This window comes from Lissotriton vulgaris, chromosome 5, assembly GCF_964263255.1.
Source record: "Lissotriton vulgaris chromosome 5, aLisVul1.2, whole genome shotgun sequence".
Lineage (NCBI taxonomy): Eukaryota > Metazoa > Chordata > Amphibia > Caudata > Salamandridae > Lissotriton > Lissotriton vulgaris.
The window spans coordinates 1871246694-1871318782 of NC_141693.1; positions in this window are offsets into that span (position 1 = coordinate 1871246694).

Sequence of the window (72089 nt, forward strand, 5' to 3'; positions counted from 1 at the left end):
ATGGCTAATCTTAGTTCTCAGTGGGTCACTCCTCCTCTTTCTCCTTTTCCTTGGCGGAGAACCCTGCACTTTGGGAGTCTCTTTTTTTTGGCCCTTTTTTGAATTGCCTCAACTACTAGTGGGGACGGCTCAGATAGTGTTTCTACCACTACAATGGATTTTTTAAGGAAGGGTGAGGTGTTAGTTAGGGATGGTTTTGAACTTATCGGATAAAGGAGTAGTCTCGCGAAATAGCATAGGAATGCTATCCGGAAGTGATATATCAGGGTCCTCATTTAAAGTAAGGGAAGTCATATGTACTGATATAACTGACTGCTGGGGATCCGAGGAAGAGCGATTGCCTTTAATAAATTCAACCGAGCGGCGACGCTCAGCCCGGCGCTCGACTAATACCCGCTCTCTTTCAGTATCTAAAGAAGCCCTTGAAAAATAATTATCTACGATTCCTCTATTAGGCCCCCCTGCTAGCATAGATGTACCTTTAATGGGACTTAAAGCCATGATACACTTCAGAAGATAGACTCAATCAATCCCAACCAAAGTCTCAGAGAATGGGCCCGACCCGACCTCCGAGGGCCACAGAGGGCCCGCCCTTTGCCCAGGCTTAGCCCGGCACTCCCGCTCGCTCCCGCGGAGCGGGTTTCAATGTTGATTCAATACCCTTGTGGTAGCTGGTGGGCGGGGCCGAGCAAGCAACGCAGACCAGGTGTTGTGGTCTCGCAGGGACTCCTGGACAACTGAGTCCCTGCGCCGGTCGCTAGCCCGCTCGCTCACCCTCTGCGGTCCCAGGCGCTTGCACAGCCCAATCAGCAGCCGGAGAACACCTCCTGTTATCTTGACAGTCGAAGTGGCACCCGCGTAGTGGGTGCTGCGAGGTGTGGGCACAAATGTAGCAGGGAGTACCTCCTTATGAGCAGCCCCAATACAGCGTCCTCTCAAGTCAGGCAGATTAAACAGTTCCCGTTTTGGGTAGGAGAGTTGGTAGGTTTTAAGCCATGGTAGCTGGTGGGCGGGGCCGAGCAAGCAACGCAGACCAGGTGTTGTGGTCTCGCAGGGACTCCTGGACAACTGAGTCCCTGTGCCGGTCGCTAGCCCGCTCGCTCACCCTCCGCGGTCCCAGGCGCTTGCACAGCCCAATCAGCAGCCGGAGAACACCTCTCGTTATCTTGACAGTCGAAGCGGCACCCGCGGAGCCTGTGCTGCGAGGTGTGGGCACAAATGTAGGAGGGAGTGACCTCCGTATGAGCAGCCCCAAAAGAGCCCCAACATTACTTCCCACCCTATTCCCCTATAACCCACAACCCACTCCAAATAATAAATTAAAACAATTAACATAATTATCAATTAAACAATGAATTAAAAATAATTTTCAATTAATAAAATGTAATTACCGATTAATAATTAATTAACAATTAATTAATTATCAATAAATATAAATACATATTTATTTATTTATTATTATTTATTAATAAAAAATATAAAGCACGAACAATGGCCCTTGGGCTTCTCGGCGCTAGGATATCTGCAGAATTTAACCGGTGAAGGGAGGAGAGGGTCTACTGATTAAAAAGCCAGGTCTTAAGTTGTTTGCGAAAAGACCAGAGTGAATGGCTTGATTTAATCGAGGGAGGCAGTGTATTCCAGAGTTTAGGGGCTGAAACAAGAAATCTTCTGTCTCCCTATGAAACAGATTTGCTGCGTGGCACCACGAGATCATTTAGGCTGGAGGAACGTAGAGTTCTGGAAGGACAGTAGGGAATCAAATTATGGGTAAAGAAAGCGGGTCCCATGTTGTGCATGGCCTTGAACACTATGCAGAGAACTTTAAATTTTATCCTATTCCTTATAGGTAACCAGTGTAGTTCTCTGATAGTGGCAGCAGCGGAATGGTATTTGGGGATTCTGCCCAGGAGCCTAGCTGCTGAGTTTTGGATTAGTTGCATTTTATTCAAAACTCCTTCTTGTGCATTCAAGAACAGAGCATTGCAGTAATCCAAGGTCGACAATACTAGTGAGGTGACCAACGTTTTGCCAGCTGAATCGGGAAGGAAAGGAAGGATTTTCTTAATTAATCTCAGTTTATGAAAAGCGGCGGACGTGATCTGGTTAGCATGGGGGAGAAAGGTGAGACGGTCGTCAAAAATGACTCCGAGATTCCTCACCTTGTTAACAGGCTCCGGGGGAGGGCCCAGTGACGCAGGCCACCAACAAGAGGACCATTCCGGGGTCAGATGACCAAAAGTGACTACTTCCGTCTTGTCGGAATTTAATTTTAGGCAATTGGAAGCCATCCAATTCCCAATTGCCAACATGCCCTGATTGAGATCATCGGCTTTTTTGTGGCCATCATTCTTGATGCCAAGGACCAACTGTGTGTCATCCGCATAGGAGGTGAGGGTCATCCCGTGTGCACGAATGGTATTGGCAAGGTCCGACACATAGATATTAAAAAGTGTCGGACTAAGGGATGAGCCTTGAGGAACTCCACATGGCAGAGACAAGGTGGAAGAATGGAACAAGCCCATTGTAACTACCTGAGTCCTATTGGCCAAAAAGGAGGCCAGCAGTTTCCTGGCGTTGTGTTGGACACCTATGCTTTCGACACGGTCGATCAAAGTAGCATGATCGACCGTGTCGAAAGCCGCCGACAGGTCAAGCAGTATTAGAACTGCGGTCCCCCCGGCGTCCCGGATGGATCTAATATCATCCGCGGCTTTGATCAAAGCTGTCTCCGTCCCATGATATTGGCGAAAGCCAAACTGGGAGTCGTCGAGAAGATGGTGTTCCTCTAAAAAGGCCGAAAGTTGTGAGTTCAAAGCCTTTTCGGCTATTTTTGCTAAGATTGGAAGGTTGGCGATCGGTCGATAGCTCTTTAATTCTTCCATATCAAGATGAGGTTTCTTTAACAGTGGTTTGATGAGAGTCTGTTTTAAGGTGACTGGGTAAATACCTGAGGTGAACATGGAGTTGCAAATAGAAGTGATGACAGGAAGCACCACTTCGATGACAGGAAGTAGTACTTTGAGAGGACATGGATCAAGAGCAGAACCCGATTTTATGGTGGATATAATGTCCGCGACCTGGGAACTGGAGATGTCATTGAACTGAGAGAGAGTAGGTCCCGTCCGAGAGATTATCGGCGAATTAAAGGGGGAATTAGTGTTGTTTGTGAAGGCGGAATAGATGTCATTAACTTTGCCGTAAAAGAAATTGGCCAAGGCGTCACATAGCGACTGAGAGGGTGGGGGGGTTACGTTAGAAGAGTAACCGGCTAGCTGTTTAGTAGTTTCGTACAGTGTCTTGTTGGAGTTTTTGGCTAGTTCGATTCTGTCGCTAAAGAACTTTTTCTTAGCCTCGCTAATCATAGATTTATATATAGCCAGCATTTCTTTATACTTGATTTTGGCCTCAGCAGAGTAGTCTTTCCGCCAGTGCCTCTCTTTGTTCCTACATTGTTGTTTCTGATTTCTTAGAGCCTCTGAATACCAGGGGGCCGAAGGAGCAGATCTATTACAAGATCGTTATTTAAGAGGGGCCAGATGGGTGGCTGCGGAGCCCACCCACGAATTAAATTGTGTAATGGCGATATTGGGATCGGCTGTAAGGGTGGGGATAGAATTAGTCAAAAGAGTTTTCAGGCTGGCAGGGTCAATATCGTTCCATGCCGGAAAAGGCTGACGTGGGATGGAATGTTACTTAATTACAATTACATTACTTTCCACCGGATTCCCCTATAACCCACAACCCACTCCAAATAATAAATTAAAACAATTAACATAATTAATCAGTTAATTAAAACGTAATTACCAATTAATAAAAAATAATTACCAATTAATAATTAATTAACAATAATTCATTATCAATACATACAAATAAAAATACATATTTACTTAATTACAATTAAATTACTTCCCACCCTATTCCCCTATAAACCCACAACCCGCTACAGAACTAAAACACAAAATTAAATTTAAAATAATTATTAATTCATAAAAACTAATATTTAATTTACTATAATTAAAATACTTACCACCCTATTCCCCTATAAACCCACAACCCGCTACGGATTAAAATTATGCAAAAATTAAATAACATAACATTCATGATATTTTAAATTCGATATTATGGAAATCGATATTTCTTACCTTAATTTCGATATTCTAACCACCTATATTTTGGTAATTCGATATTGTGTCTTCTCTATATTTTTAATTCGATATTCTGGGCAGTCGATATTTCTGAATCGATATTTATGGTGTTCACCGATTGACACACCTCTTGCAAGAACCTTGCTAAGAAATTACTAGTCTTTTTTAGAAGCTTCACATCATTGTATAAGGTCCTGAGGAGGCCCAAATAATGCAGGCCGAAACATGTCAACAGTTTTTTCAAATAGAGCTTCCAAAGCTACGTTGATTGGAACATTCTCAGGGTGGATCATGGACATTAAAGTAATGCGGCCAGCCCTGTTGAAATTGTAAGCAAGGACTGGGCAATAATGTTACCGGATTGTTATGATGTGCACACTGTGGTGTGTTTACATGAATAAATTAGTCTAACGAGCTACTTATGGCAATTTGTAATTTGATTGATTATAAGTATTAAAAGGCAAAGCATTTTAATATCCATATTGAGTATTCAATGTACATGAACTGATAAGCCGTTGTAACTTATTTCACTATTGTATCTAAATAATAGAGTGAATCTATCCCTATAGGGAACCGTTTCCCAAACAGACATTATGTACCCAGGTTCACATAGGGTTATTCGAATACTCTCATATAACCTTGATGATAAATCTACTGTAATGCACAGTGGCGTTCTTCATTTTCTCTGTAATTCCAGTTCAGCTATATGCGGGTGGTGGTAGACTGGATTTTTCTAGTGGTTTTTAATAAGCTTTGGTGATTCCACTTTTATTAGAGTTATGGCAGGGTAGCCCTTCAGCGGGCCTCCATGCACCAGTGCATGGTGGGTGCTACAGTGCTGCTAGGTTATTCTTTAGCTGTGTGTGTGTTTGCCTCGAGCATGTCTTGTGACATCGCGCCTATAAAGTCAACGTTTGCAGGTGTCAAATGTGGCTTCAGACTCCCTCTGTGTGAGGTGCCACTGCGCTTTTATCAAGAAGTGCAGGATGGATGTATCCTCTTATGTAATCTGGTTTTGATCTGTGTAAGTCTTAGATAGTATGTTAAGCTTCATGCGTTGTGTGTTCAGTGCTGCAGTGTTTTATTGTAGTGTTTGTGTTGGTGCATGGGAAGTCGTGAAGGGATGAATGGACTTTTCTGTTCTTTGTGTTTGTTAAGAAGGGAGGCGAGTTGACCCCTGTCTCTTGTGATCTGGGTCTGTCATGGAGTCTTGTGAACACTATCTGGAGTCTGTGATGTAAGTTGGTATGTGAGTGTGTGAGGATTTTAGTGGAGGCTGTTGGAGCATCAGAGGAGAAAGGAGAAAGGGCTTGCTGCAATCAATATACTTCCGTTTACTTCAATGCTTTAACTTCTTATGTTCATACCAAACACCTAGGCCCTCACTAAAAGTTTCCCAATAAAGCTTATTAGGCCTGAAGTTTCAGCCCGAATCAGGATTACCAATTGTGTGGTAAACTCCGTGCCCTTAGTGTCCTCTCAGACACATTCTACCTGTTAAAAGCAGGTGGAGTCCATGAAATGATAGGAAACCTACAGAAATCAATCTGCACACACACATATCTTGGGTTATTCCTCATTTCGATTAAAACGCTTCTGAAGGTGTGGTAATCCTGCACCTAATACTTACCATTGCGTCCGCTACTGGTAATATCAGATGCGGCATTACTGCTTTGTCTTTGCCGCATACCTCCTGATGCAGGCCACATGTGCTCAGAGAGACCCAACTCTGAGACAGCAACAAAGTAAATACCACAGAGAATTAGTGAACAGCAGTGTTAGTCTTACTGTGATGTGCTGAGTAGATGGAAATTCTGCTGGCTAATACTTTGAAAGGTCCAAATATAAAGAATTACATGTCTGGAGGCCTTTAATGCGGTAATAGCAGAAATACGTCCACAAGGTGTTAGGCCCTCTGGTATGCTCTTTAAATCCTTCCCAGGAAAGAAAGCACAGAGAGGAAGTGGCAGAGCTGGGTGGGCTGAGGGAGAACCTTAAATCTATTTTGAAACCGAGAGTCTTCACTGTGTTCACTTAAGCTGGGCAGGCTCCTGATCTGAAGTTGAAAGTGATTGGGATCAGAGGTCTTCCCCGCTTCCAACAATCTTAACCTCTTCTTTCCTTTAGTTTGAGCCAGTGCCCCACCTTCCAGTTTTGCTCCTCCAGCATTCAAGGTTGAAAACTAGTTAACAGCACCCAGGCACTGCAAATCTAGAATATCACCTACATCTATCCAGTGCCTAAACCTCGTGAGGAGGCCAATGCACCTTGCCCAGGGCCGGCTCTAGGCATGTGCAAGCTGTGCACCTGCACAGGGCCACCAAACCCTAGGGGCCACCAAGCCAATATATATCCTTAATATATTAATCCTCTGAGGATGGATACATATTTGCGTGGTGGCCCCTGGCAGGGATTTGGCGGCCTCCGGCTCTGTTCCACTTCTAAACACCCTGACCCCCTCCCCTCTTTACTGGCCTGCGGGCTCCGCCCCACCCGGACCCCCTCTTCCGGGCCCCCTTCCTATGCTCCTTGCCCAGGGCCACCATGAGCCTAGAGACGGCCCTGCCTTGCCCCACTCATTTTCCCTGCTATGCTGCAAATGATAGAAACAACATAACTACTAACCATCACACTCCTACAAGTGTGACAAATCGGACTATTTCAGGCCCCCAAAGCTATAAGAGTGACCTGGGAGGCAGGTAATAGAAATTTGTTAATGTATATTGAATTCTTAATTAACTGTTGATGTGGTCAACTCTAAATTAGCCAGAGAGTGCCACCTTGTAGCAGACTGTCACAAGCGCCAGTGTTGACAACAAAGGGCCGGCGGAGACCACCAGCTCAAACTAAGCACTGCATGTATCTAAAGATGGCGTCATGAGAGCCAAATAAGGTGTGGCAGTGGCTAACTATGCACACTAGATATTTTTGGATATGTCAAAGTGTCTCAGGGTAATACCAGGGCACTCTACACATCAAGGGTCTGGACTCAGAGGTTTTAGGTGAAGCAAGATAAAAAAAAACTAGAATCAATGAAGATCTGTCCACACAACCTCAATAACGTGGAGGCTATTCAAGGGAAATACATACATGATGGTATCATATGTCACTGGTAGATCTGGCAGACCTAAGAGTGGTGGCACTTGGGGTGATGCCAAGAAACGCTTATGGGACTTGGCTGTGACATAATGTGGGTTGATAGTGGGAACAAGGCAGTTCGAGAGAGGGTTTCAGGGTGTGCTTTAAAAGAAACTTTAGATGGGGCATAACTTGATTGGTTAATAACACTACTGAGAATTGTGTAGTATTTAAAAGCAACATTACTGATCAGTATGAGATATTCTCTAAAATAGTTGAGGAGAGAACATGCATTTTGAAACACACTTTAAAATAAACAACAATAAAACTGGATACGATTAAAAAAATACTTTTAGAGTATTGTTGTTGTTGGAAATGGCCCTTTTTGCAGGGTTATGCCCAAACGTTTTGATTCTTCCTCCCTTATTTTTCCTGACCCGTGGGTGTTGGCAATAGGACTCTGGGCACTTTACCACTGCTGATCACTGCTAAAGTGCATATACTCTCTGTGTAAATTGTTACTGTAATTGGTTATCCATGATTGGCATATTTGTATCACCAAGAAGTACCTAGTAAATTGCACAGAGTGTGCCAGGGCTGGTGATACAAATACTACTAGTGGGCCTGCAGCACTGATTGTGCCACCCACATGAGTAGCCCTAAAATGGTGTCTCAGGCCTGCCACCGCAGTGCCTGTGTGCAGTCTGTGAACTGCCATGTTAACCTGGCCAGTGTCTCCACTGACCAGGCCTAACCCTTCCCTTTCTGTACACATAGGACACCCTTATGGAAGGTCCAAGGTACCCCACTGGGCAGGGTGCAGTGTATGTGAAAGGTAGAGCATGTACTAGTGCAGGTGACATGCTCTGGTAGTGAATTACAGCCATTTTCGTTTTTCACTATTGTAAGGCTATCTTGCCAATAGGCTATCATGGGGAATGCTGGCTACAGTGGTTACTTGCATATCTTCCCATAGGAGCAAGATAGGACATAAAAGTCTGGTATCCCTGAACTCCGAATTTAATAACATCTTTTAGGAAAGGTGGTTTTTAAATCCTGTGTTTGAAAGCGGCACTTTTAGAAAGTTGCTGCTTTCTTATCTACTTTACTGTTTTGCCATTTTTATACTTTAATACTGCCTGGGAAAAGGATACACCTCTTTGGCATCAGTTTAACACCTAAATACAGCAATCAGCAACTGAAATGTGACCAGCTGACCTGTGGAAAGGGGTTGCCAATTCTTGGCTTTGCGCGTGGCAGCGTTTTTAGTAATTTTGATGCGTTTGAGCTAGAAGCAATTTTTTCTTGTTCACACCGGGCATTATGCAGCTGAATATGGATTATGTGGTAATTGGGACAAATACATAAAAATGCGGATAAAAGCCACCAATTCACATATTTCCAGTGACCTGCCTATCTATAGGCGAGAGGTTAAATTCTAGGGAGACAGTGCGAAGAGGGAGGAGAGAAGAAGAGATAATGGCAGAAGGGCAGGGGAGATTTCAAAATGAAACTGAACTAGCTGCCACTGTCCACTTGCGTAAGTACCGCACTGCTGATGGTTTCAGGTGAGTGTATTGTTTTATCTTATATCGATACTTAGCGCAATGACACCCAGCGGACGCCGCAGTACAATTGTGCTTACCGGGTTTGGAAATGTGGAGATATACAAGTTACACATTTGTTTTTCACAGATCAAAAAATAAAGATGGATAAATAAATGTTAGTAAGAGGAGAAACGTGAAAATGTACAGATCAAAATGTCAAAATAATAAATACCATAAAATTGGAAGGCCTGAGTAGCAAAACAAGCATTTGAAGCAGACATCTCGTAATTCGAGTGACTGCATGGTTTCTTGTCAAATGTTTTTATCCATTATATGTTAATGCTATTTGTTTGTGTGTACAATAGCCTCGCTCTGGGAGCATTGCTTCGAATGAGACCTCGTCTGGAACATAGCACGTGCGAAATAAACACATCTAATGAAACATAATCTGAATTTTAGAAAGCTTGAGTGGACGCCAGGCCCTGTCCGGCCGATAATGGAGTCCGCTGTGGGCAGCTGGGCAGGGGGTGGGGTTGCAGGCATCGCGGGATAATGGCTGGCATTGCCAGTAATTTCTCGCATTGATTGTAAACGTCTGCAAAAGCCCTCGCCTGAGTAGTTCCGGCTCCGCTGCTGGTGAAAATAATCACAGGGGCGTGGCACGTGGTCAGAAGCGCACACGAGGGAATGGAAACATCTAGAACTCTCCAGTGCTGCAGCAGGAGATGGTACAATCAGACCTGGCAGAAATGTTCACCCGAGCCTAGAGCAGCCGCGGTCGGTAGTGGGAGTACCTGCCAGGCGGTGATGTGGGGAGAGGGAGGGGGAGGGTGGGGGGTAGTAAACTATGGATTAGGGTGGTTTACAGGTAAGTAAAAATATAAATAAATAAAACGAATTTTGTTGCATGCACTGCATCCCCAAATGCGATGCAGTGCACATAACTAAATTTGTTTTATGTATTTATAAGTTTACTTACCTGTAAACCTCCATAATCCATAGTTTACTACCCCCCACCCTGCCCCTGCCCCTCCCGACATCACCTCCCGGCAGGTACACCCACTTCCTACTGCGGCTGGCCTAGCGTGGCGTAGCGTCCCGGATTTGCTAGGACAGTTCCTGGTTTTCCACTAGCTGTCCGGCAGATTTTGGCTCATGTTCACGTTTTTAAAGGGGGGTGTCGACTGAAAACAGTGAGAGGCACTTTTTAGCTGTTTCAAAGCTGTGCTAGTTAGCAGCTGTATTAAGTAAGCAATTTAACCCCTTCGATGCTGCGGACGCCCACCGGCTGGCCCACGTGACGCTGGGCGTGTGCGGAGGACGGCCGGGGCATCCAAACCCCGCACACTGATTAGAATGCCAGCCCCGTGCCAGAATTTGCGTCGCGGTCAACGTGTTAATGAACAGGTATGATGCTGGTTTTAAAAAATACATTTAATTTATTTTCTTAATGCTTCTATTGTATTCCTATGTTGATCGGAGCTGTCACTCTGTGCCGCTCTGTGGATGTAAAATTGTAGTCCTTCTTCTATTTTTGCAAAATGTCTCACTTTTCAGTTCTTAACATCTGGTCACTCTACCCCAGCCCCACACTACAGAAGGCGCCAACTAGAATGGGGTCGCCGGGGCTTTGCAGTGGGTTCATGACATAGCATTGCTGCCCTAGCCCTAGCCCTAGCCCTATGAGGATATGAGGACCCTTAAAAATGACAACAATACAATGCATGTGACATTATGAATGACAGTGACACTGTTTGTGGTTAAAATATGTTGCAAGTGTATTGATTACACAGGTCCGTGAGCTTATGGGCGATCCAGGTGTCAACTCTGACTTCCTTGAATAGCCAACACCCATCCTGAGAAAGCTAGAGCTGTCCTGTTGGTGTTTTCAGCACCAGCACACTTAGATTCTTTTCAGCTTGTTCATTTAAAGTGGGTTGCCTTCCTACTCTTAACTTTTGTGTCATGCTCTTGACAAGTCAGAGAGACACCCCGACCAATCTACACAGTTGCTCAGGATTTCAACTGTCCCTTGAAGAATTAAGAAGCACCATTGCGTCATCCTGGACCCCGCTGTAATGAACTGTAGTGACCAGAGGAATTGTTTCTTGGCTCCAAGAGCCACAATCTTTTCAGTTGTGTACAGCTTTAGGATCACCCTGTAACTCCGCCAAGCCTCAGACATATTACCCAACGTAAAAACTGCTCAGGCTTTCTTTGCAACAGCTATCGCCCACACTATCAGCCTGATTCATCAAGCTGAATTGCGCTCGCAAAGGGCCAGATTCTGAGAATCTGGCCCTTTGCGAGTGCGATTTTTGCATTTGGGATTCATCATCCCAAATGCAAAAAATCAGTAATAGCGATTTCGCTATTTTGCGAGGAATTACATTTAAGGAATCTCTATTTGAGATTCCTTAAATGCAATTCCTCATCCATTTTAAAAGTGCGAATTCGCAATTTCGGCCCTCTATTTACCGCGAGGTCAAACCTCGTGGTAAATAGCGAAAAGTTAGAAAAATGCTTTTAAAAGCATTTTTCTAAGTTGCATGTTGCACACACACATGTCCTTTGGACATGTGTGAGCGCAACACCTGTTTACATTTGCATTTAAGGGGTGCTACAGGGTGTCCTTTGGACACCCCTGGCACCCTTTAAATCGCTATCTTATTTGCGATTAGCTAATTGCTAATCGCAAATAAGGAATACTCCCCATTCATTCCTATGGGCCTTTTGGCCCATAGGAATGAATGGGGAGTATTCCTTATTTGCGATTAGCAATTTGCTAATCGCAAATAAGGAATATGTAGGAATCGCATTTCTTTTTTCGATTCCTACATGAATCCCGTTTTGCGAGCCTGTAATAGCGATTCCTTATGAATCGCTATTAAAGACTCGCAAAACGGGTCTTTCATGAATCAGGCTGTCAGTTCTTTTTAAAATCACCACAGTTAACCTGCTCATGCAAGTGCCAATTTCCCCGAAAGAAAGTGTGACATGGAAATGCTAGCTAACCATGATTTCACCTGTATGGACAGCAAGCAACGCTCACCGCTACAGATGTTTTAGTACCCTGAGCGTCCTTTCCGGCCGATCATGCAGCTAAGGCTGGAAGAAGCAAGAGTTATATTCAGCCTTACTTTCCTCCCTTCCAGTTATCTGTGTATATTGACTCGGGTAAAACATGTGCCATTTAACAGCTGAAAGACCCCTTATTCTTCAGCCTTTTATACAATATAGAGGCCCCAGTTAGTGCAAAGTGAGCCTCGATGTCTTGCTAAAGTAGCCACAAAAGACCACTATCCGTTGGTGATTTCCCCACTACGATATGTTACGACTCAACGTCTGTTGAGATTAGAAGCTTGTGGCATTAAGAAATCTTTTAGCATTAAGAAGTCTTTATATAATTGCACTATGTCCATCATTTCTTGACAGAATTACAGATCTTCACAGTGTAATACTGTAATAATGTGTTGTCATGCTCTCAATCTTGCCTGACCTATTAACTGCAAACAGTGTGAGTGGTTTGATGACATTAATATGGAAATCTAATAGTCGCAGTTTCATATTTTAATGAAGCCCACATTATTGTAGGTTCTTTTGGAACACTTCTGCTTCAATGTAAGTACATTATGTACTTAATTTAATTGATTCCTTGAAAAATAGTCATTAGATGTTCCCAGCTGTTGGCATGCATGTGAAAACAGCTCATGACAACGTGTCTAGTGATCTGAAATAAAAACTGGCTCACGTTCGAGGCAAATGTACATTAAAAAATATATATTATCTTATGTGCTTCCCACAAACACGTTCCCATGATCTAGAATTCATGATGAATGGTAGGCCTAATGTGCCCAAATGCTGTGGTCTGATGCATCCTGTGAAACAGTACATCTGACTGGAGTCAATGAGACTGGAAACATCAAAGATAAGTGAACTTTGCAAATCTTAGAAAATACAGCAATTGAGGGATGAACCTGAACAGAACATGTCAAACACCAATGTGCTACGCCAGCGTCAGAACAAGAACATCATCTAGCAGCATTTGGGTGCAAAAAGAACAAAAATATAACAGGACCATGTACCTCCTATGATGAGGAGGTAGTGGTGGTAGGCTTCTGCCTGAGAGTCGCAAAGCAACAAGGTTCACCTGTCAACAATGCTTGATGTGAGCAGAATATTAGAAGAAATAATATCTGGTTTAGGGTGCTGATCGATCTGCACTGAAAGCAGCCAACTGCTGACATTAAAGTGTCCTGTGGGAATGTAAACTGTATGATCTAAAGGGGGCAAGGACGGCAAAATGGACATTGCCACCGAATTAACTATGGAAACAGGGGGACGCATTGTATACATGCCCAAAGTCATCTCGTGCTGCTGAAAGCAGCCATATGCTGAATTACCCAGAGTAAAACTGCAGATAAACTTTGCCCAGAAGCCAGAAAAGTCATAGCAATCGCACACCAAACCTGTACACCTTCCTTGTGGAATCACACAAATGTGGCAGTCTAAGAAGTCAAATACATGAAGGAGCCATAACCCAATAGTGAATGGCAATATCACAGGATAAACAGTCCAATGTGCGCTAGGAAAAGGGTTTTTGTTGTGTAGCCCAAAATAATGGTTAAATCGGTAACAAAAACAAAAGTTGGCGTTGGTTAATTGTGATGAAAAAACCATATATAACAACGGGTCAAGAAACAGAGTAAAGCTATCTGAAAACCTGGACGGGACGGGTATCTGATGGGAACACATTTTTCACCATGAATACTTTGGATTCACAGATTGTATCCTATCAACAGCACACAGGTTTTCAGATAGCTTTACTCTGTTTCTTGACCCGTTGTTATATATGGTTTTTTCATTGCGTGTAGGGATCATAACAATGCAAGGTCAATAAATATTTCCCCCATACGCCCTCCTTATTGTATCAATGTTGGTTAATTGTGCCAAGGAAATTCGCCGTAAGACCTGCTACTGCAACAAAATTGTAAAATTGGCACAGGGGAACATATTCTTGCACAAAAAAACCTGGTGATCATGTGTCTCATTGGGCAAAGCCAAACCGTTCGGGTGCAAATTATACAGTGTGAGATAGGCAGTCCAATCACATTGTGCACTGCATTATGGCATGCCTGGTCTATAGGTTCAAGTGGCGACATGCAAAAAAATAATAAACTGCAAGCTATGTGCTTGAAATTTGGTAAACACCTCAACAGGATTAGTTGATTACCCCAATGTCTCTGTCTAATCCGCCTACATTCATATATATATGTATATATATGGATGTGGCGTCTAGTCATATTTAGAAGCAGCAAAATAGGGCCAGAGCGATTTGGCTCATCGCTTTAGAAGTTTGGTTGCAGCGTGAGGTAGGATAAACGCAGGGCACAAGTCTTAAAAAAAGAAGTGGGGGGACTAAGTTAGGCAGTATTCAAGTGACATCACGGCGTGACAACACAAAACATGGCCTCACAGGAAGTGACATCATAATAAGTGACATCAGAACTTATGACCTCACACATATGTTTAGCAGGTCTATCATCAGTATATTTTAGTGCATTGCAATATTTAACACATGAGACCGCAATGCAAAATCTGGGCTTCCATTTCTACTGTTTTTTTTTTTAAAGCTACCACAAAGTAATTCGCAACAAGGAGAAATGTGGCAGTAAATCTCTTTGGCTTAATTGATTTCAAAGTGTATTTTAAAATATCTTATGGGGTTAAGGTTCCTGTTTCAGATATTGTTGTATGGCCAGTAAATCTTAGGCAATAATATTGTTAAAATAAATCTGGAGGCTAAGGAATTTCCAGGAGAAATCTATGTGTTGGCTAGTTCCAGTTTTGAATCAAAGTAGCATAGAGGGTTTATGTGTCACCTGCCAAGCACATCATGTACCAAAGAAATGACCGATTTTTATTTTATGTAGATAGGTAAACAGGTTACTGCTTTTAACATGGAGATCCTTTTGTTACTTGCGGTTCATACATTGCAATCCTTTAATCTAGCCCAGTAAGCTATAAAGGGCTTGGGACTCCTACACCATGTGAACCTCATGGTCTGCTGTAACATATCCTGTCTATTGATTTACACACAAATGATTTATTGTGAATGTATAATATGTACTTGTAATGTAAAGCGCTCTGACACCCAGCATTGGGACGAGTTGCGCTACAGACCTATAAAAGAAATAAAACCGATTGGTGGTTTTAAATTGTTGTTTGTGTAACTACCGGGACAAACCAACACATATGACATTTCTATAGTACATGCACATCTCTAATATGCAGTGACTGATATCAGGTCAAATGTTTGCCTCTCTCTTAAGTACCTGTGAAGTGATAACTGTGCGCCTTTGTTTACCCTCCATCGCATTTGCATCTAGGTGTGAGCTCCAGATAGCTCCCAGCCAGAATACTCCAACAGAAGAAGGCCTGATGGCCCCTTAAAATTTGGCCTGTGTTTTGGGCCCAGCTGGAATTTAAAATACCAAAGCCTCCACGCCTGTACTTTGCTACTCAGAATGAAAGCAGACAACGTGCAGGCGCTGCTGAATGTGTCCTGGTGTCTGAAAATTGCACCAAGACGAGTTTAACATATTTCTGTGGGGCCAAAATTCTTGGCAGATACACGGCATCCACCCTGTGAAAAGAGTGAGTAGATGCAGCTACCTGCATGTACTCATGACTTGTGCCCTGGGTAAAAGCAAAGGGGGCACTGATCACTCTTAATCTACGTGCCCAGGTCAATACAATTTTCCAATTGTGCAGTTAATTAAACCCTTAATTAAGCTCACCTTAAAAAGGCAATTGTGGTACCCTGGCAAGCTCTGGTGCTGATCACTGCATTCCGCAAAACACCTGAACTAACAGCCCAAGCAAATGCTGATCGCTATATCCACCCCATAGGAGGAACACCTGCAGACAGGCTCAATTTCCTATGACAATCCATCCAAAAGTAGGACAGGAGGTGCATTATGTGTTTTGAGCCGGGCACAATCTTGAGTGTGCATACTCCCACTAGTGCCTGAGACCCCATCCGATGCATGGCCAGTGGACAAACAGCTATGGCTGAGAGGTCAGAGGCATACACAGAAGAGTAAACTGACATTTTGCCGAATGGCCATCATGGGTCACAGGGTGCGGGTTGAGGCACAGTGCTCACCAAAACAGCGCTTGACCCTCACTCAGGCCTGGAAGTAATTACAGCCAAGGCACCCAGGCTAGTATCATGCCTTGGGCAGGGACTTTGCACCCCAACCCCTGTTGCCTTACACTCATCTTCTAACAGGTGATCCACCCGAGCCCAGCTGAGAACTGCAAACACGATGTCCACTGCTAAACGCTGATCACCAAAGAAACCTCACACTACCGCATGACCATATTCAAGACCCCAGAGCTTTACTCCACCACTCCTGATGCCCAGGGCACTAGAACAGAGGGGTGGCCGCTACTCTCCACCTAAGGTGCCCCATGCGTATCCAGGCAAGGGAGCAGCACTAGAATGTTGTCACCATGTGTGCAACATGGCCAGCTGCAGACCAGCAAGCTCTGAAAGCTGCCCCTAGCCTGCAGTTCACCTGGAGTGGCAGAACAGCCAGACCTACCCTCACCCAGAGAGACGCCGGCTAAAGCCTGGCCCAGATATCAACGTTTAGAACAGCAAAGTGCGATAATAATAAAGTCCCGGGAGAGGAGGGGGGGGGGTGTTTTCCCCATTGACTTCTATTGCATCAGTAGCAATGTAGACGAGCGGCAGCTCAAATTAAGCTATTTTTGGTTTCATCAATCGAGAGTCTCATCCTTGAATGGGGTCTGCTGGCATGTATGCCGCCACATCGTCCCTGTTCGTGGAAGGATAGACATCTTCTACGGGGTATCCAACACAGAGCCAACCGTTGCACTCTTCACCTATATAGTGCACTTCTTTGCTTTGCATACCTTGTATCCACTGCCATGGCATCGCCGAGCCAACCATTCCAACCTCTCAATTGCATACATATCATTTTCCTTTGGTTGCCTAAACCCATTGCAGTGGTCAACCCACAGGAACCCAGCGAGCCATTTCACTCTATCAACCATGCTGCTTCTATTTTTGGCTTCAAGCACCTTCTACTGATTACTGTGACTCATGCACAACTGCAGAGCTGGCAGCCTCACCCTCTCAAACACATTACTGGGATGGAGGGTTTAGTCATACTAGAGGGCTCGAGCAGGTGGGAAAACATAGACCTCTTAAGCGCAGCAGTAAAAGGAGGCAACGCTTGCAAAGCAGGATGCAGTTATGGATCCAGAGAGCCTCAGCTCAAGACATTTGTATCAGGGTCAGCGTTAGTGTTGGTGGCACCCAGTGAGACCATCTTTGCTGGTGCCTCCCTCTCCTACAATGACTTCCTTCTACAGGAATTCCCTCACTGCTATCCTTCATTAGTGCCCCTCGCTTTAACCATAGCCCCTCTCTCATATTTTAACCCCTTGCATGCTGATGAAGGCCCCCATCCGTCATGCACTACAGCGCTCGTGTGCTGATGACGGCTGGGGGCGTCATAAACCCGCCCACTTGCAATTTTGCCGCACAGGCGCAGAATCACGGCAGCATGCAAGGGGTTAATACTAAAAGAGCACTACTCATCCCAATGTAGATTGTCAGAGTGCTATATGCCACAAACATATTATACAGAGACAATGAGTCATACAAGTGTGTAAATCCATGCATAGGACATGTTACTTAAAACAACAAGGATTACAAAGGGCTTGGTCTGGAGAAATGAAGTGATAGTACAGTAAGCAAAGATGCGAAGCCCAGTTGTGTGAAAGGAGAGAGCACAACAGCCTTATGCGGCCTATTTACAATGAAATGGCTGAGAGTGGAGCTGTGCCAAATATTGCAGCGCTACACTCTGCCATTTCCAAAAATCAGGAATGCATCATATTTACAATAACCTATGTTTTCCCTAGTGCTGGTGCTAAAAATAGCTGCCTAGCGCTAACATAGACACCCTTGCGCCATAGTGCAAGGGTGCCTGCATTGCAGGGATGATTGTTTATGTGCAGGAAGTTGGCCCTTCCTGCACATAAACAATCAATAATGGTGATTTGCATTCTGCAGCACACATCGAAGTAGCAAATCGCAATTCTTTAATGATTATTTATGAGTAGTAAGGGACACCTTCCTGCACATGAGCAATCATTAATGGAGGTTTGCTGTTTCTATGTGTGCTGCAGAATGCACACATTGAAAAGGCAAAAAACGAGGAGAAATACAAGTATTTCTCCTTGCTGCGCCGTTCTAACGCCTGCTATTGCATAGCGTTAGTTTCATGGCATTCGTTTTCGGCACTGTCTCAGATTCACAGATCCTTGTAAATCTGGGGCAACATCAAAAAGCAATGGGTCTTGCAGTGGAATGCCCAATGCAACACCCACTGTATGCCACATTCATGCAGATATCTGCGTGATAGGGTACCATGTTTACAATGCGACATAAAGTAACAATAAAAGTGACGTTCTGATGGCGCAGTCCCCTTGTTATATGCCCCTCAATATGTACTAGCATATGGTGCTGTTGCTCTCTCTACTGGGTGATGCCAAGTATAGATTTGATATTGGAAAGGTACCCTTGCAGCACCAAATTCTATGCCTATGAAACGTCTATCACGTTATCACTGTGTGTGTGCAGTACAGTGCTGCACACATGCAAAGTTGGAAAGATGTGGACAAAATACATCTTTTCTCCAACTTTGCGCCTTCCATGAGGAGGTGTAATATTTGGATGCAAATCCTGTTCTTCCAAAGTTGATAGATGTGAATCAGTGCCAAAATTCATGGGTGAGGACCTTGTACCCTTAGCTGTCACTCTGACTCTTGTACTGGAACAGTGAGACATTAAACTCTCTCAACAACAAACGTCCCATTTTAATGTGAAACCCTTGTATCCATTGCAACAACTGGTGCACCACTATAGAGGATGCAATCCCAACATGAAAGGTCCTTTCTAGAGAACAACAGGGTGCTGAAGAGAACACAATTTTAGATTGAGTGCAACACCTTTGACAATGAGGGTGTGGATGCTCATGCAGGTAAGGTCCCAGAAGTCGATGATGACCCCTCACTCAAGTTAATGGGATGTTCTTAGTGTAAAAGGTAGGGCCGATTCCGACCGATAACCTTTAAGTATTTGCCCTGCGTTAGCAGCCTCTCATACCACTCGAAATTATCAAACAAAGAGGCAGGCACTGGAGGCTGGAAGGCAGGAAACAGGAGTTTATTCCGACGGAGCAGAACACGTCAAATCAGACAACAGGGTATCTTCTCGAGGTGCTCTAACCGCAACTCTGAGGCCTGGCCTCTTATACACAGGTTTATGGTCTTTATTACAGTTTATTACATGCAGCACATTCCTGCAAATACTTTGAAGTACGAAAGACATCCTCGGAATCCCGGCTTCAAGCCCGTTCCCACACACATTTACAGTAGAAGTCCCCACCCCGATCTCAGTAGGTGATGACTGTCACGCAGCTGGACATTCCGCCGGTTCCCAGAATGTGTGCGGCTGATCAGATCTCATGGGGTGGGGGCTTTGATCAGTCGTAGATCCTTTGAAGTGGGGCAGCTTCCTACTGTAGGGGGCAATAAACTGCATCTGCAGGGCCAGGTGGTGGCCTGGGATCGGGCCTGGACAATCGGGTACAAAGGAAGGGGTTTATCAAAGGATGTGTGATCATGAAATGGGATGAAGGGAGGTGTTTAGCTGGGTACGGGATGTGGCTCCGAGGCAGGGTCGCGCTGAAGGGGAGGTTTATGGCCCAAGCATGTGGGAGCGGGGGCTGTCAGCGTGCGGGGGATGCTTGCGAGGTCAGAGGAAGAGAGAGAGACGTGCTGGTTATCGTCAGTGGGCAGAGAGGCCATGGCATTCAAAATGGCTGCTACTTACGCGCACATACAAGCCTGAAAAGGGACAAGACGGCGCCGATAATGTTGATGTCGTGAACTAGATTTTAACAGTCCTCCCTTTTCAACATATCTAGCCAGCTTGTCAATCTATATCTATCCCCATTATATTTCGAACTTCAACTTCATACATAGCTCTCATGCGTTCGGCTTCAAAGTCCAAAGTCTTGGGGCAGATACAGTTAGCACAAAGTGAGCACAGGGGTGGCAAGCATTGAACACCCAGGCAGAATCCACATATTACGACAATCGGTATCAATACGATCATAAACAACCTCCACCCCCAGTCCTTTACAGCACTCCAGAACCAACTCCCAAGCGACCATTCTTCTTGTTCCTGATGAACTTCTGAGGAAAGTCTGTGGAGGTGTTCAATGGCTTTGTAAACTGAGGGTGAATTGTCCGGTATGTAGGTGCAACAGCTGGACCCAATGATACGGCATGCTCCTCCGCAATCCTCTAGAACCACATCTAGAACAAGGCGGTTCTGAAGAGCCACCATGCGGACCGCCTGAAGCTCGGCTGTATTGTTTGTGAGGATGCCAGCTGTAATGTTCATTGTCGTTTCAACTGCCTGGGTCAAATGTCGGATGGCACGGCTGTTCGCCATCGGACCCCAGAGTGGAACAAGTCCCTTCATTGTGTCCAGGAACTGTGCTCGGGTGGAGTCGGCTTGCTCAATGTCTTTTGCTCGTTTTTTTCGGTGATGGTTTGCTGGAGCCACGTAGGTCGGAGGAAGGATGAAGGCAATGTAACAGGTACCCCCCCAGCCTTTGGGGAGCCAGGTGTAGGCTTTCATACCACAAACAAAGTACATGTTCGGAGAAGTGACAAAAGAGGGTGGATCAGTTGAGTCCAAAGTTCTGGTGATGCGGCAAGCGCTGTGGCCCACCAGTTGTGTCCCAAGGCCTTCGATGCATACAAGGCCCGAGACATTGACGACGGATAGGGCCACCGTCAGGGTGGCAGCTGTTCGTTTCCAGAGGTAGGAGAAGGTGGGTCTGGCTGGGTTGTTGAACAACTGCATTTCAATCCGTTCTTTGGCAGGGATGTCCATATGAATAGAGTCGTTGGATGTCAGAGGGCAAAAGGGGGCAGCAGTTCTTCCTGTTTTGTTCTGCAAGACCCCATGATAAAACCATAGTTCTGCTGGAAGTGGCATTATCTCTGTAGCTTTCTTGCAAGAGGATCAGCCAAGCAAGGCAGGAACCATGAACGGAGAAAGGTGAAGGAATGAAGGGGATAGAATGTCCAGTGGCGTGGGGTAACAACCCACAGATCCAGCAGTTCGTGGCATTGGCAGCAAGGTTGTGTTGGTGCAGCAACTGCATGAAGGAGTTGTTCCAAAACTCCTTACGTCTTTCTCGGAGTTGAGGTGAAAGAGAGACCAGGTAGTGTTCTTTCATAGTAGTAGGCTGTGCAGTGGTCAGAAATGTCTTATGAGCTGGTGCACTCTCTTCCACGATCCAGAGGGTGGTCATGAGGAGGAGGCAAAAGAGAAGGGCGATAAAGAGGGCTATAGTCTTTGAGCTGTGGATTCTGTTAGTCTTTGGGTTTCTGTAGTGGGTCTTCGGATGTCCGGGTGCTTCCATCATCTTCGTGTCGGGTGCTTCCATCATCTTCATATCGGGCGCTTCCATCATCTTCAAGGGGCTCGGTAGCGGGCAGAACCACAAACTTTGTTTGGCTTCTCTCCTGGCAGCCTTAGTAGTGTTAGGCCACCGCTCTGAGAATCGTAACTTAGTCAGTGGTCTGCTTAGACGAAGCTCCCTCCTTTCGTCGCAGGTTATACCCTTCTCTGGATGGCACAGTGGGATCGGGGAATTCTGCCAGTTCAAGTGTCTCTTTATCAGGGTAACAGCTCAGGGATGGTCGATCTTTGTTCAGGAGTTCTTCTTGGGTGGCCACGTCTTCGGTCGTCGTCAGGGTTGAGGAGATCTTCTTACAGTGGTGTGCATACAGCCAGTTCTTCTTTCCTTCCACTCGAAGAGCTGTTCAGGTGGTGATCAAGACTTGCCAGGGGCCCGTCCACCGGGGTTCCAGACTCCGTGCACGCTGAAAGTTACGTATCAGCACGTAGTCACCGGGTTGGATGTCGTGTCCGGGACCCCTGGAAGCATCAGGAATGGCCTGCAGCACCTGTTGATGGATAACAGACAGTGTCTTAGTCAGATTGTACAAATAGTCAGACATGAGGACTTCCGGGACGTCTTGAATGGATGTCGGTTTTGGTGCGGACCAAATGCTCATAGGTCGGCCGAAAACGACTTCGTAAGGGGTCAAATGGTGTTTGGTGGGGGTGGAACGCATTGATAGCAATGCCAGTGGGAGAGCGTCTGGCCATTTCAGTCCTGTGGTAGCCACTATCTTAGCTAGTTTGAGCTTCAGTGTGGCATTATGTCGCTCAACTAGTCTAGCAGATTGGGGGTGGAAGACTACGTGGAACTTTTGTTTTACACCCAACCACTTTAAGATGAGTTGGATAACCTCGGCTACGAAGTGAGGGCCATTGTCGCTCCACAAAATTCGACAAAGGCCGTAGCGAGGGAAGAATTCTTTCAGTAATACCTTTGCAGCGGCAATGGCAGTGTTGTCGCGAGTTGGATAGGCTTCCACCCACTTGCTAAATGCGCACACGACAACAAGTACATATTTCAGAACTTGGCATCTTTCTAGTTGGATGTAGTCCATCTGTAGGACTTCAAATGGATGATTGGGGACCCCAAACCCTCCCCGGGGTACTAAAGTTTGTTTCCCAGGGTTGTGTTGCAGGCATATCAGACATTGTTGGACCAGACGTTTAGCTGAGTCTGTAATCTTGTCATTGTGCCAAACTTTGGAGACAAGTTCGGCCATGGGGGCAGATCCTATGTGTGCTGGGGAGTGTGCATGGTCAATATGGGGATCAGGTGCGAATTGGGTAGTAACCATTTGTTCATGTCTTTTGTTCGCCAGCAGCCTTCATCGTCTTTCAATCCCACCCGTGCCCATTCAGTCAATTCGTGTGGTGAGCTGGCCATCTGGATGTCCCTAATAGTTTCCATAGTGTCCGTCCATTTTTCTGATTGTGACCTGGTCACATACATGCGTGTCGTTGTCCTATTCTCGGCTGAGGTTCGGGTAGTGATGTCGGCCAGTGCATTCCCCTGCCCAATGATGTCTGTCACCTTTTTGTGTGCCTGGCATTTGATTACTGCAAGTTGCTTGGGAAGGAGGACCGCTTCAGTCAGGGCGGAGACTAGATCTCCGTGTAGGATGGGGGTGCCGTGTGAGGTCAGGAGTCCCCTCTCCTTCCACAAGAACCCGTAATGATGAACCACCCCGGTGTAAATATTTGCTGTGGTTCCTGCTGCTAGGATACATGCTCGTGTGAGGGCAATCAGTTCTGCTGCCTGTGCAGATCGTTGTGTGATGCGGGCGGTCTCTACTATAGTTTGGGATGTGATAACTGCATAAGCAGCTGAGGTGGTGCCATCGGGGAGTTTGATGCAAGAGCCATCCACCCACAGTTCTTCGTCAGGGTCTGGGAAGGCAGTGTCTCGGAGGTCAACCCTACTCCAAGTCTGTTCGTCCATGAGGGTCACACAGTCCTGTATGGGGGACACATTGGGGTTCCTAGGTAGGGGCAACAGAGTGGCTGGATTCAGCGTGTTACATCTTTTCAATGTGATGTGGGGTGCAAGCAGAGTCAGTTTGTACCCAGTCAGTCGTGCACTAGTCAGATGTTGCGTCTTAGTCTGGTTCAGGAGAGTGTCGACCGCATGGGGTACTAACACCGTGAGGGATTTCGAGAGCACGATCCCCTCACTTTGCCGGATAGAGACAGCAGCGGCAGCTACAGCTCGAAGGCAGGCAGGTAGAGCTCTGGCTACAGGGTCAAGAGTGGCTGAGAAGTAGGCACATGGGCGTTGCTTGGGGCCAATGGACTAAGTCAGGGCAGACAAAGCACACCCCTCCCTTTCGTGAGTGTAGAGGGTGAAGGGCTTTGTGTAATTGGGGGTTCCTAGGACGGGGGCCGAGCAGAGGGCATCTCGTAGTTCTTTGAAAGAGGATTGGCATTCAGGGGTCCAAGGGAGTGGGAAAGGGACATCTTTAGCCAGTAAGGAAAGCAGAGGTTTCACAATGAGGCTGAAATTTGGCAACCACTGTCGGCAGAAGGAGGTGAGGCCTAGCAGGGAGCGGACTTGTTTCTGGGTCTTAGGGACAGGAGTTTCTAGGATGGTCTGAATTCGATCAGGTGTAAGCTTTCTCCCGTCTTTGGACAAGAGGTGGCCTAGATAAGTGACCTGGGGTAGGCAGAATTGCAACTTCTTCTTGGAGACCTTGTGGCCGTTTTCCGCGAGGAAGTGCAGGAGTTGGATGGTGGCTGTGACTGCGAGTGGAGTGGTGTCGGCCGCCAAAAGGATATCATCGACGTATTGTATCAACACCACTCCATCCGGTAACTGGACTGCGTCCAGTTGTCTCTTGAGGGCCTGGCTATAGATACTGGGGCTTTCATTGTAGCCTTGGGGTGCTCGACAGAATCTATACGAGCGGGCTTTTAGGGTGAAGCCGAAGAGGTAGCGGCTGTCTGGGTGGATGGGGAATAGAGAAGAATGCGTTCTTGAGGTCGATTACAGTGAAGGTGGTGGCAGTGGAAGGAATCAGGGTCAGAATGGTGGTGATCTCTGAGACTACGGGGTACTGAGGTACAACTACTTTGTTAACCTCTCGTAGGTCGATGATGAAGCGGTACGCTTTCTCATCTCCCTCACCCTGCTTCTTTACAATGGGTAGGATAGGGCTGTTGCAAACATTGCTAACTACTTCCTCTACCACTCCTGCATCTATCAGGGACTGGATAATCTTTACCAATGCCTTCTCGCCCTCGGGCGACATCCGATATTGTGGAGGTTTTGGGAGTATTGCGTCCTGTCGAACAGTTATGTGCACTGGGTCGATCATCATGCGCCCTACGTCCGAGTCAGTTTTGGCCCACAGATATAGAGGTAGAGTGTCAAGCAGGGACAAGTCAGCATCAGTGATGGAAAACATGCGTCGGGTGGGACAGAGTCTGAGCAGAGTTGGGTTATCGTACAAAAAGACTCGAACTCCGTCATGCGAACACCTAATAGTACCTTGGAAATGCTTCAGTAAGTCATGTCCCATAATGGCATCAGGGGTGTTGGATGAGAATAAAAACGTTGTGTCAGTGGTGTTATTTTTTAAGTCAAAGGAGATTGGTGTGGACAAGGGATTAGTGGAGGGCGTTCCATCGCAACCTATTGATGTTACATGTGAGCCAGACAAGGGTGCCCTTTGAATCAGTCGTTTAGATAACGCAGTACGTGTTGCGCCAGTGTCTACCAAAAATGGAGACTTCGTACCCAGGACCTTAGCGGTGACATAAGGACCTTGCTGGTCAACATAGAGCTCGACTGGATCACTCCCTTGCCCTTGGCAGTCCTATGCGAAGTTGTGGGTGTCGTCGCAGTCAGACTGTTGGTACTGGTTCTGTCGGGGACGGTCAAATGTGTTCGGTCGGCCTGGCCTGTCGTTGTTAGTGTCGTTCGTGGACCCTCATCCCGGTCCTCTATTTCTAGGCCACCCGCTACATCTCTTGTGCCCCTATTCTTGTTCATTTCTAACAGGACCGGACACTGGGATTTCCAATGGCCAAATCCCTTACAAAATGCACATTGGTTCTCGTCGATGTCTTTACGTCCAGCATAGGTGGCGGGCATACGGTCTTTATGGGCTGGATTTCTAGGAGAACTCGACTGGTAATTTCCCTTGTACTGCTCTCTTCCTATAGTCACCCCCTGCAACTGTGCGATCATCACCCTTTCTTTCAGGTCCTTTTTCTTTTTCTCAGTCGCCCTATCATTCTCGTTCTTCTGATGCTCATAATACTGGGCCATCTGGAGGATAGCCGCAGGCTTTCAGGCCGCCCAACTACTCTCACTAGCCTGTAGTTTCTGTGAGACCTCCTGTGACAGACCTTTAACATAGTTCTGGACAAACAGATGATGTCCGGTTGCAGTGGTCATGTCCTGGCCACTGTAATTGGAAAACACCGTCTCAAACCGGGAGAAGTATTCTGATACGTCTTCCTGGGGTTTCGGGCGGCAGGCCGTTACTATCGACCAGTCCACCTTCTTTTCTGGGATCAGGGTTTTCAATTTCTGGACAATCTTGTCTGGAAGTTCTAAAATGGATTTTAAAGGTTTCTGTCCAGGCTCTTGTTGTCTGTCTATGCCATCGAGTTATGACCAGGTATGTCCGAACAGCTAAAGGTGGTCGACTTTCCGGATTTGCTTCCACACATCAGCTGGCAGACATAACCCGAAAAACAAATCAATGTCAGCTAGGGTCATAATCGTCGAACCCAAGGCTGTATCTAATCCAGTATAAAAGGCAGTGGGGTTTTTCCGTAAATCGGGCAGGGATTTTCAGAACGTCAGGATATCTTGCCGATCCCATGGTTGGTAGACCCAGTTATAAACTACCCTACCTCTCGCATCTTGATGGTTAACGTCATCATGCGTTCCCTGACCTCGTGGGGGAACCCAGTAGGGAGCGGCTTCCCTTATAGGCATCATTGTATTCGTTTTTTCTATTCGAAGTTCGGTCGCTACAGGAGTCGTAGTTTTAGCTTCTAACCTTTGTTCGGTGAGGTGGCCGAAAACTTCAAGCGTGCGCGTGAAGAGGTCCGTCACGTCACACTCGCCTTCACCCCCAATGTCGACTTTCCTATACAATATCGTTAGACTCTCAGGACCTTTGTCTTGGTATCGGTCCTCATAGGTATTGAGGGTGTGATAACAAAATCGCACGACAAAGTGTTGTCTGTGGCTATCGGCATATGAATTGTATATATCCGTTACATACTCTTCGCTCTCCTTTCGTTCCACCAGTGTCCTTACTATCGTATCGATTCCTGCTCGTTCATACTTGCTCAACCTGTTCACTCTAGTTGAATCTTTCTTTCGGGCCTCAGGGTTATCTGATGTTGCTGTCTGCGTTGCGTCAAGTACAAGAGGCTCGGCCAGCGCGGAGGCCGTGAGGACTGAGGCCCTGGCACTATTCTAACCTGTGCTTGGGGGCTTCGGGTGTTGTACTATGAGTTGGGAAGGGGCATACGGAGGGGGCATATAGATGATTGGGGGACCCAGCAATAAATCATCGTTCGCTCGTTGTTTCGAGGGTAACTCAGGGTAGAGCGTAGAGGGTGTTCTAACGGGACACTGGCTTGATGTTTCGGACTCTTGCTTCTGTTTGGCTTCCTCTCTTTCCTTTATCTCTTCCTCTAACTTTTTAGCAGCTAGGTGAGCTGCTTTTTGTAGCTCTTTCTCTAATCTGACTTTGTTTCTCTTTTTTCGTTGTTCTGCTTCTTTGCGCCACATGCCGAGACTATCAAGCATAGTGGGCGTTGTCTTATTGTTTCGAAGGGCTGTTTCCAGCACGTTTATTTTATCGTCATCAAAGGATCCTATCAGTGGCCACTCACTTTCCTGATCCTTTCTCGTATATTTGTGCCATAGCTTACTATAGGCTACGGCGACTAGTCCATACTTGGTGAACATATCTTATTAGGGGTGCCTTCCAGTGGAGCTGGATGGTTCATCTCTAATAAGCGGTCCGGGCTGAACCAACTACCAATCAGTGGGGAGAAGATAGGCATGACAGATTACAGCGGGGGACAAAGGTCCGCACTACCCATCCTTCACTACTTGCAAAGACTAGACAGAATATTTCTATTCTACATTATTTGCAAACAGAGAATACCTCAAAAGAACCAACTTCGAACAATCAATGTTTGGACAATCAATCAATCAGTGGGGAGAAAAATACGCACAACAGATTCCAATGGGGGACAAAAGTCCGCGTTACCTACCCTTCACTATCTGCAAAGGAGAAGAGAATATTTCTATTCTTCCCTGTTTGCAGACAGAGAATATCTCAAAAACAATCAATAAGCAATACTAGTATTTTTAAACAATCAAACAATTGTTTCGCAATTTGTTGTGTTACACAACCTTACCCGGACCGCATGGACAGTTTCTCGTCTTCCGCTTCCAGCGCCCGATCGTCCTCTATTCTCCGTAATTGCCGTGGCACTCCTGAGTGAATAGAGTCCTCTTATTACCCAGATGCTGCATATGTAAATGTAGAGTATTTATATAGCGCACTTCTACCCGGAGGCCTCGTAGCACTGCATTCATACCGCTGTGGAACCCATCCTGGCTTTCCAGTGAAATCTCCACTCCTGGGCACCCCCAGGGTGAAGCCAGGCATCCACAGCGCTGCTGGGGCCGTTGTGGAGATTAAGCAAGCTATTGCCCAGAGTCACAGAGTGGGACCCATGATTAGACTAGGCACCAAGGCGAGAATTATCAGGTCCAGGGAAATTGAGTCCAAGAGCCGCCGAGGCGGGAATTGAACCCTGGTCCTGGGCCAGACCTCTGCATCAGGGTCTGCCGCTCTAACCACTGAGCCATGCTTCTCCACTTCAGGTACTTAGGCATACCTCAATCAACAGTCCCACTCATTACTCATCTACAGGTACACAGGAGCGGGCCCCTGAGCAGAGCAGAGAGAAAAAACCTAAAGAGAAGAAATGTATGCACATATCCACTAGGAAAGCAGCGTAGTTCATAAGGTGGCAGGAAAGTGTCAGTGTAGCATGTGTGAGGCAAGAGAATGGGTAGTAAAAGTGTGTGTGTGGCCCTTAGAAAGCAAGGGGCTTATTTACAATCCCCTTGCGTCACCCATAAGTCACTTTTCCCATGTTGAAAATGAAGCAAAAGTGGCGCAAGAGGCTTGTAAATAAACCCCAAGAGTGAAAGGGAAATAACTGTAAAATGTCTGTGTTTGATGAACAGGTGTGTGGCAAGAGTATGTTACATGAGTGGCAGAGGCATGAGCATGAACACCTGGGGGCTTATTTACAGCCCCTTGGGTTGCCGATGCATCACTTTTTTTAATGCCACAGCGGTGCAGTGTGCTGGCCAATATTTACAAGGCAAGTGTGATGACATCAATGTAAACGAGGTACATATGATCTGGCGATGTCCTTCGATCGAGCTCTTCTGGGTTCACATGAGTAATACCATCTCGGAAATACAGGGGAGAAAGGTTGGGTTAACAGCATTGACAGTTATTTTTGGGGTAATCTCAAGTGAGATAGATAATATTGGTGTCTCAAGAAATCAGAGGGCTTTAATCTTTGTATTGATTCTTCTGGCACGAAGGGAGATCTGTATTAAATGGATCTCACCCGTTGCACCTACTAAATTAGAGATAAGCTCGATGCAACGTATTTCAACTCTTGATCGAGCAGATAGAAGAGCTAAAAAAAAAAAATTCTAGGATTTATGGCATAGTGGTTCGCATCTTTTGCTTTCACCTAGTCTGGTATCACTTTTGGGTTAACACAGCTAGAGTTATTTTTTCACTGGAACATGCCTCTTGAGGTTTCTTTATTCTGTGCACTGATTCCCGACGTGGATACCCCTGCTTTATTTATTGGTTTTTTTTTTTGTTTTTTTCTTTCGGTCCAATGATTATGAACCTGATCGTGTGGCCGAAAAGTTGGGAAACTAGCTAAAGCTAGGTGTGACTGGCCCTTAAAAGAAGAAGAGCCCTGGTTATTACTCATAAGCCCTGTTGAAAAAAGTGCTCGGGGTCAAGCCTTCCCATCCTTCAGTAAGAAGAGACTGGGCTTTTCTTTTTTCTTTGCTATTCTGAGCTGCAGTATTTTGGACCAACCGGCTCTACAGTCTTGAACTTTGAATATGTTTAGTTGAATGAGGACTCAAAATATATATATATATTTATAAGGCCACACAAAGCCACCCTGTGTGGCTTTTCATGGCCTTGTAAATCCGGCCCCCATTTCAAGCATCACTTTTCATGATAGGGATGTGCATTGGGTGTTGCTGTTGGTGTTCTCACGCAGCACCCATGGATTCTGCCAAATTGCCAGATTTACAACATGTCGTAAACTTTGGAATGGTCAGAATTCTATGCCTCCCCAGGGGAGGTGTAAGGAGGTACAGTGAGGAGAAATACTTTCATTTCTCCTTGTTTTTTCCTCTTTCTATGGGTGCTGCCTTCTGCAGCACGCATTGAAAGAGGAAAACACCATCAATGATTTTTTGTGTGCAAGAAGGTCTCTTCGGAGAATCGGGCCGTTTTTGACCTGAAAAATTAATTTTCCTATGTACCAAACCCATGGAATCACAAACATTTGCTATAAGGAAAGCGCAAAATGAAACCTACTTACACTTGACCCTTTAGCTGAGTTTTTGGGACAGAAAGCGCTCCAGCAAGGGTAATATTTCTTCAAGGTATAACTTATAGAGCACACTAGATACAGAAGAACGCTTTGAGCAAATTTCCCTGTTCTAGGATGATTGTTGGGCAGGCAGCACTAATGGCAACATTAGACACAAGTATGCATAACTCCCTGAACCCGCCCTCTAGACTCTAAGACAGGTATATGCTCACCCAGTGCTGTCTCTGTGTCGAAGAGCTCTTACTGCTGAACATGAACTCGGACATCTAGTTATTATTATAAGAACTATTATTATTATTACAGTTTTGTATAAAGCAGCAATCACCTCATAGGGTATCTTGGCGCTAGCCTCTTAGAAGAAAAATTCTAGAACCTAGGGGATTCTGTGAGTCAATTTATCTGGGGAATAGCCAGGTTTTAAGTCAATTTCCTAACCTGAAGCAGGTCCTGAGAGGCATCAAAGAACCTGGTAGACTATTCCAGAATTGAGAGGCAAAACCTAGAATGCTCGATCACCTTGTCTAACTTTCTGAAATGTTGGAATGCATAGAAGGGTTGCTGTTCAAGTGCGAAGATCTCCCAGAGGTATATAACGTTTACATTTCCTTTCCAAGAAAAGAGGGCCCTTTTATGTACGGCTCTGAAAACTATACACAGTGTTTTGAATACAATACTTTCCTTCAATAAAGTTCTAGAAGATTGTGCACACCTTGGCTTAGTCAGTGCCAGCTCAGAAGCTGCTGCTTGTCCTCTATCGAGTCTTATGATTAGGAATTCTGCTGCACCTAATAAAAAGGCATTACAATAGTCAAGTCTGTTGTAGGCTAATGCTCTGTACTACCTGTGCACTTGAAGATGGTGGTAGAAACGGTAAGCAGATCATGTTACCGCTGTCTTATTGACAGGAGACTCCAGCATAGATTTTTGTCAAAAAAGGCCCCTAGAATGCAAAACTTAACGGATACTTCCAAACTTTCCAAGTCCAAAAATTGGAGGGAAGTTCGCTTAAAGGTTTACCTAGGACTGACCTAGCCCATCCCAGATCCGCTCCGACTGTACCACACTTCTCCATCGCCCGCCACCATGACCATCAACCCCAACCCCTTGTCCTCCCCCCTCATTAAACGTCACGGGCCCAACTCCTTCTCCATCACCCCCCCTATAAACATCTCTCACAATGCAAAAAAATCCCTTAAGCACAAACTAATCAGGCAATTCCCTGAATCCCTCTTCGCAGATATATACCACTGCCCCTCAAAAGGTCAAATAAAAATGGACCTCATCTTTCACACTGCCAGACCAAGCTACTGGATCTCTAACCTAAGAGAAAAACGCCTAATCACAAAGACCACGAAGACAATCCATAGCTGCAAGCTCTCCTTCCTCACCCCGAACCACCTACCCAACCACGGGATCACATCTGTGACCATATACTCGAATGGCACAGTCCTGATCCAAGCCAACAACGCCAATCTGGAGGTTTTTGACCGCCTATTCCCCCTCCCTCCTTGCAAATCCTATCACACCTGACCCATACCAGGCACACCAGCCCATCATGATGCTAAACCAAACCACAACACCCCCCAGGCACACACCCTCACCCATACATCCCCCACCCCTCTCAAAGGCCCAGGAAAACATAGTCACTGTCCTACCCAACATCACGACCCACTATACTGAAACGCGCTCGGTACAAGACACCCTCCTAGCAGCCCCAGGCCGCCATAAGGCCGGACCTGAGCCCCCCCACACCCAACCTTCTCCTTCCCCTGTCATGAATAACCGCCCAACGCAACCCACCCACCGCACCCCCCCTCCCCAGCCCATGACTCAAACAGGCATCCCAACCCAATCGGACATCCGTAACGACCACAAAACCCAACTTAACCACAACGTCTCCGTAAACCAACTCCCCCTCCCGCAGGAGGCCACACACGACCGCCTCACCCGCATCGAAAACCAAATAAACACTATAATTCATGGTCTGAACCTTATCCTCACCAACCTCGACACCCCCCGCAACACCCACCCAAATTCCCAACCCGCCCCCCTAGACTCGCACGCCCCCGCAAGACCAACCGACTCAACACCCCACTCCAACTCACACCCCCCCCCACCGTCCCAGACCTGGAGACCTAGAAGAGCGGCGAAAGCCATGACCTGGGAAAAGGCACTAGAAATGGCCGCCTCTTACACAACACCTACCACCCTCCCCACCCAGTCCTCCATACAGGTAGTCACGGGTCTCAGATACGAACAACCCATACGCAAACCCCCCAGACCCCCGATCACCCGCATCACCATTCCCACCGAACCCAGGAAAAAAGAGTCTCCCCAGACCAACTGCTTGCTCATAAACTGCAGATCCGCCACCAAACACTCGACCGAGCTAGCAGAGACCATCCTCAACCACAACATAGACCTAGCTTTCATCACTGAGACCTGGCTTGACGAATCCTCCACACCTATCCTAGATACGCTTGTCCCCCCTGGCTACTCCATCATCAACAAAGATAGGAAGGACCAAAAAAAAGGCGGAGGTGTGGCTATTATCCACAACAACAACCTCGCAGTGGCCGAATGCGACGCCTTCAACTACAACGCCTTCGAATGCCTTACAACCAATATCAAAACCACCGACAACAACCTACCCCAATGCCACCTAATATACCACCCCCCAGGCAACAACGCTACATTCGCAGAACAACTGTCAAACCTCATCGCCAACTGCTCCCTCAAAGAGTCTAACACAATCATTCTAGGGGATCTTAATCTGCACTGGAACAACGAAAACAATGCCACTATAAAATCCCTAAACGAACTCCTCCACGCAAACAACCTCTCCCAACACTGCTCAAAAGAGACCCACAACAAAGGGGCTACCCTGGACGCCATCATAGCCAGGAAAGACGCAATCTCTATTGAACACATCCTCCCGGTAGATTGGTCGGACCACCACCTAATCCTATTCCACCTCACAAAACAGATCCAATCCCTCCCCCCAATCACAGCCGCCAGCACGTGGTCCAGAAATCTATCACAAGTCAACTCAAAAGATCTAGAAGAAAAAATAGCCTCCTCCCTGCCAATCCCCACAGAAGGCCTCTCAACTACCGAACTCATCTCACACTACAACACCACCACGTCCGCCATCCTAGACCAACTGGCACCCCTAAAACAAAAAAAACCCAGGAACATCCCATCGAGAACCTGGTTTAACAAGGACATCAACGAGAAAAGGAGACTACTCAGAGCCACAGAACGACATTGGAGAAAGAACCCCTCCCTTAGACGCCACGAGGAACTCCGAGCAATTAGAAGAAGGTACAAAAACCACATCAACAACGAAAAAACAAACTTCTTCTGCAATGCTCTAGAAAAGGCAAAAAACAGACCAAGAGAACTCTTTGACATCATCAAAAAACAAACCTCCAAGCCTTCCACGGTCCATGCTCAACCCTCCAAAACCCTATGTGACAACTTCGTCTCCTTCTTCAATGAAAAAAAGGCAAGATCGAACTATCCCTAAACATCAACCCTGCCCCGACCATCAACATCAACCTAACTACAACATTCACCATCCCTGGAGACACAACCTCCACCGCCTGGTCCTCTTTCGACCCCGTCCATGAAGCTGAGGTCCTCAATCTAATCGCATCCTCCAAACCCTCCTCCCACATCCTGGATCCCATCCCCGCCCAAATGGCCAAAGACTTCAAACTCACCCTTGCTCCACTCTGGTGTAAAATCATCAACAGCTCCCTAAAATCTGGCATCATCCCGGACTGCCTCAAAGTCGGCCAGGTCACTCCCCTCCTAAAGAAACAAGGTCTAGACCCCAACGACCTAAATAATTTCAGACCAGTCTCAAGTCTACCCTTCCTAGCCAAAATCCTAGAAAAGTGCGTACTACGCCAACTCAACAACCAGCTCGACAACATCAACCTTCTTGATCAAAACCAATCAGGCTTCAGAAAAGGCTACAGCACCGAAACCGCAATCCTGAACATAGTAGACGACATCCGCAACTCCCTTGACTCTGATCAGTGTTGCATACTCATCCTCCTTGACCTGTCAGCGGCGTTTGACACGGTTGACCACAAGCTCCTCATTAAGGCCCTCAAAGAACGAGTAGGTGCGGACGACGTGGTCCTGAAATGGTTTGACTCCTTCTTTCAGAACCGCTTCCAAACAGTAAAAATAAAATCCTTCACATCCGACCCTCTCCCAGTGACCAGAGGGGTCCCCCAAGGATCCGTTCTCTCCCCTCAACTGTTCAACATATACATGGTCCCTCTCACCACCATACTGAAGAAAGCCAACATTCCTTTCCATCTATACGCGGACGACACACAGATCTACATAGAAGCTACTTCCTATAACGACATTCTAAGGCTCAACAACACGCTAAAAGAAATCCAAGACTGGCTAGGATCAAATCACCTCAAACTCAACCAAGGCAAAACCGAGATCCTCCTCATCTCCAACAAAGACAACAACCCACAAATGACCGAATGGGTGAAAGCCATCGACATTCTCAAAGGAAATCTCACCCTGACCAACTCAGTAAAGTCACTTGGAATCACCCTGGATCATAAACTAACTATGTCTAACCACATCAAGAGCTCCGCGAAAAGCGCCTTCCTTAACCTGAAACTCCTCAATAAAATCAAACCTCACATCCCACAAAAAGATCTCCAACAAGCCACCCAAGCACTGGTCCTGTCCAGACTGGACTATGGGATCGCAACCCTATCCGGCACAGCCAAATCCCACCTAGCGCCACTGAAAACCACCCTCAATGCAGCAGCCAGAATGATATCAGGTGCAAGGAAATTTGACCACATATTCCCCGCACTCAAAAATCTTAAATGGCTCCCAGTGGAAATGCGTGCAAACTTCAGAACAGCCTGCCTAACACACAAAGCCCTACACACAGGGAAACCGGAATATTTAGCCTCCAAGCTCAAGAAAGCGGGTCAATCAAGAAATCTCAGAAGCTCGAACTCCCTACTACTCATCCCCCTGAAAACCCGGAAACAAAAAACAGCCAGCCGCTCATTTGCCGGCAACGCCCCAAAAATTTGGAACTGCATCCCAGTGGACATCAGAACTACCCCCTCCTTTCCAGAATTCAAGAATCGCCTAAAAACCCTCTACCTCAACAGCGCGTTCCCGAACTCTACCTCTAGAACGCAACATGGAACTCGCACTACCTCGAAAACACTACCTCAAAACCGCCCCCCAGGCGGAAGACCTCTATGCTAATCTATGAACTTATACGAACCCTGTTTATGTTATACTGACTATCTTCGCACCTGCTTTTCCCAGACTATATGTAAAGCGCTCCGATACCCTCGGGTCTGGCCAGCGCTATAGAAAACTCCAAAAATAAAATAAATAAAATAAATAAATAAAAGAGCGGCCAAGAATTTCAGTTTTATCTCCATTGAACTTTAATGAGTTTCTATTTAGCTAGTTTGCAATATCCCTCAGGCAGGTATGAAATGGTTTCAGTAACTCTGGTAGAGTTATCTAAAGCAAGGATCAACTGAGTGTCATCTTCATAGTTAATAAAGTGGATGCAAGTTGATTAAAAAAAGAATAGTGGTCTAAAAACACATACCTATTGCTGGCCAGCTGCGTGGAGAATGTACACATTTCATTCCAGCTTGCAAATAGTTCAAACAATATTAGAGATTGGCACAACGCTCCTTTATGTCAGCTATCATTATTGATGCAATTATAAAAGAGGCTCTTATAATCTTTTTAAAATAACCACAACTAGTCTTTGAGCAAGAGTGGGGTAAGTACAGTGCTGCTGCTCAGTTAGTCATCATAAAATGCCACTAAATAGGTTTTATGCCTAAGGTAATTTTAAGGCTTGCTCCTAACGCTTTCTTGACACAAAGTGCCCCAATACGGATCCCCTTTAAAAAAAAGTAAATACAAAAATAATAAATGTAAGCTAAAAAATACACCATTTGAATTATTTTTTTCAAAATGTTCTTGTGCCTGTGTATAATTTGAGAGCACTCGAACTCAAAATAATATACACAGGTATAAAATTTACGACCCACAACTTTCTGAATTCACTAGCTTTGACTGGTGATGTCTATCTATTTAGTAGTTAAGACTCAGCTTACAAAACAAGGGTCGGACACTTATGTACCACCCATGGGAAGTCATCTGGATGCAAAGTACTACTTTGAGTTAAAATAGGGTTACTTTTTAACACTAAACACATTTTGTGTTGGAAGGTAAATCCCAATTCAACACTTTGGTGATAAATACTTGTTGCAAAGTGTTAGTTAATCTAGGACAAAGTCTTGACCCAGCTACAGTCACCACTGGAATGTAGGAAGCTTTAAGCATTGAAGGTGGGATTCTGCCCATGGATCCAGAAGATGTGCCATGCCTACACACAATGCACATGGTTGTATCTATCTTGACAACAACTGTTTGATCCTGTATCGGAAGAATGAATGTCAAAGGAGAATTAAATACTGCAGCCAGTTTTTCTCCATGTGGAATAGCTGTTGTCCTTGTACATCGTGCAAAAGTAATGGACCGAGCCCACATTCAGGAATGCTCTCCATCCTCTCCTGATGGCACCTAGGATGATAAGTATGGGTGCGCAAAGTATTCTTCACTTCATGAGCTTTTGCAAAGTTCTTGATTTTTTGTTTTTCTCAATATTTGTGAAATGTTCTTGTTTACCAACACATCTGTAAAGTTTTTCTGCACTTTGAAGGATAATTCACCTCATTTACTCTAATGACACCTGGCCAAGATGGGAAAGTTACGCAGACTTTTTGTGCACAAGTTTCCCTTTTTGCAGGGTTTTGAAATACACAATGGATTTTTTTCTTTGCAGTGATATACATTTTCCACAAAAGTATGACTTTCATACAATTTTGACCAAGCCTAATCCTCTTCAATTTAATGAAGTTGCTATGCGTTCTATATAACTTCACAAAGGTTGTGAAAACATTACTTTTCTCAGGGATTCAGGTTGATCTACCAATAGAGATATGTCATGTTGGACCACCACTGTAGAGACACTGTCAGATGCTGAGACATCTGGATGGAAATGTCAAAGTATGTGGATTCTGGAAGCCAGCATTGAAACCTAGAGCAAATGTATGTTTTTTAGATAAAGTTGATGAAAATGTGTCCTGCCTTGATTGGACAAGGGAATGTAGAATGGCCCCACGTGCAGGGAGACAACTCCCTGCTCATCCACTTAATTTATTCCTGCTTTGGGTGTTTATTTTATCAAATGCAAAAAGAACAATTGATGGACAGAATGTAGAACAATGTCATACATTCACTCCAGTACAGAGATCTGGGCCTAAATCCATCGTTTTTTTTACTCCACATGCCACTCCAGTTTGAGCCCAGCCATATGCAAATCAGCCTTGACCCTGCATCCAATGAGTACAGTCCAGCCCGAACTGCCAGGCCAGGTCCTCCCTGGACTGGAAACAAGCAAACTAGGACCAGTTTTGGGGTTTCACCCCTCATCAGCCAGGATAGCTTAAATGCAGTGGCGTGGAGCGCATGGGTCCCATGTCTGGGCAAACCCGTCCAACTCGGGGTGACACATGCACAAAGAAGAATTGATGTCAGAATGCAGAAGAATGTCATACATTCACCCCAGTATAGAGATCTGGGCCTAAATCCATAGTTTTTTTGCTCCCCATGCCATTCCAGTTTGAACCCAGCCATATGCAAATCAGTCTTGACCCTGTGCCCAATGGCTTTATTTTATCAATACATAAACGTTTGCAGAGTGGATGCTTAAAACATGTTTCCCAATCAGCAATACATCTGTGCTGTAAAATGAGGCCCTGCAACCTCCCTTACAGCAACGACATACCCACCAGGTGGGGGTCTATAAATAGTATTGTTGCTAGATCCACTGGCAGATGCCATGACCTGCATGCCCCTGGGAGACCTAGGGACTGCCCACCAGCTAGGGTTTAAATTGTTCTATAAGTTTCCCTTTTTACACCCAATGGTCTCAAAATGTCAGAGACTGCCAAGATGCAGGACATTCTGCAAGGGTGTGTGCGGTAACCTCTCCCCTCTGCCATCCTCCCTTCCTCTTCCTCCTTCTCATGGGTGTGTGTGCCTAGATAAGTAGTCCTTGATGATTCTGCTTGTGTGTCAATAGTTTATCATAAACTAGTATATTTGTAGTTGGATTTTGCATTCCATCCTCCATAGTGGGGTGTGAGAAGCTGATCTTTGGAAGAGGGGAAACAGCAGTCTGGGATCTGTTATGACTAGAAAGTGATGTAGGGAGCAGCAGCCCCAAGTCTATTGCTTTCACCTGTAGTAGCTGGCCATGTTCAAGAAGCTGTGGGTCGCAAACACTGTTTAAGTCAAGGGAGACTGTATTGACCTCTTTCACCTTGCAAGGGGAGTAGTGATGATTCAACTGTCAAGAAAACATACCTGAAGGACTCCAGGTAATGTACGAGAACTTCATTTTTTTTTTTTTGAGTTTCGGTCATCATTTTCATAGCCATTTGAGAGTGACTGTCAGCCACTGATGGCGTACCTGCGTGGTGATTGTGTGTAGGAGGAAATTTTTACATTACGTCAGGACTTACTATCCTGAATAAAGCACACACCTCATTGGAATCGCTTTTTTAATCAAAATTCTTTTTAGAATGGTTAGACACATTTCAGTGCACACTGCTCGTTTATCAGGACTTTTGTTTATAATATTCTGAAGAAACCATATAAAAATACTGAAATTAATAATATTCTGCAAATCTTCATTCTAATGTATTGTTTTGATACACATAAATCAATTTGTCTGTTCCACCTGACAACCAAATTCTGGAAACACCTTTCCTTTGTCGTGGGGCTGAGCCTTTCATTCACACTGTGTTAAGTTGACATGAGCTTATTAGAAGTTTAAACGCCATTTTTAGGGCTCGCTGGTACTGCATCCGAAGGATGCGTCCAGCAGGAGCCTTTTAGTTGCCTGACTCGAGGGAATGAGGGACAAGCGTGTGTTACTACTTTTTCTCCTGGATTTGGGTGCGCGAACGCGCACGTCGGCTCCGTCCACGCGTGCGCACACAGCCAGCCACCACACAGACTGAAACACATGCGCGCTTCCCCCCACCAGTCATCGGCTCTTTCTACACACGCACGCATGCATACATACACACACACACACACACACGTGCACAGACACAGGCAGACACACGCACACACACACACTCATGCACACACACACTCGCGCACCCCCCCCCCACTCACCGAGTTCTTTTCGTGTGTTCCTCTCTCCCTCGGCAGGCAGCGGGTCATCCTCAGCAGCAGGCGGGGCTCTCCACGAGCACGGGAGCCCCGCTAGCTGACATGCAAATCTTCCTGCTGACGGGCACAGGAGCGCTTCAGCACAGGAGCGCGGGGTAGGCTCCCGTCTGCTTCCTGTCTTTTTGCGGCCCCGCCCCCGTCCCAACACAGGTTGCCTGGCTTCCTGTTCAAGCCGGGCTGCGGCGGTGAATTTTTATTGGTCTCGGCAGCGATTCAGTCTTATGAGTTCATATAATCATTGACCCACACTTGAAAATTTCCCCAGCTTTGTCTTTTTTTCAGTGAAATAGTCACGCCAGACGCTGCAGGGAAGCGGAGCGGAGATTGTTCAATGGAATCTTCATAGTCTTTGTGTCCTCCCCCCAGCCCCCACATCCCCCGAAAACGTATGTTCCCAATGGTGGTGTTGCACGGTTTTGGCGTAAAATGCGTTTAATTATACACCCTCCTCCAAAAACGCATAGTTAGAATACTAAGTTTAATGCACTTTTGAGACGGTCACGAGCCGCAGTTCCTTTGTGTTCCTTGATGTTTGGATGCTCTTCCTGTTGAAGGCTTAGTGGCTGAATGGAGGCGGCTGTAAAGCTCATAAATGCATTTCCTCTTTCGGGTGCTGTGTGCGCAAAAACTATCGAGGAAGGTGTTTGAGGTCCCGGGATCGCATCGAAAGTGGTTGTAACACTTGTAAGATAGAAGGTCCGTAGAAGATACGTTGGTTTCTGAACACGCACAGAGCTGGTAAGAAATGGCAAAACCCTTACGTGTCTTATTAACATTCTAGGCATGATTTTTTTTTCAATGAGGGGTTGAATTTTCAATGTTTATTAAAACGAGTGGGAAATTAGCTTTGGAAAAGTGCCTCGGGAGGGCTTGAAATTTATTTGACCTTTCAATCAAGTTAGATACCTGGATCGTTAGTCCACGGATGGTAGGCAAACCTGCTTTTATGGACCCACATTTTGAAAATTACTCATCTGCTTGGAGGAGAAAGGCTTTTCTACAATTTTTTGGTTTGTAGAACTGAAGCCAATTGAAAGGCTTGCCAGTATAGGACGGCTGCCAAAGTTGGACCTGGGGACTTTGTCTCTGCGTCCTTAAATGTAAATAACATGGTTCTATCTTCAACATTTTATTTGGTATTTGAAATGGAGCATTGGAAACATTTTCAAAAATTGTACGTGCAGCCATGTGTTTGCTTGCAGAAACAGGGAAGTGTCACTTATAGTCGTTGAATGTTATGTATAATTACACTGAAATTATAAAAATGTCACACGTAGCAATCTGAAACTTGGGGAGCTATGTTGCATACACATGGTAGCAGGTGCAACGCTACCCCTCCAGAGCTTTGTTTAAATCTAAACAAGTATTATAGGGTGCATGTGTATTTACATGGTAGGGTATTGTACTGTAACTGCTATAACTCAGTATTAATTTAAAAATCAATGTTTTGTTGGAAAACAGTGACCAGCACTTTCTGGTTTGCATCTGCCACCCCATGCTTCCTTTGTGCACCCTGTATAATCTTGTCTTCGCATTCACTGCCCTGCTCTGGGCTGTCGGACCCCCATTGCCTACTGTGTTCAGGGCTGGTGATTGCTGCCTTTGTGAGCTGGCGAGTGAGGCTGTAGGGCTATGCTTGCTGAAGCGTTGGTATCTGTTTTGCATTGTGGGAGGCGCGGTGTCACATTTGCGAAAGTTATAACTATTGGCATTGTAAATGACAAAGCTATTAATTTCGCTATTTTCAAAACCAACACAGAAATAAAAACTTTGCCATTTACAATACCAATAGCTCAAACTTTCCTAATGCGAGACCTATTGCATTGCAAATGCTTGTTCCTTTCTGCTGCCTTTTGCACATGGCACACATTATAATAAATGTTTAAAGTCTAGCAGAGTGTTTTGCTTCACACAAGAATACTATGTTTTTCTATATTAGCAGCCTTGCTTGGTAAGCTTTGTCTGAACAGTGAGTGCTGAGACCTTCAAGGTTATTTCAACACAGTGGTTGTTGTTCGGACTGATCAGCGCACGTTCTAGACATAACATATATGCAGCTGTGGCCACCTCTGATTTTGACACGTTTAATAATGCACTGCGTAGGCATGATCACACACACTTGGAGAACATTCACAAGCTGAGAGCTGGTGCAGAATCTGATGTGATCCACTTCTGCTAAATACCAGAGGTATGGGGCTGCCTTTGTAATCCCAAGAGACCTTCTATAGATATAAAATAACCTACTAGCAAGGGAGGGTGAAATATAGGTATATTTTAAACCTGTTTCCATTTAGCATTATAACATGCTTTCTCCCTTTGTATTTTATGGAATAGTAACTATGCTGATAATCTTGTTGCTGTTAATATGTCTGCTTGTATTAGCTAAGATACTGTGCATGAGAATACAGTGTTAGAAATAAACATTTCAAACTTGCACGTGTCTTCATTTACTCCCTGTTTTGGACTGGTATGAGAGTATAACGAAATAGTGTTCATGTGTTCCACATTGCCTGAGGTAATCTAAGTTCCATGTTCTGGGTTATCTAATCATTGGTATTTTGGAAGAGCCAATGAGACACTGATGCTAGTCTGGTAGGGGATGTTGGGTACTAAGGTGAGTTTTGGTATACCCTAATTCACTGATGTTCCAAGTCTCTATGCACAGCTCAGTGTAGGAGCAGAATTCCTGCTACACCTTCTTTAAAAATGCTTGTCATCAAACAGGAACTATCTTGGCATTCCAGTCTAACTCTGAAGGGACTCCAGTTTTTTAATAAGTCTGAGCAGACCCAGAAGAGGGTACATATTCCACAAAGTGTTTTTAGAACAAGCTCCAGGTACAAATGAAGGAGGGGGTGTAAAAAGTACAGAAAAATGCCAAAAAATAATCAGAGTTACTTTACAAATGAAGAAAAGTTAAGCCCTGATTACAAGTTAATAAGTTCTTTTTAGAACCTGATAAATAATGATACCACAAGGTACGGTATAACACCTATTATGAGTTATTGGGGAATAAAGTGGATTTTAGTGTTTAACGCACCAAGATCCACATAGTACAGCATATAACTTACACATTTCTCCTTTTTTTGGCAGTTGAAATTTAAATAAGCTTGAGGTATCTAATGCATTTGATAATTATCGGATGCGTTAAATGCCTTTTAGTGTGCAATTTCGGACCCGTACATAAAGAGAAGTTCATGCATGGGTCTTAATATACCAAGCACTCATAATCAGGCCCCTAGAGCCTGATTACAAGTTGAGGCGTATCACCCTTGATAATTAACAGTACCACAGGGTGTGTTAATAATTGGGTGCTATAAACAAAACCTATTTTGAGTGTAAGAGGAATAACGTGCATCAGGTTTGACCTCCCGAAATTTTACAAATATTGGGTTATTTAATGCATCTGATAATTATCTGATACGTTAAATGAAACAAAACTCCTAATTTCAAACTGTGAGTCAACAAGAGTTTACACAAGGGACTGAATTTAACATGCCACTTATAATTAGGCCCTTAGACTCTAATTTAATGCACATATGTATTCAGTATTAAAGAAAGGTGTTTTTCTATCATTCACAAATGATGCAACAAGATTTGACTGCAAAGAATGTTTATAGAAATTCATATGTAAGGTACAATGAGGAGCATTTGTTCTAGACAGCAAAGATATGAGGAACCTTGGTGAAATTATGTTTCTAAAGTAACCATGGCATACACTGGAACCACCAGACCTGAATGATATTTTCGATAAGATAAGGTGTCTTTCCTAGTTCAAAACTGTCCCAATTTGCAACCATGGGCCACTGTTTTAACTATATACTTCACTAATGGGGACCACTTTTATTTTTGTGCACTGGGCAAGTTCTGTTTGCATTAGAAACAATAATGCTGCACTACAGTGCATTAGGAGGTAACAGGTGATTGCAGAAAATTAGTCAAAATTGGTAAAATAGCCAGAAAGCACTGAAACTTTATTTCCCATGATCAGGGATTGTTCCTGTTGAACCATGAAGTGGTGATCTAAATTAAAAGGTTGTGAGACCTGAATACAGTAAAAAGCACATTTTAACATAAACTTGGGCACTTTCTCTTGCCTGAAATATAACACATGCAACAATGTGATAAAATGAGAAATAACAACAACCCCGGAATCAGGACGTTCAATGACACTAAACCATTAAACCACATGTGTAAAAGGAAAAAGTAAATCCCTTTCTGAAATGCTAATCTGGCAAATGCTTTGTTGGTAAAACATCACAGAAACTATGGGGCACATTAGGATGGCGGGCGGACAAAGTTGCAGGCGCATCCTGCATCCCGAATATTGTGGTGGGCTGTGCACTCAGCACCGCCCGCCACAATGTTAGGGAGGCATGTTGTGCACTTCCATGCACAACATGGCAGGCACCGCGCGGTGCCTGTCATGCCCCAAGTCGACCGGGGCATAAATGCGGCAGACGGTCTTTCCGTCTGCTGCGAAACCCCAGCCATTCTAATATGGCGGGGGGGTCATTTGTGCACGGATTGCGGGGGCAATCCGCCCGCCATCTTAATGGGGTCCTATGTATCCATATTAATCAACCTAAAGCAAATATTAGAAACGTAAATCTAAAAACAAGTGTAGTAAAACATTTTATGAAATGTCAACCTAATGTAATTTAATTGCAAACAAAGAGAAACTTTTAATCAAGGAGGAAAGGTCGCAAACATCCTTCTAAAAAGAGAGGCATTGTGCACTGACTTTTTAGAAACTGTAACTGTCTTTGGAATTAATGAATCACGGAGTTAATTGAATTATTTGAAATAAATTCATGTTTTCATATGTTAGTTACAGGAAGCTATTCAGAATCAAGAATTTGATGTTTGCTGGGGGCGTGGTCTGCCGTGCAGTGGAATGGCCGCTCTTTGAGTGAGCTCCGCCGGCTCGGTGACAAATCCTACAATAATCCTTGTATCTGGAGTCTAGGGGAGCCCGCACTCGACATTCCGGTATCCTGGACCTGAGGCAGATTGTGGCGGTGAGCTCTGTTAATCCTGTGGCAGCTCTCCGGGGAAGTGACGAGGACGCAGGCTGAGCCCGGGGCGGTCTTGGTTGGCAGCTGAGTGAAGGTGATGGCAGATGCCAAAATCAAGCACGGGGGCTGAGCGGCACAGCAGGCCTGCGGCTGTCAGCGGGGGAAGGTAGTCAAGCTGCGGCCCTGCTGTGCTTTGGGGGAAAAGTGCTGACTTGAGAGGCGGCGGAGAGGCGTCCGATCCTTGGTGCGCCCAGCCCCTTTGCTGTCCGAGGTTATCTTTGGCCGTGGAGGTGCCGCAGCCGGAGGGCAAGGGAAGAGGCCCTGACCACCATTTTGAACCCTCTCACACAGAGGGCCCGGATCCATAGGCGGAGGCTGCTGGGGCGCGCTGACCGCCCCGGCGGTCGGACATTGTGCTTCACAGGAGTCAACCCGAGAGGTGGGGGCACGCAGAGTGGTGAGTGGAGCCGGCTCTTGGTGCCGGAGAATTTGAGATTGCCGAGAGCTGGGGGAGTCATTCTAAAGCACCTGGGGGTGACGGAGATACAGCGCTGTGGAGGTCCTGCATGCCCCGGGGATATATCCTGCCACAGGCGATCTGCAGACTCCCTGGGATTGTGACAGTGATAGCGCTCCTTGGGATATTAACTATGTATGTGGCTTGATGCCCAGTCGCGCTGTTGGTGAGGGCGACTGCTTGTGGTGGCGGCAGGGGACTCCTGGGGCCTCTCTGTGCGGTATTGCGGTTTGTTTCAACTCTCCTGGCCGCATACCTGGAATATTGCGCTGTGGCTGCTGCTGGATTCAGGCGCTGGACAGATACATTTGTGGAGTCCTATTGCCTACTGTAGCGGCTTGCTGGTGACTCTCCTCTCTGCGCCTCTCACTGTGCGTGGCCTGGTGGCCGGCTCCCTCCATTTCGACTGGCGTATGCAGGTACGGAGATTCATCGGAGATACAGGTATGGAAATTGTCATTCCGTGCCACTGAGGGTCCAGGGTATGATTGGACTGTGCTGGGGACCTGGATACCCTGACAACACAATTAGAATCTGTGAAGGCCCAAGTTACAGTCCATGAAACCCGACTAGACGTATTGGAGAATCGGGAAACTGAATTTCACGAATTTCAAACAGAGACCAAGGAGCAGCTGCTGCATATGAACAAGCTCCTGGGAGTAATCCGCGCAAAGAACAACGATTTGGAGGCGAGATCCCAGAGGAACAATCTACGCATCCTAGGAATTCCGGAAACAACTGCGATTGCCAAGATGGAAACCTACGTGGCAGATCTCCTTCATTCACTGTTTGACCCGCACTTATCATCTGTGTTTGTGGTGGAGAGGGCACATATGGCCCTGTGCCAGAAGCCTCCAGTGGGAGCTCCGCTGAGACCAATCTTGGCCAAACTGTTGAACTATTAAGACAGAGAAAATATCCTGTGACTGGCGAGAGAAAAGGGTCAACTAAATTACCAAGGTAACAATCTATCATTCTATCTGGATTTTATTCCGGCTGTCCAGGCGGCGGGGCGCGAGTTCTTACCGACTAAGGCGCAGATCCCTTATTCTCTACTTTACCCAGCCAAAGTAGTAGTCTTTGAGGATCCTGCTTGTGTGTCAATAGTTTATCATAAACCAGTATATTTGTAGTTGGATTATGCATTCCATCCTCCATAGTGGGGTGTGAGAAGCTGATCTTTGGAAGAGGGGAAACAGCAGTCTGGGATCTGTTATGAATAGAAAGTGATGTAGGGAGCAGCAGCCCCTAGTCTATTGCTATCACCTGTAGTAGCTGGCCATGGCCAAGAAGCTGTGGGTCGCAAACACTGTTTAAGTCAAGGGAGACTGTATTGACCTCTTTCACCTTGCAAGGGGAGTAGTGATGATTCAACTGTCAAGAAAACATACCTGAAGGACTCTAGGTAATATACGAGAATTTAAATTTTTTTTGTTTGAGTTTCAGTCATTATTTTCATAGCCATTTGAGAGTGACTGTCAGCCACTTGTGGTATATATAATTACCGTATCATTTTTCCATACATTAAAAGGTAAACGGGATAGCTCAATCAAATGAGAGGCAGAGTCCGTGGAATCTGAGTCATACGGGCTTTAATGAAATGCCTCGAGGCATGGGACATCGAGTTCCATCACCACTAAGGTTCAGGAAGGGACATTCAGCGTTTTATTAGCATCACATATTATATATAGTAAAACAGTATAATAGAAATGAATACAGTAGGTGTAACAGGTGGAAAAAAGAAAGATAAGAACACATGTGCGTAACAGGAGGTGTGTAAAAAGGCGTACACATGGGCGTGCACTGAACATGTCAGAGAAACGTCACAAGAAACGTCACAAGTGGGTGGATGCATAGAGAAAATTGCAGGATCAGCAGAAACTTATGACCTATATGCGCGCGCAACTGAGCATGACGCGTAACTGGGGAGAACTGGGGGCTTTGACTTTAGCTCTAGTAGAGGAGACTGGTGTCTGGGATGTCAGGGCAACCTGTACCTATAACATATCTGGTATCTCATGTTTGGAGGATATAGTGTCTGAAGTAAAAGGTCTCTCGGGCAGAGGCCGTCCAATACTGAATGCTAGTGCGTGCATACGTGCCTTGGTGCAATGCGCGGGGCCATGGGCCTACCATGGTAACGGGTTCAGTAAATCACTTGCAAGGAGGACAGGAAGGCCGGGCCCTTTGCTCTGCAGCCGGGAATATGTTTACCTATTTCACTAGACTGGAATGTGTTTTCGAGGAGGCTGAGCAGATAACTGTAGGCAAAATACGATTTTGGCAGGCAGGCCAGGCCGAGCCGGGCACCGCTTCCCTGGGCAGGAAGTAAGGCAGAGGTCAGGGATGCATACAGCTTTCGGAGACAGGAGAGACTCGGGGCCTCGTTTAAGGGCCTAGCTCGACTGAGCCAGGAAACATGGAGAAAACGTGTGCGAGATTCAAAAGTGTACCATGTAAAGACGTTGGCACCATAGGCCTAGAAGCCTAATTAACAGGATTTTCTTGCAGGGCTGGATAGCTGACATGTTAAGGATGGACGCAAATGCATATGCGTCTTTCTAGCATGTACGGGAAGGAAGTTACACGACATACAAGGAACATGGGTGTATGGATGGGGTGCGAGTGGGGGATACATTGGCTACCTAAAATTTTCTATTGCCTCACACTGATGGCGTACCTGCGTGGTGATTGTGTGTAGGAGGAAATTTTTACATTACGTCAGGACTTACTAATCAAAATTCTTTTTAGAATGGTTAGACACATTTCAGTGCACACTGCTCGTTTATCAGGACTTTTGTTTATAATATTCTGAAGAAACCATATAAAAATACTGAAATTAATAATATTCTGCAAATCTTCATTCTAATGTATTGTTATGATACATATAAATCAATTTGTCTGTTCCACCTGACAACCAAATTCTGGAAACACCTTTCCTTTGTCGTGGGGCTGAGCCTTGCATTCACACTGTGTTAAGTTGACATGAGCTTATTAAAAGTTTAAACACCATTTTTCCTTTCTGCTGCCTTTTGCACATGGCACACATTATAATAAATGTTTTAAGTCTAGCATAGTGTTTTGCTTCACACAAGAATATTATGTTTTTCTATATTAGCAGCCTTGCTTGGTAAGCTTTGTCTGAACAGTGAGTGCTGAGGCCTTCAAGGTTTTTTCAACACAGTGGTTGTTGTTCGGACTGATCAGCGCACGTTCTAGACATAACATATATGCAGCTGTGTCCACCTCTGATTTTGACACGTTTAATAATGCACCGCATAGGCATGATTAAACACACTTGGAGAACATTTGCATGCTGAGAGTCGGTGCAGAATCTGATGTGATCCACTTCTGCTAAGTACCATAGGTATGGGGCCGCCTTTGTAATCCCAAGAGACCTTCTGTAGATCTAAAATAACCTAATAGCAAGGGAGGGTGAAATATAGGTATATTTTAAACCTGTTTCCATTTAGCATTATAACATGCTTTCTCCCTTTGTATTTTATGGAATAGTAACTATGCTGATAATCTTGTTGCTGTTAATATGTCTGCTTGTATTAGCTAAGATAATGCGCATGAGAACACAGCATTAGAAATAAACATTTTAAACTTGCACGTGTCTTCATTTACTCCCTGTTTTGGACTGGTATGAGAGTATAACGAAAGAGTGTTCGAGTGTTCCACATTGCCTGAGGTAATCTAAATTCCATGTTCTGGGTTGTCTAATCATTGGTATTTTGGAAGAGCCAATGAGACACTGATGCTAGTCTGGTAGGGGATATTGGGTACTAAGGTGAGTTTTGGCACACCCTAATTCACTGATGTTCCAAGTCTCTATGCACAGTTCTGTGTAGGAGCAGAATCTCTGCTACACCTTCTTTAAAAATGCTTGTCATCAAACAGGAACTATCTTGGCATTCCAGTCTAACTCTGAAGGGACTCCAGTTTTTTAATAAGTCTGAGAAGACCCAGAAGAGGGTACATATTCCACAAAGTGTTTTTAGAACAAGCTCCAGGTACAAAAAGTACAGAAAAATGCCAAAAAATATTTCAGAGTTACTTGACAAATGAAGAAAAGTTAAGCCCTGATTACGAGTTAATAAGTTCTTTTTAGAACCTGATAAATAATGATACCACAAGGTACGGTATAACACCTATTATGAGTTATTGGGGAATAAAGTGGATTTTAGTGTTTAACGCACCAAGATCCACATAGTACATACAGCATATACCTTACACATTTCTCCTTTTTTTGGCAGGTGGAACCAGCTGAAATTTAAATAAGCTTGAGGTATTTAATGCATTTGATATTTATCGGATGCGTTAAATACCTTTTAGAGTGCAATTCGGACCCGTACATAAAGAGGAGTTCATGCATGGGTCTTATTATACCAAGCACTCATAATCAGGCCCCTGGAGCCTGATTACAAGTTGAGGCGTTATCACCCCTGATAAATAACAATACCACAGGGTGTGTTAATAATTGGGTGCTATAAACAAAACCTATTTTGAGTGTAAGAGGAATAACGTTCATCAGGTTTGACCTCCCGAAATTTACAAATATTGGGTTATTTAATGCATCTGATAATTATCTGATACGTTAAATGAAACAAAACTCCTGATTTCAAACTGTGAGTAAACAAAGGTTTACACAAGGGACTGCATTTAACCCCTTCCCTGCTGATGATGGAACCGCTCCGTCATCAGATGCGGTAGAGCTGTGCTGATGACGGAGCGGTTCCGCCCGACGCTCCTGCGCGGCGCGAATTCCGCGCCTGCACTGAGCATTCTATTGAGCGGGCGGGGCCATGACGGAACCGCTCTGTCATAAGCACAGCGCAACCGACGCTGCTGACGGAGCGGTTCCGTCATCAGCATGCGCCCGCCGCTCTTCCGCCCCGCCCCCTTAGCACTGCGGCGGAATAGCCGCTGCAGTGAAGGGGTTAACTAACCACTTATAATTACGCCCTTAGACTCTAATTTAATGCACCTACGTATTCAGTATTATAGAAAGGTTTATTTCTATCAGCCATAAATGATACAACATGATTTGACTCCAAAGAATGTTTATCGAAATTCATATGTAAGGTACAATGAGGAGCATTTTTTCTAGACAGCAAAGATATGAGGAACCTTGGTGAAATTATGTTTCTAAAGTAACCATGGCTTACACTGGAACCATCAGACCTGAATGATATTTTCGATAAGATAAGGTGTCTTTCCTAGTTCAAAACTGTCCCACTTTGCAACCATGAGCCACTGTTTTAACTATATACTTCACTAAAGGGGCCCACTTTTATTTTGGTGCACTGGGCAAGTTCTGTTTGCATTAGAAACAATAATGCTGCACTACAGTGCATTAGGAGGTAACAGGTGATTTATCAGTGTTGCAGAAAATCAGTCAAAATTGGTAAAATAGCCAGAAAGCACTGAAACTTTATTTCCAATGATCAGGGATTGTTCCTGTTGAACCATGAAGTGGTGATCAAAATTAAAAGGTTGTGAGACCTGGTTACAGTAAAAAGCACATTTTAACATAAACTTGGGCACTTTCTCTTGCCTGAAATGTAACACATGCAACAATATGATAAAATGAGAAATAACAACAACCCCGGAATCAGGACGTTCAATGACATTAAACCATTCAACCAAATGTGTAAAAGGACAAAGTAAATCCCTTGCTGAAATGCTAATGTGGCAAATGCTTCGTTGGTCAAACATCACAGAAACTATGGGGCACATTAGGATGGCGGACGGACTTAGTCCTCCCGCCATTCCGTCGTACAGAGGGAACACCCGCCATAAGCGTGGGGGTCCCGTGCCTGCCATTAGGATGCACCCGCCACAGTGGCGGGCGCATCCTGCATCTCGAAGATTGTGGCGGACAGTGCACTCAGCACCATCCGCAATTTTAGGGAGGCATGTTGTGCACTTCCATGCACAACATGGCAGGCACCGCGCGGTGCCTGTCATGTTGTGCATGGAACTGCAGGGGGTACCATAGGTACCCCCCATGTGCACCCCGACTCCCCCGGAGTCCTTGGGGGCCCGCAACGGGCCCCCCTAGCAGACTTCGCATGCCTTTAAGGCATTTCTAAACACACATTGTGATATGGCTGGTGGTGTCTGAAAGACACCGCCACCATATTGCAGCCTTTTCCTCCCCAGTCACAAGTTGACCGGGGCGGAAATGCGGCGGACGGTCTTTCCGTCTGCATCGGAACCCCAGCCATTCTAATATGGCAGGGGGTCATTTGTGCACGGATGGCTGGCGGATTGCCACGGCCGGTCCATACTAATGAACCTAAAGCAAATATTAGAAACATAAATCTAAAACCAAGTGTAGTAAAACATTTTATGAAATGTCAACATAATGTAATTTAATTGCAAACAAAGAGAAACTTTTAATCAAGGAGGAAAGGTCGCAAACATCCTTCTAAAAAGAGAGGCATTGTGCACTGACTTTTTAGAAACTGTAACTCTCTTTAGATTTAATGAATCAAGGAGTTAATTGAATTATTTGAAATAAATTCATGTTTTTATATGTTAATTACAGGAAGCAATTCAGAATCAAGAATTTGATGTTTGATGGGGGCGTGGTCTGCCGAGCAGCGGAATGGCCACTCTTTGAGTGGGCTCCGCTGGCTAGGTGACAAATCCTACAATAATCCTTGTATCTGGAGTCTAGGGGAGCTCGCACTTGACATCCCGGTATCCTGGACCTGAGGCAGATTGTGGCGGTGAGCTCTGTTAATCCTGTGGTGGCTCTCCGGGGAAGTGACGAGAACGCTGTCTGAGCCCAGGGCGGTCTTGGTTGGCGGCTAAGTGAAGGTGATGGCAGATGCCAAAATCGAGTACGGGGGCTGAGCGGCGCTACAAGCCTGAGGCTGTCAGCGGGGGAAGGTAGTCGAGCTGCGTCCCTTCTTTGCTTTGGGGAAAAAGTGCCGACTTGAGAGGTGCGCCCAGCCCCTTTGCTGTCCGAGGTTATCTTTGGCCATGGAGGTGCCGCAGCCGGAGGGCAAGGGTAGAGGCCCTGACTGCCATTTTGAACCCTCTCGTGCGGAGGGCCCAGATCCATAGACGGAGGCTGCTGGGGCGTGCTGACCGCCCCCGGCGGTCGGACATTGTGCTTCACAGGAGTCCTATTGCCCAATGTAGTGGCTTGGTGGCGACTCTCCTCTCTGCGTCTCTCAGTGTGCGTGGTCTGGTGGCCGGCTACCTCCATTTCGACTGGCTTATGCAGGTGCGGAGATTCATCAGAGATACAGGTATGGAAATTGTCATTCCGTGCCACTGAGGGTCCGGGGTATGATTGGAGTGTGCTGGGGACCCCTCGCCGTTTGAGGAGACCGACGCTGGAGCAGCATTGTATCGTATTTGCAGCAGAACCCTCTGAATCACACCTACTCTTGGGAGGCCGGTGATTAGCTGATCCAACATGGGCAAGCCTGATGCCAAACAACCCAAACTTACTTTCGACAAATGTTCCACGCGCCAGAATGACCCGTCTTCGGGGCCGCAGTCTGAGTAGCAGAGGGAGGACCACCCAGAAGATCAGGGAGAGGATCAGCGCACCCTCATGTTAGATATGCGCTCCAGTCTACGAAATATTGAATCCAAATTGGATACCCTGACAACACAATTAGAATTTGTGAAGGCCCAAGTTACAGTCCATGAAACCCAACTAGACGAATTGGAGAATCGGGAAACTGAATTTCACGAATTTCAAACAGAGAACAAGGAGCAGCTGCTGCATATGAACAAGCTCCTGGGAGTAATCTGCGCAAAGAACGACGATTTGGAGGCGAGATCCCGGAGGAACAATCTACGCATCCCAGGAATTCCGGAAACAACTGCGATTGCCAAGATGGAAACCTACGTGGCGGATCTCCCCCTTTTCTGAGGCCACGCCCCTCCTTGTCATCTCCCATCCTCTACAAATTATGTGCTTCTTCCGAAAGCGCAGCGGGCGAACACAGCGGGCGCGCCTAAGGCAAGCCCATCTGCGCCCGTCCGCGCCTGCTCCGGGCCAAGGGCTAGCCATGCTGTCAGTCCTCATCCCGCTCAGAGGCTGATCTGGACCAGGTCACAGCTTATAGACCTGGGTAAGACAACTTGCACTTCCCCTACACCATGCAACCTTTCTCTGTCCAGCCCTTTCTTGTTCAAATGTCACAATTGCCCTTTTTCTTTCTCTCCTTACTCTAATTGCCCCAATGATTCTGCAATTAGTCAGCCCGCACCCATGAATACATATTCTATGGGACTGTTGAACTGTCGCTCTTTACCATGCCATGCTAGTGACATCTTGCTGTTATTGTCTTCCATGTCCTGGGACTTACTGTTCCTGACTGAGACATGGATTAAAGACTCCTCCAACCCAGACATTTCCCTTGCCTTACCCACCGGCTACCGCCTTACAGGAATAAGCCGTGAGGGTTCCAAAACGGGCGGAGGAATTGCAGTAATCCTAAAGACTCACCTCACCATCACGTCTAGGAAAATTACGAACATAAAGCCCATGGAGGCACTATATTTCTCTGTCTCGGACTCCACCACAGCCATTTTTTCTGGGATCCTGGTCTACAACCCCCCTAACACCCCACAGTCAGCCATCTCTGAACTGCTGGCAGTCACCGCAGATCTGTCTCTTAAACACCCTCACTTTACGGTACTGGGAGACTTCAACCATCACGTTGATGTAAGTAGCTGCAATCGCGCCACCTATCTCCTAGACTCCATGCAAAGTATGAATCTGACTCAAGGGGTAAGGGGTCCCACACATGTTGCGGGACATACCCTTGACCTAATCTTTTCCAACTGCACGAAGCTAAAAATCCTTCCTTCCACACCTCTGACATGGTCTGACCATTTTTTGATCGCATTCGAGATATCTTTAACTCAAATTGTCAAGAAGGAATCTGCCATTAGAACACAAGGCAGAAAATGGCACAAGATCTCATGCACTGCCCTAGAGCAATCGTACAATAACAGCTTAGACCCATTCCCTGACGATCTCAACGAAGCGATTCTTACATTCAATAATGACCTCACGACTGCCATTGAGAAAGTTGCCCCCTTACAGACTCTCACCTCCCGTAGACTAAAACCCTGCAGCCAAGTCACTTTACAGACAGGCCCTTAAAGAGTTTCATAAACTCAAACGTAACTCTATGAGTGTCTACTTTGCAGAAACTATTGACAATGCAAAAAACTCTACTAAGGCCCTCTTTAACATCGTCAAATAGTTTACTAATCCCACTGCCCTGTCCTCCCCAGTTTCCCCTTCCCATGCATTTAGTGAAGATTTGTTAGATTTTTTTGCTAAAAAAATTGCCGACATCACGGCAACTATTCTTCAGAATGCCACAGAGACTACTGAAGTCCCCACCACCTTCTGCACGAATGCATTCACTACTTTTAAACCACTCACCAAGGAGCATGCCCTGAATCTATTTTTGAAATGTAAATCAGGCTCACCATTGGACCCAGCCCCGGCCCTGATTATGAATGAAATTGCCCCGTTAGCTATTAACCCCCTGCTTGAAATCTGGAACTCCTCCTTATATTCAGGTGTTGTCCCTTCCGCTTGGAAACATGCAATGCTAATTCCCATTAAAAAAAAGCAGGTGTCGATCCAACCTGCCTGAGCAATTACCGACCGATCTCACTCCTGCCCAAGCCAGCCAAAATGCTTAAGAAGGCGGTACAAGAGCAGCTGTCCAACTACCTTGAGTCAAACTCACTGTTTCACGACTCTCAATCAGGATTTAGACCGGACTTCCGTACTGAGTCAACTCTACTTGAAGTATCTGAGTCGATTAGGGAGTGCACGGATAGGGGAGAGGAGGCCATGTTGGTCCTTCTCGACCTATCCGCAGCATTTGACACCATCTCCCATGACATACTACTTACTCGCTTGCAAGAGGTAGGAGTCGGAGGGACTCCCCTTGCTTGGGTTAAACCTTTCCTTACGGACAGATTTCAACAGGTAATGCTGGGCTCCTTCCTTTCCACCAAGAAGCCATTGATTTGGGGAGTTCCACAAGGTTCTGCCCTCAGCCCGCTCCTATTCAATGTGTATCTAAAACCACTGGCAAAAGTGGTGGAATCCTGGGACGTCAGAGTAATTTTTTACGCTGACGACACTCAGCTGGTGTTCTCCTTCAGGGATCACTCCGAAAACTCATTTCACAACTTTCGCCACTGCCGCCTGGATGTCCTCTAACAATCTAAAACTTAATACAGATAAGACGGAAATCATATTTTTTAATCAGAAATCTCCCATTTCTCCCAATCTCTGGTGGCCGACTGAACTAAATCCTCCTCCGGTACCAGTCCAAGCTGCCCGTAACTTAGGGTTCCAATTTGATACTGCCCTCTCCTGCAAGACCCAAATTAACAAAGTCACTACGTCTTGCTTTGGGAAGCTCCGTATGATAAAAAAAGTCATCCCTTTTTTGCCATTAGACTCACGCAAGACAGTAGTCCATGCCCTCATCACCGCTCATTTGGACTACGCAAATAGTCTGTATGTCGGAGCCCCAGCGTATCTCATAAATCAACTACAGACAGTCCAGAACTCTGCTGCCAGGTTGATTTGCAACATCCCCTACCGTCACTCCATCTCACCTCATTTGATCAAACTTCATTGGCTCCCAGTGAGATTTCGCATTCAATTTAAATCTCTGACCCTGGCTTTTAGAGCTCTTAATGATCGAGACCCCATCTACCTGAGACGTGGAATGAAGTTCTCACATGCACCCCGAAACCTCAGATCTAACCATCTCCGCCTTATGATCTGTCCCAGTTTTCGCTTTGTACGAACGGGAGGAAGGGCCTTTGCAGTAGCCACTTCCAGACTGTGGAACCACCTTCCTATAGAACTGAGATTCCTGACTTCAGAGCCTCTGTTTCGGAAAAAACTTAAGACCTGGCTCTTCTCCCTAATCTAATCTGCCCACTCCCTCCTGCATCCCTCTGAACCTTTCAAGATACTGTCTTCAGCGCCGGGACACCTCCGTCGGAGGTAGCTGTGCGCTTTACAAACTACTAAATAAATAAATAAATAAATAAAATTCACTGTTTGACCCGCACTTATCATCTGTGTTTGTGGTGGAGAGGGCACATAGGGCCCTGTGCCAAAAGCCTCCGGTGGGAGCTCCGCTGAGACCAATCTTGGCCAAACTGTTGAACTATTAAGACAGAGAAAACATCCTGCGACTGGCGAGAGAGAAGGGTCAACTAAATTACCAAGGTAACAATCTGTCATTCTATCCGGATTTTACTCCGGCTGTCCAGGTGGCGGGGCGCGAGTTCTTACCGGCTAAGAAGATCCTTTTTCAGGCGCAGATCCCTTATTCACTACTTTACCTAGCCTAATTGAGGGTCTCCTACAACGGTACTGCATATTATTTCACGGATGCAAAATCTGCTCTCAAATTTGCTAAACACTTCGGAGGCAGAAAAAGCAAAGACTCTCGTGGGGCGGAGGCATCGACAACAGGACGGCTTAGCGACAATGATTAACTGTTATGATATGGTATTGGTTCAACTGATGTGCCTTACTCTGCGACTCTGGGCAATAGCTTGCTTAATCTCCACAACGGCCCCTCGCGGTGGGATGCCTGGCTTTCACCTTGTGGATACCCTGCCAGGGTATCTCACAGGGGAATACCAGGACGGGTTCCCTAAGCAAGCGCTGAGATGCCCCAGGGTAAGTCGTGCGCTATATAAATCTCATTCATTTCATCTCATTCATTTCATTTCATTTCATATGCTGAACTGTATGGCAATATTCGTCCATGTTGCTGTGGGTCCTATTATCCTGGTTCTTTATATATGCTAGTGATTTTGACAGGGGATGTCGGGGGGCATGTACCATTCACTATAGATTTCCTTGCCACCCTGTTTACTCAGGGGTGAACGCTGGTGCCACTATGCCCCCCCATGGGAGGTTTCCCTTACACTTTCCAGGAAATGTTGTGGTTTGTGTTACTGTGGTGGGTTTTTCTGCAACCTGATTGGGGGGTTGGAGTGGGTGGCGGGTTAGAGGTGGAGTTTGATAATTTGTTCAATGCCAGTGAAAAGAATAGCGACCGATCAAGATGCACATTCTATGGGTTGTATTTTATGGCTGTGGTCTGCCGGCCCCCCACTGCTAAAGCTTCTCTAGACGAAGGCACGCTAGACCATTGAATTTGTTGACATGGAACTCAGGGGACTAAACAATTGTCGTGAAGCCAGGCTTGTACACGCCTATTTAGTAAGGCATAACATTGACATCTGCCTGCTATCAAGAGACACACCTTAACGTAATCGCAGATGGGGGTGTGCATACTCGTCCATATATTCTAATTAAGCAAGAGGGGTGTCCATTCTGATTAGACAGGGTTTGGATTGGCGTGAAGGAGAGCTGCACAGGGACCCGGAGGGGAGGTATGTCATTGTGCGTGGGGTGCTGGAGGGGACGTCCTTGGCGATCACTGTAATCTATGGCCCAAATATAGATTCTCGTGATTTTTTTTATGATGTATGGTCCAAGATAAAGATGTTGGGTTGTGATACTGTGCTGTGGGGTGGGGATTATAATGCCATCCATGATGATGTTATGGATAGGAGGGGAACAGCCCGGGCCTTACACCCAGCAGCGCGCACCGCATAGTTACAGACGGGAGCTTAGTGGACATTTGGCGCAATAGACACCCACTGGAACAGGAAGGCACATGTATATCGGACCTGTCAGTGTCAAGTCCACTCCTTAGGTTCCGGGTGATGCACAAAGGGGTCCACCTCCAGACTTCCCCAACTCTGGATAATGAAGGACCGGGTTTTTGAACCCAGCGGCGTCAGGGAGAACGCCCGATGCCTTCGAGTTCCCCTGTCTTGGCAAACAGAGACACAGGATACTTCTTGATGACGTCAAAGACCAAAGTTTATTGGCTGCAACCAGGAACAGAGATCTACAAAGCACACACGGGTGGTTCGCTAGAGACTGCACAAATTCAATGAGCGGAGCATGGTCTTTTATGCCAAAAATCAAGCCTCAGGCAACATTTCAAATTAGCATAGGGTTCATACAAATTGGCCAATGGCAACGTGACATTTCAAAAGTAGCGTATGACGACAATCCACTTTCCTTTGTCCAGCCCACCAGAAATAACGAAGCACATTCCAGATTTCTTGTCGGATCAGGCCGGACAAACCCATCATTAAACACTCAACCCAAATCAGTGATTATGTCGTAAAGGAAAGGCAGAAACAGATTGGAAGTGAGATAGAAAGGTGGGAGCAGTGTACCATAAACTCGGGCATGTCCTACTCTTTGATTTTATCTGACCAGCTGCTTAACAAGGAACTGGCTCAGCGAGGTCAGCCTCGGGCAAGGAGTCAGTTCGGCCAGGTCATTCAGAAGTCAGCTAAGGCATACGTGTCTCAAGGACTCGCTCGGCCGCAGTCAGGGCCTATGTGAGGGCAACCATACAAAATGGCTGCCTTACACAAAATGGAACCCGAAGGTTCAAATGAAATCCTTGAATACGGAGTGTTCTCATAGATCGATTCATGCGAAAACACTCAGACACACTACACTCGTCATTTGCGGTCTGCTGACACCAAAATAGTCTATTTCCGACGACCTTTATTGAACGGGTTCAGAACCACCGAACCTCACTCACGAACCACGGAACTACAGACCCTCCTTTTGCCCTTACATAGGCAACAGACCCAAACCCATGTCAATCTGAATCCGGATCTATATTCATCAGATCATCAATATGTTGCTGTAGCATCATCCTATTACTTAGTACCTCTCTTTGGACAGGTCTCCTCGCACACACAGTAGCACAGAGGCCACAAATAGCAGGAGCACACTGTACACAGAGACAGAACAGGAAAAGGATAGCTAAGACCATCCCAATGACCATCAAAATGTTCCAACTCCAAGTGGATATCAATCCCCATAACCATCCCATCAACGACCAATCTCCTTTGTCCAAATGGACAGAATCGGAGATCTTATGTAGCTTGGAAATGGCCTGGAAGACTGACGGAGCGTTGTCTGGAATGAAAACGCAGCAGCTTGATTGAATCAGTTTACAAACTCCACCTCGATCTGCTAGTATGACATCAAGGGCAACTCTATTTTGAAGTGTCATAAGTCGTTCCGACATGGAGCTCAGCAGTCAAGTTACTAAGGACGCCGGCAGTTTCGACTATGGTGGACTCAACCACTGTCGTCAACTGGCGAATATTCCTGCTATTAGCCATCGGTCCCCAGAACGGCAGAAAACCCTTGAAGAAATCTCCCAACTCTTGCCCTGCAGTGTCTTCTTGACTAAAGACCCCTCTAGCAACTCTCATCTTATGGTAATCTGCAGCAGCTGTTAAAGTGGGAGGCAACAGGAAAGAAACAAAACATGTGCCCGAAAAATCAGGGGGCAACCATGTATACGCTTTGTCGTAGCAAACAAAGTAGGTACCCTTAGCAGCTAAAAATGCTGGGGAAGACTGGGACGTAAATACGTAGGTATCAGTACAAACGCTCTTTCCTAACTGAGCTCTCGGATTCTTGCCATTACCCTGCAGACAATAGCGACCCTGATGGGCACTATCCAAATCGGTGGAGAACTTTTCGCTCGCTGGTTAACACGCAGACTAACTCCATATCCAGTAACATCCCAACCACTATAGGGTTGCTTCTCATCTATCGGAATAGTTTCAACAGTATTAGTCCCTTTAACCATGTCGACTATGCCTCTTGCAACAGCACTATTCTTCGGGTTGTCTTTCAATGAACGTAGGGGATAGACACTATGGGCATAAATAAACATCGTTCTGTAAGCCCAAATTGAACCATTTAAACTAAAAGGCAAAACTAAGTACGGAATACCTTTATCAGTCGTATGGGGCATAAGACCACAAATCCAACAGTTTGTTGTGTTCATCACTAACTGGTGTTGGTGCAAAAGTTGAATAAAGGAATTTTTGGCAAAGTCCAATCGTCTAACTACCTCGTGTTCAGGCAAAGGATGAAAAGAATGAGAAGATATAGTAAGTGGAGGTGTAGGTTGCACAGTGGGATTAAACGTCACTTTAAAAGAGAATGTTACATAACCAATTATGAACATCATCAAACTCAATAGCAAAAATAAACACAGTATAAAAAAACTTTTCTTCGATATGAGTTTACATATCTTCTTTCTAAAAATCATTGTCCTTGCAGGTCTCTCCAACTCGAAGAAATCCATCCTAAACTAAATATGCTGCTCGCGATGGTAGGGTGTTCTATGCTAAGGAATGCCTCTGTCAACCCAGGGCAACTCCCTTAGGCCAACCAGAACCTTTGACCTAGTGTCTCAGGCTTGCACTCCAAAGACTTTCGACAACCGCGACCCTACAGCTGAACCCGGATGGCGGTTCAAAAAACAAAAATGAGTAGATCCTCGGTGGAGAGTTAACCTTCAAACAGAAAAATCATAAAAAACTTTATTTGTCTTTATTTATTTGTCCATGACTCTCGGTCGCAAATTATAGCGGCTTCTTCCAGGCAATTCTTGATCTTTAAATAAGAGTTCAGGCTCAGTAATGTTCAATCGATTCAAAGGAGGCACAGCTTCTTGCAAAATGTCATCACTTTCTCTTTCAGAGTTCGTACCAATCAGACGAGCATCGCTGAATGGCACAAATCGTGGAACAGTGTCTGTTTCAGAGTCTGGAAGTCCCTCCTGGACCCACTTATCGTACTATAAGGGCAATGGTGCTCGCTTACAGTGCACTCTGTGGATCCAGTTTCGCTTGCCTTGTACTCGGACCGCAGAACGTGTCGACAGGAGTACTTGGAAGGGTCCCCTCCAGCGGGGCTGATCGTTCTTGCTCCGCTGAAAATTTCTCACGAAGACCCATGAACCAGGTTCGATAGCGTGGCCTGGATCCTCAGTAGCTTGTGGAAGGCTATCGTGAACCTGTTGGTGTAAAACATGCAATTTAGTCGTCAGTTCGCGCAAGTAATCAAGCAACACAGGGTACTCAATCTCACTAAATCTAGTTGGCCTTGGCACACCCCAAATATTAGCTGGGCAACCAAAGACAACTTCATAAGGGCTCAGACCCATTCTTGAATGCACAGTCATTCTTGTGGACAGGAGCGCTAAAGGCAAAGCATCTGGCCATTGCAAACCAGTGCTCGCTTGGATTTTGGCCAATTTCAATTTAAGAGTGCCGTTATAGCACTCGACTAAACCAGCTGATTGGGGGTGATTTGCAGCGTGGAACTTCTGCCGAATACCTAGTCCCTCACACACTCTCTTCATGACTTGACCCACAAATTCACTCCTATTGTCACTCCAGATAATTCTCGGCATTCCAAATCTAGGGAAAAACTCTTTGATAAGGGCTTTCGCTGTGGACAAGGCAGTATTGTCCATAAGGGGATAAGCTTCTACCCATCTAGAAAAGTAACAAACAACCACTAAAACATATTTCAGGTTGTTGCATCTCTCCATGTGGATAAAATCTAGCTGCAAAGCCTCAAACGGATACGTAGGAGGAGCAAAATGACCAGCTGGTGTTGGAATTCCCTTACCAGGATTGTACATCAAGCACACCATACAGTTCTTAACCAAGTTCTCTGCACATTTTGGAATTCCCGCATTCTCCCAAACCGGAGCCAACAACTTGCAAATCCCTTTCACGCTGATATGTGCCATGCCATGAGCCATTGTAACAACCGGAAGCACATACGCGTCAGGCAACTACCATCTCTGATGCTCAGACAAATCAGTCCAACAACCATTCGAATCCAATCTACCCTTGCTTTCTCTCCATTCATTCAACTCTTTCTCTGTAGCTTCAGCTTGAATGGATTTCACACTCTCGATCGTATCTTCACACATATTCTTCTCTGGAGCCCATCTCGCCGGACCCGCAACATACATTCGGCTCATCACATTTCTCGCAGTTTCTTTCACAACTTCATCTGCAAATGCATTTCCGTGACCAACATCATCCGTGACTTTCTTATGGGCACTGCATTTCACGATCGCTACTTGTAATGGCAAAGTAAGTGATTCAAGAAGTTCATTCACCAACTGTCCATGCTGGATCTTTGTCCCATGCGAAGTTAGAAATCCACGTTCACGCCACAAACGCCCAAAGCTATGAGCCACGGCAAATGCATATTGGCTATCAGTATACACATTCACTCGTTTTCCTTTTGCCAACACACATGCTCTCGTTAATGCAATCAACTCCGCTGCTTGTGCTGAATTATGTGGAATACGCGCAGCTTCAACAATCGTATGCAAAGTCGTAACAGCATATGCCGCAGTCGTATCACCATTCGGCAACTTAAAACACAAACCATCAAGCCACAAAGTACCATCACATTCTGGAAGAGGAGTGTCCCTAAGGTCTACTCTCCCTTTCGTTTCTTCTTCAGTTCTCAGCAAACAGTCATGCTGTTCTTCACTATCATCTGTCTCAACTGAAATCGGCAACAACGTGGCTGGATTCAACGTGTTGCATCGTTTAATGTGCACATGACTCGCTAACAACGTCAACTCGTAACCCGACAACCGAGCACTAGTTAAATGCTGTGTCTTGGTACGGTTCAATAAGCTATCCACTGCATGTGGAACCATAACCACTAACGCGTTGTCCATAACTAAACCAGCAGACTGTCGAATTGAAACAGCGGAACCGCCGTAGCTCTCAAGCAACTCGGCAACGCTCTAGCTACCGGATCTAAAGTCGACAAAAAGTAAGCGCATGGGCGTTGCTTATCACCAAACTGCTGAGTCAAGACTGACAATGCACATCCCTCTCTCTCGTGGATATACAATGTGAAAGGATTACTGTAGTCGGGAGTACCCAACACAGGAGCCGAACACAACGCATTGCGTAATTCAGAAAAACTCTTTTGACATTCATCAGTCCAAGGAATAGGATTTGGAGTATCCTTAACTGTAAGAGCTATCAAAGGTTTCGCTAACAAAGAAAAATTAGGAATCCACTGTCTACAGTACGACGTAATACCCAAAAACGCACGTACTTCTCTCTGTGTCGTTGGCACACTCATTTTCGCAATAGCTTGAATTCTTTCTGGGGTCAGTTTAGTTCCCTCCTTCGATAAGAGGTGACCTAAGTAGGTTACTTCTTGTCGACAATATTGCAACTTGGAGAGAGAAACTTTGTGATGAAAATCAGACAAGTGGCGTAGTAATGACAAAGTGGCTTTCCCACAAATCTCATTAGTATCGGCTGCAACTAGCAAATCATCAACGTACTGAATAAGGGCTGCACCATCAGGTAAAACCAATGAATAAAGTTGTGTCTTCAAAGCTTGACTATAAATCGATGGACTCTCGCAATAGCCTTGAGGAGCGCATTTAAAGCGGAAACTGCGTCCTCCTAAAGAGAATCCAAAGATGTCCCTACTCTCCACGGCAATCGGGATGCTGAAGAAAGCATTCTTCAAGTCAATCACCTGAAAACCAGGTGGCCGTAGCCGGAATCAGAGTCAACAAAGCTGTAATATCAGGCACGACAGGAACTTGTGGAACAACAATCTTGTTCACTTCGCGAAGATCGATGACAAACCTATATACAGGAGGCTGTGAAGAATCAGTTCTCTTCAAAACAGGCAAAACAGGACTATTGCACACATTACCTCTCGTTTCCTCAATGACACCCTTTTCGATCAGATCATAAATAATGGCTAAAAGTGCACGCTCACCATCACTCGAGATTCAATACTGTGGAAAGCGCAGTAACTTAGCATTCGCCTTCAGTGTCACAACATATGGGGGAATGTCCAGTAGGACCACATCATTCGGATCAGTGGCCCACAATGAATCTGGGAAGGAAGACAACTCAGAAGGAAGACTATCTTTCGACAGGTACATCGGAGAGATCACTCTCTCACCCAAGGTAAGATGTACTCCTGACAGAGAACAATACAGTGTCGCATACAATCTCTTCAATAAATCCAAACCCAACAGATTCTCATTACAACCTGTAGTCAAAAGAAGGGGTGCTTCGAACTTACGAGGACCAACAGAAAGAGACAATGGAGCAGAAATCGGATTTGTAACGGGGGCGCCAGAAAAACCTACATAAACATTATCAAAGCCAGACAAAGGTGCGCCAGGGAGTTTAGAGTGCATAATAGAACTCTTTGTAGCACCAGTATCTAGCAGAAAAGGCTCTGACACACCTGATGCAATCACTTCAACATAAGGTCCACTCTGATCTACTGGAACTGAAACAACTCCCTCTCTTTGTCCAAACAATCATTACCATTTACTTCGTCACCTTCAACATAGTAATCATCCACATAGTACTGTGCTGTCCTACCAGACGAACCTTGCTGTTGATCAAAACTATTCATCGAGTTCTGTGGAGGCAAAGGACGTACGCTCTGTCCGCAACCTCTACCTCTAGGCGCTTGTTGAGCACCTCTACCTCGTACACCAGAAGCACCATTCGTGCGCTGTAACAGAACCGGACATCTATTCTTGTAATGACCCTCTTCTTTGCAATATGCACACTGATTAGGCCCATACGGGAAACACTGTTGAGAAGACTCGATCCTTTGCGAGTTTCTCGAATATTGCTGAGGTTGCTGATAATCGCGCTGACTATTAATACGAGGTGGATAAGCTTGTTGTAGAAGAACTTTAGTCTTCAATTCCTTAGTCTTCTTATCCGCTTTCTGTAACTCATCTTTGCGCCAAATTTCATAGTACTGAGCCGTAGCTAAAATCTGCGCTGTCGTGGAAACGGGCCAATCACTCTCGGAATCCTTCAACTTAGTGCACAACTCGGGAAGCAAATTATGCACAAACTTGTCAACAAACAATCTCTGGCCACCCTCGGTAGCCATATCCTGACCACTATGATCTACAAAAGTCTCTTCAAACCGCGTGAAGAAATCAGACACAGTCTCGTCTTTCTTCTGCTTACATGCAGACAACTTGTCCCAATTAACACATACTTCGGGCATCAAAGTCTTCATATAGTTAATTATCCTAACAGGAAGTTCAGTAATAAGATCTTCAGGCTCAGCACCTCTAACTTGTCTATCATTTGCAGCAACAAGATTAACCCATGTATCACCCAATTCATTATCATGATCCGTATGTCGAATCACATTCCAGATAGGCTGTGGAACAACATTACCAAACAACATGTCTATGTCCGCTAAATTCATGACGCACGAACCCAGTTTGAGTGAGCTCTTTATAATATCCCGCCAGAGTTTTGCGCGGATCAGGAAAAGTCTGCTTAAGTGCTAAAACTTCAGCACGCTTCCAAGGAACATATACCCACACTCGCTGAAAGTGCGCAGCAACATTTCCATCTTGAGGTCTCCAAACTGGAGGAACTTCATGCATCGGATATTGACGCGCTTTTCTCCTAACTGACGAATCAGGCTCAAACAATCGCTCGGAAGGAGCATTATTACGAAACGACAACAACGTCGCAATTGCTCTCTCAATGTCGAGAAGACTCACAATCGTCCCTTTCGCAAACTCGGAACGCCATCGATACAATTCTTCAGGCGCTTTACCCACTTCGTCCATCCATTGTTCATGGAGGAACACACACATCATTTCAAAAACGTACCGTTGCTTTGGCGCTTTCCATTGTTGGAAAACATCCATAATACCCTCAAGATCATACTGGGAGGTATACGTAACCCATCTACGTGCCATGTGATCCGAAACTGCACGTTCATCTGTATCAGGCAATTGACTACGCAATTGTCTACTCTCATTCACAGGGGACATACCCAATTGTCCCAACAAAGGAGAAAAGAAACCAGAAAAAGCAGCAGTCATTTGCTGTCTAGTAGAAGGAGAAGATGGAAGAATAAGGGAAGACGGAACAATAGTAGAAGAATCCAAAGTCGGAACAGAAGGAGTATTAGAAACAGGCGTAGGAGTAGCAGACAAAGGGGGAGGCAAAGTTGGCGGCCCCTGAGGAGGCTGCGCCAAAAGAACAGAAGCCAACGGAAGAGGAGCTGGCTGTGGAGGAATTACAGCTGGCACAACAATCGGATGTTGTACAGCCACAACTGGTGGCGGTGGTGCCGTAGCACTCTGTGCATAAGGGGGTGGCGAACTCAATAGATGCGACTTTAAAGCATCATTCACAAGCTCTTTCTTTTCTTCCGGCTCTTTAGGCGGCAAAACTGGGTAGCATCTGTCTACCGCTAACTTCTTTGCTCTAAGCATCTGTTCGCTTTTTTGCTCTTCCTCATTATCCCTAAACGCAACAGCAGCTTGTACCATTGACATACCTCGTTCTCGTTTATTCTTCTTCGCTAATTTAATTTCTTTCTGTTTGGCTTCTTTGCGCCATATGCGGAAAGAGTCAAACATTGCCGGCCGGGCTTTCTTCTTGAACAATTTCACTTCGAGATTGTCTAAAATCTCAGTTTCAAAACTACCGTAACGGGGCCACTGTTGGACACCGTCTTTCCTCGTATACTTTACCCAAAGGTCATTATAGCTAATAGGGCCCACACCATGCTTCACGTATAATTCATATGTAGGAGTTCCAATTGGAGGAACCAGACACGAATCCTCTAACCGGGAATCCTTAGAACAACCACAACCAAATATCTTTCCAAGTCTGCTAAGACCAGGTATCTTGCTCACTAGTCTAGCTTCAAACAACAAGGGAAATCTCAAAACGATAGTCCCGCGAATACACGAGTCCCTTGGCTTTGGGGCCTGCAGGTACCAAATCAAAGCGATCCGCTAAAGGGATACCAAAAACAACTAAGGACTAGGAGACGCTCCACTCATACTTAACTGAAATGTCGATGGCGTCACCAGAAGACCCATCAATCGTCTCGCTCTACAAATGTCTAAGGGTCCAAAACAGGGCGACAGTCAGGGCAGCAGTCCTTCGTAGCCGTCGGAAAGTGGGTAATGCAAAGACTTTCGGACCACGCGGACATACAGGGGTCGATGAAGTGGTAGGCCTTCCTTCAGAATTTTCACACGAAGCTCCTCACGATCTTCGGGCTTGGACCGGTACCGCTGAAGTCGCCCCACGTTGGGCGCCAACTGAAGGACCGGGTTTTAGAACCCAGCGGCGTCAGGGAGAACGCCCGATGCCTTCGAGTTCCCCTGTCTTGGCAAACAGAGACACAGGATACTTCTTGATGACGTCAAAGACCAAAGTTTATTGGCTGCAACCAGGAACAGAGATCTACGAAGCACACACTTGTGGTTCGCTAGAGACTGCACAAATTCAATGAGCGGAGCATGGTCTTTTATGCCAAAAATCAAGCCTCAGGCAACATTTAAAATTAGCATAGGGTTCATACAAATTGGCCAATGGCAACGTGACATTTCAAAAGTAGCGTATGACGACAATCCACTTTCTGTTGTCCAGCCCACCAGAAATGACCAAGCACATTCCAGATTTCTTGTCGGATCAGGCCGGACAAACCCATCATAAAACCCTCAACCTAAATCAGTGATCATGTCGTAAAGGAAAGGCAGAAACAGATTGGAAGTGAGATAGAAAGGTGGGAGCAGTGTACCATAAACTCGGGCATGTCCTACTCTTTGATCTTTATCTGACCAGCTGCTTAACAAGGAACTGGCTCAGCGAGGTCAGCCTCGGGCAAGGAGTCAGTTCGGCCAGGTCATTCAGAAGTCAGCTAAGGCATACGTGTCTCAAGGACTCGCTCGGCCGCAGTCAGGGCCTATGTGAGGGCAACCATACAAAATGGCTGCCGTACACAAAATGGAACCCAAAGGTTCAAACGAAATCCTTGAATATGGAGTGTTCTCATAGATCGCTTCATGCGAAAACGGTCAGACACACTACACTCGTCATTTGCGGTCTGCTGACACCAAAATCGTCTATTTCCGACAACCTTTATTGAACGGGTTCGGAACCACCGAACCTCACTCACAACGGAACTACAATAACACAACACATAGTAGTAAGTAGTAAAGGAATTAGGGAAGGAACAGCGGGGAGCGGGAGACCTGCAACAAAAGAATACAGGGTTAACACTTGTTCTGCAAATATGCTCCTCTCATATGATCTCGCTAGGACTAGCTAATACCTTCAAGACTGGCCGTGGGATATCCGTGTAAAGCAGTATACCAATCACTCAGAGATACCTTTATCCTAGTCATGAGGCATACCTATAACAAGAAATCAGAACAGATGAATATACCATTCTCACAGCTCACCCCTTGTAAATGCAAATATCACTTCTCCATACATACCAGTGAATCATTCATCAGAACGTTAACATCAGATCTGCATATAAACAGGGCTTCCTTCCCTTTAGGATTAGAGACAGGAGAGTTCGAAAATACTTGTCACTTAATTTTCTTGCTCCAGAGAAGATAAGTGATCAGGAAACAAAAAATAATAAACTCAAGGTCCGTTCCTAAACAAGAGTTCTCCTTGGTACCAATGAAATAAAAGAACAGCAACAATGCGCTTCCCTCCGCGCTGCTATACTTTATGAGTTCCTGAGTATACAGATCCACTTTGACTTATCTCTCCCCAAAATAACACCAAATTAGTTGCAGCTCACCAGGAAAGTTCCCCGGACTGTCTCACCCCAAATGCGGCTCCATTGGATCCAAAGCGCTTTCTTCAGCGCGGTTCCTTTTCCAGCAGCGTTTTCCTTTGGGCAAAATGAAACAAAGAAGCTCCAGTATTCACGCTTTTATCAGCACGATACCAGAGAGGTGGCGCTTCCCACAGCGCTAGTGACACAAAAGCAAGAGTGTCCGGGATTCCTTCAGCGCGATACTCTGGAGGCAGCGCTTTAAGACAGCGGCAGTATTTCCAAAGCTAAGAAGAATTCGCGCTTCCTTCAGCGCGATACTCGGGAGGCAGCGCTTTAACACAGCGCCAGTATATACAAAAGCGATACAAGACCTTTAGAAGATCCACAGTTCAAAACAGAATTCCTTAACAGCACAAACGTGTCAAAGGGTCTAAACAAGATGCCTAAAGTGATAGAAACACCAAACACGTACATTATATTTATCCTGAACCTCAAGGTTAGTTACCCGACCTCAAAGAGGGTCAGTAAAGGATACCCATCAGTCACCACACGGAACCCCCTTTCATCATTCGGGATTTCATATTGACCAAAAAGTGGAACACCTGCCTTTGATGGATGAGAACAAGGTGGAACAGCCTTCATCTACTCAGCCAGGTGTCTGTATGGTCTTGTTATTCTGTATCAGAGTTCAAGGATGAAACAGAGTGACTGATGTTGCAGTGCAAAACAATAAAAGTGTGAAAAAAATGTGTATTAAAATTGGGTGAGGGAGTACTGTAAACGTTTATTCTGATGTTACTCACTCCTCCAATATTAAAAAGTCAATGGCAGTTAATGAGGATAGCTGCCTAAGTGTGATGAGAGGTCAACATGTTTCAGCAAATCTCGCGGACAACTAAGTCCTTGCTTTCTTCAGGATCTATATGACTAATGCTACTGCAAATGTGAGAAAAGAAAATAACGTGTGATTACATAATTACTAAGAAATCATAATAAGACAAGCTACGAGATCCCCTGGTTCCCTAGGTGTCCCCTCCTTTCCTCCAATGGCTCCACAGCTTTTAAATCCCAGCACGCTCCCTGCCCCGGTACCTCCACAGTCGGCTTGGATGCCGGCAGAGAAGTACCGACGGACAGGTAAGCACTTTATCGGGACCACTCTAATTCTTAGATCGGCTTTTTTGAGTGAGTTTGGTTGTATACCTTTTAGATATAGAGTGTACATGTTTATTTTCTCTGACACTCATATTTGCCTATGTGTTGTGATGTTTCACCTGCACTTTCATTTGATATCTTCTCTCATGTTTTCAGTGACATGCACAGTCCACGAGATAGGACAAGGAGAGGACACCTAGGGATCCAGGTGATCTCATAGCTTGTCTTATTATGATTTCTTAGTAATTATGAAATCACACGTTATTTTCTTTTCTCACATTTGCAGTAGCATTAGTCATATAGGTCTTGAAGAAAGCAAGGACTCAGTTGTCCACGAGATTTGCTGAAACATGTTGACCTCTCATCACACTTTGGCAGCTATCCTCATAAACTGCCGTTGACTTTTTAATATTGGAGGAGTGAGTAACATCAGAATAAACTTTTACAGTACTCCCTCACCCAATTTTAATACACATTTGTTTCACACTTTTATTGTTTTGCACTGCAACATCAGTCACTCTGTTTCATCCTTGAACTCTGATACAGAATAGCAAGACCATACAGACACCTGGCTGAGTAGATGAAGGCTGTTCCATCTTGTCCTCATCCATCAAAGGCAGGTGTTCCACTTTTTGGTCAATAAGGAATCCCAAATGATGAAGGGCGGTTCCGTGTGGTGACTGATGGGTATCCTTTACTGACCCTCCTTGAGGTCGGGAAACTAATCTTGTGCTTCAGGATAAATATAGTGTACATGTTTGGTGTTTCTATCACTTTAGGCATCTTGTTTAGACCCTTTGACACTTTTTTGTTGTTAAGTCATGCGAGGGAACGTGTCAAAGCTTGGTCTCTAAACTCCCTTGGTCCCCAACCCCACCGTGCTGTTATTATTATTAACAAGAACCCAGGATACAAGGAAGTCTTCAGGACGGCAGAAACAACAAAATTACGCGCACTTCCTGCAGCGCGCTGCTGGGTGATATAGATGAACCTCCTCCCTAATTACTAAGTCTTCTGGAAGTTGTAGTTTATTGCTGTGATGGTTCTGTAGGCGCAAGTTGATGAATCGATAGGCGCAACTCAGCGCCTGACAGGACCATCATAATGCTTGGTCTCGTTTGGACTTTTGGTTAATCACTAGAGATGCCGCAGCCTGGACCGCGGATGTTTCGCACCTACCACGTACATTGTCCGACAATGCGCCCTGTTTGTTGAGGCTGTCTCTCCCGAGGTCTTTGCCACACTCATTTGCTTGGGGACTCCCGCCACAATTCATTGCTATATGTGTCCTTTAAGGAGGAGATCAGGGGAGAGAGTGTTGATTATTTTACGAATAACGAGGGATCTGTCGATACTGAGGCATCGTTATGGGAAGCCTTCAAAGTGGTGATCAGAGGCCAATGAATTGCGAGGCAGGCGGGTTTGTTAAAGGCAATTCGTGGCACACTGGGGTTACTGGAGGTCAAGATTAAGGCAAATGAGAGTGCGTTCTATTCCATAAACGTTTCTCATTCTGCACAGCAAACTGAAAGTATTGCTCTTAGAGTATGCGGAGGAGGCGCAGCGAGAGGTGAAGTTTTTGTATAAATATGCAGAGGCTCCCAGGTACGGCAAGGGGGACAGACCGGGTCGCACGCTGGCAGCTATGGTTAGACCTTCTAGATCCGCTTCTTTTGTTCATGAGGTACGCAATGCGCAGGGGGATACGGTTAGAGGCCAGGATGGGGTCTCCAATGAGTTTTTGGCATTCTACTCTCACCTGTATACGACCACAATGGGGGAATGCACAGAGGAATTGACAGCATTCCTTCATACACTGGCTTTGGTATGGTTCAATGATACGCATAGGATGTACATGGACCTCCCATTCACTGTAGAAGACGTGGCCCAGGTCATAAAAAGCTTGCCTCTGGGCAAGGCCCGTGGCCCTGACAGCCTTACTAATGCCTTTTATAAGACCTACGATGAGGAGCTGGCGCCTAGGTTGCTGGCAGTCTATGAAGAGGCGCTGGAGGAGAAGGTGTTACCGCAGATAATGAGAGAAGAAATGATTCTTACGCTCCTTAAACCCAGCAAGCCTGAAGAGGAGCTTGACTCCTACCGCCCCTCTCCATGATAAATGTCGACGTCAAGATATTGGTGAAATTGTTTGCCAATAGATTACAACTACTCCTGCCAATGATTGCGCTCCCGGACCAATTTGGATTTATTCCGGGGAGGTTGACATTTCATAATTTGAGGACCATATTTTCGGTTCTACATTACCTTCATCCCAGCGAAAAAGCTGCAGTGGTATTTCTTGACACTACAAAAGCGTTTGACACTCTTGAGTGGTCTTACCTTTTACTCGTCCTAGGGCGCATGGGATTCAGTCTGCTTTTTCTGAACCGCACAAAATTATTATATTCCGTGCCCATTGCGCGAGTGCAGGTAAAAGGCCTACTCTCTGACCCCTTTTTGATCTCCCGGGGCACCAGGCAGGGATGCCCGCTGTCCCC